Source organism: Salvia splendens, chromosome 6 (assembly GCF_004379255.2).
Source record: "Salvia splendens isolate huo1 chromosome 6, SspV2, whole genome shotgun sequence".
In the NCBI taxonomy this organism is placed as follows: Eukaryota; Viridiplantae; Streptophyta; class Magnoliopsida; order Lamiales; family Lamiaceae; genus Salvia; species Salvia splendens.
In genome coordinates this window covers 25,514,599-25,586,687 of record NC_056037.1, presented here as the reverse complement: position 1 = coordinate 25,586,687, position 72,089 = coordinate 25,514,599, and the positions used below count along the sequence as shown (strand labels likewise).

General features: G+C 37.2%; 3 protein-coding genes, 1 long non-coding RNA gene and 1 pseudogene across 5 annotated transcripts; 2 read left to right on the top strand and 3 right to left on the bottom strand.

Moving 5' to 3' along the window:
- Positions 1 to 17,667: 17,667 nt before the first annotated feature.
- Positions 17,668 to 21,762, top strand: LOC121809018. Its single transcript, XM_042209570.1, has 4 exons — positions 17,668 to 17,863; positions 19,685 to 19,796; positions 20,335 to 20,447; positions 21,643 to 21,762. The coding sequence occupies exons 1-4, from the start codon at positions 17,699 to 17,701 to the stop codon at positions 21,760 to 21,762; spliced, it is 510 nt and encodes a 169-aa protein (XP_042065504.1). The 5' UTR covers positions 17,668 to 17,698.
- LOC121808453 (hippocampus abundant transcript 1 protein-like) lies at positions 20,901 to 24,730 on the top strand. Of its 2 annotated transcripts, none has more exons than XM_042208960.1 (11): positions 20,901 to 22,188; positions 22,474 to 22,796; positions 22,874 to 22,949; positions 23,028 to 23,114; positions 23,347 to 23,427; positions 23,511 to 23,543; positions 23,635 to 23,688; positions 23,971 to 24,012; positions 24,150 to 24,228; positions 24,309 to 24,379; positions 24,457 to 24,730. In XM_042208960.1, the coding sequence occupies exons 2-11, from the start codon at positions 22,543 to 22,545 to the stop codon at positions 24,544 to 24,546; spliced, it is 867 nt and encodes a 288-aa protein (XP_042064894.1). In that variant the 5' UTR covers positions 20,901 to 22,188; positions 22,474 to 22,542; the 3' UTR covers positions 24,547 to 24,730. The 2 variants fall into 2 exon arrangements, with proteins under 2 accessions (XP_042064894.1, XP_042064893.1); XM_042208959.1 differs by having other exon boundaries at positions 20,901 to 22,266.
- A 3,497-nt stretch (positions 24,731 to 28,227) lies between these two features.
- LOC121806291 lies at positions 28,228 to 34,266 on the bottom strand (annotated as a pseudogene).
- A 5,507-nt stretch (positions 34,267 to 39,773) lies between these two features.
- LOC121806292 lies at positions 39,774 to 42,225 on the bottom strand. The gene is made up of 3 exons (XR_006051658.1): positions 42,178 to 42,225; positions 39,883 to 39,937; positions 39,774 to 39,799 (listed from the first exon to the last, which is right to left on the bottom strand). It is a non-coding gene; the product is annotated as an uncharacterized LOC121806292 (long non-coding RNA).
- Positions 42,226 to 45,756: 3,531 nt separating this feature from the next.
- Positions 45,757 to 48,878, bottom strand: LOC121809981 (F-box/LRR-repeat protein 10). Its single transcript, XM_042210846.1, has 4 exons — positions 48,573 to 48,878; positions 48,287 to 48,495; positions 48,062 to 48,155; positions 45,757 to 47,521 (listed from the first exon to the last, which is right to left on the bottom strand). Exons 1-4 carry the CDS (start codon positions 48,813 to 48,815, stop codon positions 46,031 to 46,033), a joined length of 2,037 nt encoding a protein of 678 aa, XP_042066780.1. The 5' UTR covers positions 48,816 to 48,878; the 3' UTR covers positions 45,757 to 46,030.
- Between the last annotated feature and the right edge of the window lie 23,211 nt (positions 48,879 to 72,089).

The following is a 72,089-nucleotide window of genomic DNA, read 5'->3' as shown; positions in this document are numbered from 1 at the left end:
TCATCACTCAAGATCTCCACCGGATCTGCCTCTGTGTTTGGGTTCGCCTTGCTAGATGCCCACTTTCCGAGACATCTTTGTGATACCCTCTCTGGCTTCGGCCTCTCTGCCCTCGGATAGCGCTTCAACACCAACTTCCTCTTGACTGCCTTTGGTTTCTTCACCGGAGGTGCTACTGGTTCTGGTACCTCCGCTCTTGGTACTGACTCTTCCTCAATATGCTCATCACTCTCGCCCACCTCTGTCTGGGGAGTTTCTAACTCTGGCTCTTCCTCTCCTACTGCCCTAGATGTGAGGTCCAAATCCTCAACCATCGTGGCAGTATCATCTTCCCTCTGATTTACTCCATCCAAAATTACCTGAAATTCGTCATCAGTCATTAAGCCTCGTTTCTTGGCCGTCTCATTCAAATCTATCTCTTCCCTCACTGCTTCTTGAGGAATGGGTTCCGCTGTTGGCGTTTTCTGTGGTTCATCGCCTCCCTTCTGGCCCTTTTCCTCATCTCTTCTTCTCGCTTCACGTTATTCTGCGTCGGAATCGTAATGGGCGGAGATGGGGTCAACCTCCATCGAATCACTCTGTTGTGGAGTTTAGGAGGGTTCCGCAGACTCAGGCGGTGCGATAATTGAGGGAGATTCTCTTCCTGGTGGAATTTCGGAGGAAGTCGGAATGGAGCTGGGTGGTTGTACCGTGGATTGCACAATCGGTTCATATGGGGTTTCTCCGGTCATGCTCCCTTTTCCCCCGATTTGACTAAAACCGGCCAGCGCCGCCGCCCAATCTCTATTAGGGTCCTGCTATCGAAGGAATTCCGCCATTGCATCCAAGGAGACCATTGTTGGCGCCTGAGGAGTCGGCTCCGGTAATTGCGGTTCTGGTTGTGGGCTCGGCGGCCGTCCTTCCCGTGGCGGTGGTGATTCTGGAGTTTATTCCCTGCGGGTTGAAGTGGGTTTGATTTTCTTTGCCCATGCTTTCTTTCCCATGGCTTAGATCTGTAATTTTCTGTGTGTAATGTGGGGGTTTGGTGTTTGTGGAGAGATGGTGAGAAATTTTGCAAAGATAAATTGCAGGTGAGGGTTTTGAAATGAAACGGGAGAGACGGTGTGGTTATGGAGTTGGAATAGGCAGTTGTGGGTTGTAACCGGCTGCAAGCGGTTTTCAGGTTGCGCCGATTCGAGTGAGAGACGGTTGGTAATGCTGGTCTCTGATTGGACGTTGCCTCTCATTTCTCTGCTCACGCGCTCTGCCAACAACTGTCACCCTGCAAAAGCTGCAACAAAGTCCCAATTCAAATTCGGCCCTTTAATGATTTCCCCCTATATTTTCCTAGATTAGAAACAAAGTAAAAAGGACACTTAAATAAAATAGGAGTTTCACCAAAATGGGATTCTGATGGTCAGTATATACTCCAAATTAATAGTTGAGGTCCGAAAATATTTTTAGGTTTTCTTAAAATTAACTAACAGGCAAAGATTAAATTAACTACTACGTATTTTACATCTCCCTTAGAAAAATTGGAATTCTACTTTGCCAGCATATGTAAATTACGCTAAAAGGAGCTAGCCCAGTGGAATTCCAATCCCTATCCTACCGGTCAGTATGAAACCTGAGTATGTGGTTGCAGTGGAATCTCATCCACCACAGCCATATCACTATTGTCCCCAAATACCTTTAGCCTATGTCCATTCACAATAAAAGGTTCAGAGTTAGGAAGACTCCCTGAAATCTCCACTGCTCCATTAGAACGGAGTGCAGTGATGACATAAGGCCATGTCCACTTCGACTTGAGCTTCCCAGGCATGAGCTTCAGTCTCGACTGGAAAAGTAGTACTTTCTGCCCAACATGGAGATCCTTGGTCCTCAGATTCCTGTCGTGCCACAACTTGGTTCTCTCTTTGTACCACATTGCTGAGTCGAACGACTCCAATCTAAGTTCCTCTAGCTCCTGCAACTGCAGCTTCCTTTCCTCTTCACAGGCTGTAGTATCTACATTTACTTGTTGTACTGCCCAGTATGCTCGGTGCTCAATCCCGACGGGTAAGTGGCACATCTTTCCGAAAACAATTCTGTATGGGGACATTCCTATGGGAGTTATATAGGCTGTCCGATATGCCCATAGAGCATCCTCTAACCTCACGCTCCAGTCTTTCCTAGAAGGATTGACAGTTTTTTCCAGAATCTTCTTTATCTCTCGGTTATAGATCTCGGCTTGACCGTTTGCTTGCGGATGGTAGGGGATGGATAATCTGTGGTGCACACCGTACTTCTTCATCAATGCTTCGATGGTGCGGTTACAGAAGTGGGTGCCTTGATCGGATATTATGGCCCTTGGTACTCCGAACCGACTGAAAATGTTACTTTTGAGGAACTTGGCTACCTCTCTTGCTACACACGTACTTGTGGCCTTGGCTTCTATCCATTTGGAGACGTAGTCAACTGCTACTAAGATATACAAGTTCCCATACGACGAGGGAAAAGGCCCCATGAAATCCATCCCCCATATGTCGAACAACTCACAAACAATGATCGGGACTTGTGGCATTTCATCTCATGCTGATATTCCACCGGTCAGTTGACAACGCTCACAACCTCTACAAAATTCGTAGGCATCTTTGTTGAGGATTGGCCAATAAAATCCGCTATCCAGAATCTTTCTTGTCGTTTTCCTGGGACCAAAGTGTCCTCCACATGCCAAAGAGTGGCAATGCGTCAATATGTCCCTCTGCTCCCAGTCAGGACCGCATCTTCTAATCACTTGATCGGCTCCTACTTTCCAAAGGTACAGGTCGTCCCAAAAGTAGTATTTCGCTTCACTCTTGATCTTCATTCTTTGAGCTTTGGTGACGTTCGGCACTTCTGGAAGCTCTCCTGAAACTAAGTAGTTGGCTAGGTCCGCATACCATGGCTCCTGCCCTATTTTTTCCTTTCCTTTTTCTGTCAGATCCTGGCCAGTAAGCTTCATCACTCCTTCCCAGTCAATTTTTCTAGCGGCGAAAATCACTTCACACAAGTGTTCCTCAGGAAATCGATCTCGCACCTACTCGCTATTCCCATCCTGCACTATCCTGCTCAAATGATCCGCAACCTTATTCTCAACCCCCTTCTTGTCTTCCACCTCCCAATCGAACTCTTGTAACAAGAGTACCCATCAGATTAAGCGGGGTTTGGATTCTTTCTTGGTAACCAGGTACTTAATGGCTGCATGGTCAGTATAAACGATGACCTTTGACCCCAACAAGTACTGCTGAAACTTCTCGAATGAATAAACCACAGCCAGCATCTCCTTCTCAGTGGTATCATAATTCCTTTGGGCTTGATTTAAAGTTTTAGACGCATAGAAAATTACATACCTTCTTCCCTCGATCTTCTGACCCAGTACAGCTCCCACTGCATAGTCGCTGGCATCACACATGACTTCGAAAGGATGCTCCCAGTCAGGAGCCCGGATAATGGTGCAGATATCAACCTCTCCCTGAGCAAGTTGAAAGCAGCCTTGCATTGATCATCAAAATTGAATTCCACCTCATTTTGGAGAAGTCTGGTAAAGGGTTGGGCAATTTTGGCGAAGTCTTTAATAAATCGGCGATAAAACCCCGCGTGCCCCAGAAAACCCCTTATTTCCTTCTGTTCAGTAGGGAACGGTAGTTTGGAAATGACGTCCACTTTGGCCTGATCCACCTGGATACCTCTCTCTGACACCACGTGCCCTAGGACGATGCCCTCTGTGGCCATGAAATGACACTTCTCAAAATTCAAGACTAGGCTCTTCGCTCGACACCTCTCCAAGACTACATCCAAATGACGAAGGCATGAGTTGAAAGAGTCTCCGTAGACTGTGAAGTCATCCATGAATATTTCTATACACTCCTCAATTAGATCGGAAAATATGCTCATCATGCATCGCTAAAATGTTCCCGGAGCGTTGCAAAGTCAGAACGGCATGCGTCTGTACGCATAGGTTCCAAACGGGCAGGTGAAGGTGGTCTTATCCTGGTCTTCAGGGTTCACGTAGATTTGAAAATACCCGCTGTACCCATCCAAAAAACAAAAGTACTTCTTCCCAGCCAGTCGCTCCAACATTTGGTCGATGAACGGTAGAGGGAAGTGGTCTTTCCTGGTCGCGGCGTTCAGCTTGCGGTAATCTATGCACATACGCCAACCAGTGACTAGCCTTGTCGGTATCAGCTCATTCCTCTCATTTTGAACCACCTGAATCCCGGACTTCTTGGGAACCATGTGAAGGGCTGACCCACTTTCTATCGAGCACCGAATAGATAATCCCTAATGACAGCAACTTCAAGATTTCCTTCAATATTTCCTCCCGCATGTTGGGATTCACCTTTCTCTGCGAATCTCGATGTGCCTTCGCCCCTTCTTCTAGCCTAATATGATGCATGCAGACGTCATGGCTTATTCCCACCAAATCTGTAAGGCTCCATCCAATTGTTTTCTTGTTCCTGCTGCTTCTTGCTCCTTTGTCAGGCTACTGCTTATGATCACCGGATATGAATTTTCCTCCCCGAGAAAGGCATACTTCAGAGTTGCTGGTAACTTCTTCAATTCAACTTGTGGGAGAAGTGTGTCTGCTGGTAGAGGGTTCCTTGCAGCATCCCCTTCCTTTTCTAATTTTCCCTCTGAAAATTCATCTGTACTGACTGTAGCTTAGCCCCTGCGGCTCCAATGAATTCTGATTTCTGGCAGAAGTCCTTAATAGCTCCTTCTATCTCTTCATTAGTTAACCATTGCCTACTGATCAGGTCACACCATGCAGCTGCCTCTACATCAGCCTCCCCATATACATCTAATGCTTGTAGCTTTTCCTGCAATAATTCAGTCTCAAGAAAATCTTGGACTAGGGGGTCAATAACATCCACATAGCATAGATTTTCAGAATCGATAGGTTTTTTCATGGCCTCATTGATATCGAAGGTAAACTTTTCTCCATGAAAATCAATGCAAATTGTTCCCTCAGCCATATCAACAATCGTCTTGGTTGTCCTAAGAAATGGCCTTCCCAACAATATACCGCTAGACTCCCTAGCTTCAGACTCACCCATCTTGATCACGTAAAAGTCAGCAGGATAAGTAAAATCATGTACTCTCACCAACACATTCTCTAACACACCCTCAGGACTTATACATGACCTATCAGCCAGTTGGATTAATACCCTAGTGTTAGATAACGTTACTCCCTTCAGCTGATTATAAACTGACAATGGCATAACATTTATAGAAGCTCCCAGATCACACATTGCATGCTCGATTTTTACATCTCCTATAGTTATGGGCAAAGTGAACATACTTGGGTCTGCTCTCTTGGGCGGTAGCTTTTCTTGCACAATTGCTGACGCTATTCCTTCCACCATGATCTTCCCAACCTTCTGGGCTTTCCCGGCTATGAATTCTTTGATAAATTTTCCAAGCGGGGGTAGCTTCACGGCTTGGAGGAATGGTATGGTGATATCCAGATTCCCAAAAATTGACATGTAATCCACTGGGTTTTCCTTCTTCCTCTTGGTCACGAACCGGTAAGGGAATGGTTTTTTTCTTTCGCCTCTTCAGTCGTTCCTTCAACAGCCTTCCCGGAGTTTTCCTTGGGTACATTCTGGGCTAGAGCCTCCTTCGTGGGTTCAGTTTCCTTAGGAGGGTCTCTCCTGGGCAGTACGCCTCTTGTTTCATTCTTTTCCAATGGTGCTTTATCCAAAAAGAATGGATCCTGCATCTGAGGTAGAGGTCTGTTGAGCTCTCCCTCCGAGACGACATCCTTCAGTATATTCGTCCCACTAGGCTCTCCGTTGGACTTCTTCGATTGGGGTCCCTCATAGGCAGTACCGGACCGCAATGTGACCTTGCTCACGTTCGCCTTTTCAGGAACATGGACTGTAGATGGGAGTTTTCCTAAATTTCCCTTCATTTCACCCATTGAACTCGCCAGCTGAGCCAATTGCCTATTCATCATGTCTATGTTCGCCTTATGCTCCTTCTGGGCATTCTGCATCCCCTGCACTACTTCACTATTGGACTGCAACTCACCCTTGATACTTTGCTGCGAAGCGAGCAATTCTCCCATCATGTCCTCCATAGATCTCCTCGACCTGTTAGGATATTGGGACTGATTTGGTCCTTGGTGATGGTTATACTGTGGGTTTTGGTTGGGTTGGTAATTTTGGAAGTTTTGCTGGTTCTGGTTATATGGGTAGTGGTTCTACTGGCCAGGAGGGTTGTACTGGTCTTGATGATATTGATTCTGGTTCTGGCCTTGGAAATGGTTCTGGCTTTGGAACTGGTTTTGGTTCTGCTGATGTTGGGAACCTTGATTATGCTGACTCTGGTAATTTTAGAAGTTTCTCTAGTGGGGTGGTACATAAACAGGGTTTGAGTTTTGGTTCTGTGGGTTCTGGTTATGGGTTTGTTGGTTCCTTCCTGACCAGTTGGCCTGGTGGTCGGGATTTGTTGGGCCACGGTTGGGATTCTGGTTCGGGTGGGGGTTGTATTGGTTCTGACCTTGACCTTGGTTCTGATTTTGGTTCCCGTCTCCCCATCGAAAGTTCGGATGGTCCCTCCATGGTGCGTCCCGCTGCTTTCCCTGGATCCAATGCCCACTAGAATTATAATACCCGACAGCATTAACTTGCTCCATATTGACGAAATCATTAGGATGATCATAGCTCGGCCCTTGAATTCCCTGCTCTGCACCTTTGTAGCTCCCAGTTGGGGAAGGTGGTGGTGCGTTCTTCTCGATCGCGCTCAGGAGTGTCTTCTTCAATTCGTCCATCTTCAAATCCATCTTCTGCTCTATCTTATGCTCCTGGTCAGTAGACAAGGCACTAGCAATTCTTTCTCTGCTGTAGCCATCCCTAGAATTGTCGTACTCCTTCTTTGCACTCAATAACTTCCCTAGGACCCTTTTAGCTTCGCTGACCCTTAACTGCGTGAAACTTCCTCCTGACGAAGAGTTTGCCAAGTCTTTCGTTGCCTTGTTCATCCCCTCATAAAAGGTATGATGTATTTCTATATCGGCCATACGATGATTCGGACATGCATCCAAAAGACTCATATACTTCGCCCAATAATCACTGAAGGGTTCATCATACCCTTGCTTCACACTGGTTATCTCTCTCTTCAATGCGCTCGTCTTCGATGACGGGAAGAATTCCCCTAAGAATGCCGACTTGAAATCTGCCCAACTCTCAATGGAATTGGGGGGCAGTCGCATGAACCAGGTGTTAGCCTCCCCTTTTAGAATGAACAGCAAAGCCTTCAATCTGTAGTCATCCTCGGTCGCCCCTGCTGGTCTTCTCTGTGCCCTACAAATCTTACAGAACTCATGAAGGAATTCGTAAGGGCCTTCATAGCTCTTTCCACAGTACGTGGGCAGGATTGCAATAACATGGGGCTTCACATCACAAGCTGTCTGTCCCGGGGTGACTACTATAGCTTGCGGTGGTTCTCCTTCGGTATGCGCGTTCAGCGTCCCGATCTCTGGATCGTCATCATTGTGGTATGCCATTCTCCTTGGGTTACCCTCCAACTGTAGTACCTGTTCTGGTATTCCTCCTTCAATGGTGTCTTGCTCCTCGTCACTACTCGTGCCTATGTCAGACAGAGCTGTTGACAAGCCAGATCGAGTGGTTACGAGTATAGATCCTCGCTGAAGTATCTTCGGTCTCTGATGGTCAGGAGCCGAACTGCTTCTCATAAACTGAAAGAAAAAGAAAGAGAAAAAAATATGAACAATATATACGCCAAAGTATCACACACAATAACAGCTAATAACGCCATTCATCCCCGGCAACGACGCCATTTGAAAGTGCAGGTTTGTGTCAGGTGTCGTTTCGAGCAAATGATGTATCCTACTGATCAGGATGGAAATCCCAGCTAAGCCTAAACCTGCTATCAAAAATTCCACAACCCACTTCTACTGACTAGTATAGAGGACGTAAGGGTCAAATCCCACAGAGATGATGCGTTTTGGTATCGTGGTGATATTCTGGAAGGCTTGGTTAGCTACCACGCTTTGGGTTGAGACTTAATCTAGGCTGGAATTTAAGATGGTACTCTACTGACTAAGAGGTGGGAGAGATGTTTGACAGGCGGCTGTGTACGTGAGAGTGGGGAACATGATGTTTCAGAAACATATGGAAAGTACGAGTTTACTATAAAAGGCTAAACGGAATATCAGAGGAAAAGAGGTAGTTAGGTGACTAGGTCTACATATCTGAAAAGTAACAGCTGAAAAGTAAAGGACAAAAGTAAAAGTGGTTAAAAAGCAAAAGTGGTCCCAAAGTGGATGGAGATATATTCTTCTTCAACATGAATCAATTCAGATCAGCAAATCCAGACTTATCACCATAGAAACACAGATTAACAACTTCATGAACACAAATCTACAATTAAAACTTTAAATCAAAAGATCGAACATCGAAACTGCAACTAAACATACTGGGTGACATGCAAGGTGGCAGAAACTACGTAAACTTGGCCTTCACACTTAACCATTTCAGATCTAAAATCTAACAGCAAACTGAACTCATAAACTCAGATCTATCAATTCGGAAATGAAAACATGCTCGTAACAACTGGAAATTACCGTAACAACTGGATCTAAGCTATCTAGGTATAAAAGAACGAAATCAAACAAGAACCGATGCAGAAAAACAGCTTCGTATCATAAAATCGTTTGGATCGCAACTAAGACTTCAAAGTAAGCAAATATTGAAAGTGCAACAATTCGAACGTAAGAAAACAAGTGCGATTAACTAAGAAAGCAAATAAAGATTGTTTTGCCACTCCGGTGATGAAACTGTAAACACTACGATCACGCTGACTGGAACGAAAAGATGTGGAACTCCGGCGAACTGATGGTCTTCAGGTGACCATGGTTGTGGCGAGGAATGAGAATATGAAGGATAATGCTGAAGGGTTTATCTACCGAAAAGAGATTGCTAACTAAGCGTAGGAGTTGATGAACTCATTTCTCCCTCTTTTTTCTCTCTCCAAGTGGCTTCCTTTTATAGGGAGGCCTCCCTTGATTTTTAGGGTAGACTCTCTTCATGAAATGACCATTTTGCCCCTTGCTTGTGGCTGATCTTCCCAGCTATCCTTCCTCTCCATCTCGAGCCTTCTTGGCATGCATCCTGGTCAGTATTGCACCCTTCTGACGCCTTTTCACCTGAATTATCCGAACATTCCCATACTGGCTAGAACACTCTCCATGCACACTTTAGCAACTGTTTTGCAGATATATTCCAATTATGCACATTATACTGACCAGTAACCAAGGCCTAGAATACGACTTATCAATAATCAAATGAAATAAAAAAATCGTACATTAGTAGTGTCCAATTTGTTTCAAAAATTCATACTCCCTTCATTTCACAAGAATATACACTACTTTTAATCCGTCCCATATTAGGCATGCACTTTATAATTCTGAAAACTCTTTTTTTTCGCTAAAGAGATGAAACCTATTTTCTATTTATAATATTTTAATTACGTTTTCTTTTTATCTTTCTCTGACATTATCAATTGTACATTAAAATTCATACACAACTAAAAGTACATACTTAATGGGACCGAAGGAAGTATTTTATAAGGTGAAAATGGATTAGGAGAAATGATGGAAGAAAGCTAGTAAATAATCGGTGGTACATTCTTGCAAAAGGTTGAAATCCTAACTCCAAGGGGCCCCCACATCCCAGCCCGACAGTATTATGAAGGATGTTCAATCAGGGTATGTAGTGGCCTGCTAAGGGAGAAGGTCGTAACCCATTGTCCTGCAAGAAGCTCACCTCCCAAGGCCTCACACTTGTTCTTGAGAGATGTTGTAACTAAACAGCAGTAGTGAGAATCGATCATTGGTCGTTCTTGCAAGTCTGCCCCCTGGAACCAACTGTGCTACCCTTACTAACATTGGCGATATATCCTAAAAGAAAAACGTTTCATTTCCAATGAGACATATGGAGTATTATATATATATATATAGGATTGTGATCAAGATAGAACCATTCTTAAACGTAGAACCATTCTTAAACGTAGAACAAATGCCAAACGGAGGTCGTTAGATCTTTTAATCCAATGGTGTTGATTTGCACAACAACTTCCCATTACAACCAAAACTATTATTAATGGGTGAATGCAGATAAGTGAAAAAATAAAGCATGCATGGACTCTTCTTCGTTTCATTCATTCTTCCATCAACATGTGGGTTTTTTCACATGTTGAGTCCGGAATGTCGTGAAAACATAGTCTAATATGTATGATTTTTAATCTTGATCGTCATTTTTTCCTCATCCAATGAATAAAATATGTAGAGTTCTAGGTTCTACACTTAAGAATGGTTCTATCTTTAACGCAACCCTATATATATATATATATATATATATATATATATAATTAATATACGGTCATAATGATTTTTTGCATCATACAATATATACATTGGTATATTATTATTATACATGTATAATATCAGTCCATGTTATACAATATCAGCTTATGTTACATGTACGATGTAATATCAAATTATGTTATTTATAATACCAATATATGTATCGATGATATTATTTCATAATTTTAGAATATGCCACAACTATCTTAATTTTAATAAGTAGTATATCATTTTCATACTAAACATAATTAAAAATAATATTAACTATGACATAAATGGATGCTAGGATCACAATTATCTGTATTATTGATGTATTGAGTTGGAGTTAGTTTATTCGTTGAACTATGCATTTGACGTGTATGTGTGTATTTGACAAGAATCTTGATTACGTGGTAACGTAACCAGAATTTTAGTCGTTTACTCGGCAAGGCAGATTTATAAATGTACTATAATAAATATTAGCTAACTAACAAATTTATATGAATAGAGAGCGAGAGTATCATTCATTTTGACAAACATTAACAAAATAATAGTATATCTGTAATCTTTAGGGGACAGAGAATCTATATATCAAATTAGTAGCATAGAAATAATTTAACACTTATTGTCCCAACGACACAATATTCAAACACGACCCGTTTTTCAGTTTACTTCCTCTCACGATGAAAACAATAGTTGCAAGCATCATGGTGTGCCCAACTTAATACTAGTAATTATAAAAGGACAACTGAATTTATTAAAATATTGTAGAACGAGTAATATGCATTTTAATACTTTTGATAGTGATATAGTTTCATTGTATTTGAAACACATTTTAAGATTTATGTATAAAAAATATTGAATATTGTTGTGCTCCGGGTAGAGGTTATATAAATATTAATTGTACAAATAATGTCCTTTTTCGAGACTGTTTTACCATATTCTAACAATGTTATGCAATTTTTAGTGTACAAATTTATGTAAATGATATATTTAAATCATACTAATATATTATAATTGCAAAACATATTCCTAAGTAAAGGTCAATTTTGATCCTAAACATATGACTAAAATACGAATTTGGTCCAAAACATTCACTTTTTGAAATCTTTGTCGGAGTGGTCATTTTTTACAGTTTCTTCAAAAATATAACGGTCAAGTCATTGTGCAATTAGCATTGACCGTTATTTTTTACAGAACCGTCAAAAAACGGACTACTTCGTCGACATTTTCATTTGTTATGGACTTGTTTTTCAAAAATAAATGTTTTGGACCAAATAAGTATTTTGGTCATATGTTTAGAACCAAAATTGACATTTACTCTATTTGAATTATTAAGGTATTGGATTGGAAGATCTAATGAATTTTATTTTTGAATGTAGCTATCTATTATTATTAAATTTAATAAATAAAGGTAAATACATCATTTTTCATATTTTGGGGTTATTGGTATAATCGGAAACTTTGTCTATTACTCTATTTGTCCTATAACAGTTGACATTTTTTTCAATTTTGATTCGTCCTATAAAAATAGTTTACTTCTAATTTTGAGGTACTTTTTCTTATTCTAACAAAAGACTTCATTCTCAACTAACAATATTTTAATAACTTTTTTTTACTATTTCTTTCCCATCCCAAAAAGTGTCTATTTTTATGTGACCGATGGAGTATATATTGTTATTTGAATTATGCAGTTTCCATAAGTCATGCTAATTTTGCGGGTTTCTTGTATCAAAATAATGATAACATTATCAATTTGTAATGTTCTCACTATATATGTTTGGAGGGGTGCACTGTGGTACATAAGTGAAATTCTGTCAAAAATTGAAACAAATCTCTGCCCTTGGATCCTTAGATTGGATGGCTGTGATAATAATATCCGAGCTACATTATCACACTAAAAGCATTACATTATTAGTCGAGCTACATTATTAGACTAAACCGTGTTACTCCCTCCGTTCCTTGTTAATAGAGGCATTTCTTTTCGGCACGAAGCTTAAGAATAGTGTGTTAAATGGATGGCGAAAAAGTAAAAGAAAATAAAGTAAGAGAGATGAAGAGAGAATAAAGTAAAAGTAAGAGTTATATTTTGCCAAAAATGGAAATGACTCAATTAACTTGGAACTTCCCAAAATAGAAAAATGACTCTATTAACATGAAATGGAGAGAGTACATTATTAGTCGTGCTACATTATTACACTACACAATCTACATTATTAGATGACATGTGACATTAATTTAACGGTTACATCACAGGATCTAATGACTGTGATTTGCTTTGATTTTTGACATAATTTCAGTTATGGATATGAACACTCCCCTATGTTCGGATGTTGTAAATAAATTGATGTATATGGGTAATGAGTTAGGGACCACTTTTTATAAATATAAATGCCTATATTTTTATGGGGTGGACGAAAATTAAAAATACACATATTTATGGGATGAAGGAGTATAAGAATATGACCTTGGTTTAAACTAGGGGTGGCAAATCGTGCGGATTGGGTCGTTATTGGGTCAACTTGATAAAGACCGAACCCAATAAGGTGTAACCCGAACCCGACCTGTTAAGGAAACTGCAAATTCGAACACGAACCCCACCTGCTACCCTCAAACCGGAACCCGACCCGAACCCGACACGAATCTGTTAACGACACCATACAATATGGGTTGACACGACACGGTAACGACCTGAACCCACTATTACATGATTAAATATAATTTTAAACTTGATTTACATGATAAAAATCAGTTTTCCATGATTTAAACCCAATTTACAACAAATTAAATAACTAAATTAAAGCATTTTTTAAATATAATATAGATAATAAAAAATAATAATAGTATTTCTTAATGGGTTATCTGTATCCAACTCGCATCCAACAGAACCCAACTTGAAATTTTCGGGTTCTTAACAGGTCAACCCAATAAGGACACGAACCCATTATGGTTTGGCCATAACCCATTATTTTCGTGCGAATTCAGGTCAGATTATCGTGTCGGATAAAAAATTGTCAACCCTAATTTAAACATACAAGTCCATTATAGTTTCAAGATTATTTTTTTATCTTGTCGGTATCCAATTTTAATTAAGTGAATTAATTCGATGCAAAATTCAAATAAAATACTACTATGAATTAGTTATATTTATTCGATGAAAATATAAAATATTCAACCGAACTTTTTCAGTATTTATTTTAAACATTTAACTTTAGCTCTTTATTTAGTTATCATATTTTCTCTCAAATTAAATATACTAAACAGCTCCTAATATTTGCGTCATCTATGAAATTGAAATGTGTCATAGATACGAAGAGGGGAGTGATCAATTGCTAACTCACTCTCTAGTTGCTAACTACAACTAATTTAAGATCATAGGATTTTAGAAATCTAGTGGTCTAAAATTTGCCACGTGTAATTTTCATTTTTATTAATTAAATCGAAAAAGATAAAAAAAACTACCAAATTAGGGTTTTGGATGAAAATGTCAATATAGTGTTTAGGAAATATCAACACAATGCTTTGAGAATGTCAATGTTGAAAATGGAGAAACAAATTGATGAAGACATTAGAGAAGATGAATTGAAAGAGAAAGAATAAACTGCCATTGATATGTGAAAGTTGAGAAAACCGTCGCATAAGAGAAAGATGGGAGTAAAAGGGGAAAAATCTTTATTGACTACATTGTGAAAATTGTTGACTGCAATTTACAATAAAATGTAGGGCTGGCAATTTTCGACACGACACGATAATCTGACACGAATCCGCACGAAATTATTGGGTTGGGGTCAAGTCTTATTGGATCCGTGTCATTATCGGGTTGACCCATTAAGAACCCGATAATTTCGTGTTGGGTTCGGGTCGGATGCGGGTCGGATACGGGTAACCCATTAAGAAATAATATTATTATTTTTATTATTATTTAAAAAAATATATATTACTTTAATTTTTTAATTTCTTATAAATTAGGTTTAAATAGTATAAAACGAATTTTAATTATGTAAATTAGGTTTAAAATTAAGGTTTAATCGTGTAATATTAGGTTTTAATCGTGTAATATCAGGTTCGGGTTGTTATCGTGTCGTGTCAACCCATATTATATCGTGTCGATAACGGGTTCGTGTCGGGTGTGGGTCGTATTCGGATTTGAAGGTAGCAGGTCGGGTTCGTGTTCGAATTTACAGTTCAAATTGATGAAGACATTAGAGAAGATGAATTGAAAGAGAAAGAATAAACTGCCATTGATATGTGAAAATTGAGAAAACCGTCGCATAAGAGAAAGATGGGAGTAAAAGGGGAAAAATCTTTATTGACTACATTGTGAAAATTGTTGACTGCAATTTACAATAAAATGTAGGGCTGGCAATTTTTGGCACAACACGATAATCTGACACGAATCCGCACGAAATTATTGGGTTGGGGTCAAGTCTAATTGGATCCGTGTCATTATCGGGTTGACCCATTAAGAACCCGATAATTTCGTGTTGGGTTCGGGTCGGATGCGGGTCGGATACGGGTAACCCATTAAGAAATAATATTATTATTTTTATTATTATTTAAAAAATATATATATTACTTTAATTTTTTAATTTCTTATAAATTAGGTTTAAATAGTATAAAACGAATTTTAATTATGTAAATTAGGTTAAAAATTAAGGTTTAATCGTGTAATATTAGGTTTTAATCGTGTAATATCAGGTTCGGGTTGTTATCGTGTCGTGTCAACCCATATTATATCGTGTCGATAACGGGTTCGTGTCGGGTGCGGGTCGTGTTCGGATTTGAAGGTAGCAGGTCGGGTTCGTGTTCGAATTTACAGTTTCCTTAACATGTCGGGTTCAGGTTATGCCTTATTGGGTTGGGTCATTATCAGGTTGACCCGATAACGACCCAATCCGCACGATTTGCCAGCCCTAATAAAATGCCTTATATATATGCTGAAAAAATGCTAAACTAACTAATTAAAAGCTACTAATTACATTTTAATTTTTCTATTTCAACAGCCTCCCTCAAGATGAAAGCATAACAAATGCAACCATCTTGACAAAAACATCAAACATCAAACATCAAACAACAAAACAACTACAAACATCAAATTTTATTCTAACTTTCTCTTGGAATATCATCTTCAACATTGGTAAATCACCCACTTGCTGGAATTGGACTTGTTGCCACTCAACAAATGCAACCTTTATCTCAAGCCAGGTTGATGTTCTTAGGCCAACAATTGCTTACAAGCTTTTAAAAATTGATCTCAACTCCCCTTAGCAGAAGGAATCAAAGAGAGTTCAACTTCTTCTCAATGCAGATTGTGCAGTATCAATCCTTGAGTAGGCTCATCACCTCTCTCCAAGTGACCAAATTAATCTCTACACAAAACCAATTCCCAATACTACACCATGACTCTTGAAAAATTCACCTTGAACACAAACAAATATCCTTCCAAAACACCAATAGAGAGGCATCAAACAGAGCTGATTATCACTCCTTACAAGCTCACATCAACCCTACCACCCTCACATCTCAATCTCAGAGACAAACGGTGACTCATACCGAAAGCGGCAATGACGCCGTGAAATGAAGACATTGCCGCCCACGAAAGTTCAATCGGCAGATATCTGCTACACAAATGCAATGTCGCCGCGATGCCTAATTAAAACCTCTCATGAGATGAGCTGTATACGGCGAGGGGGCAAACAAAACCAAAAAAAATCATCCGATACAATCGGAAAACAGAGACAGATCTGAAAACATATTCAGATTCAACAAAAAATTGAGAAAACATATTCTCAAAATGAAACACACAACCGATTTTAATCGAAGAGATACAAACTTGGATCATACAAATCCAATGAACAAACGATACAAACTTGGATCATACAAATCCAATGAACAAAGGAAAAACGAGAAAGAAAAGAGATTTGAGATTTCATCGACGGAAATTAACGCCGAAGGGAGATACAAAAAAGATGAATTAAATCGATAAAACCAGAGAATTTCAAAAAAGAGAACCGATTGAAAATCGGAATTGAAGAAAAACAGATCGGAGAGATAATAGAACCTGATGATTTTCGGATCGAAAATAGAGAGATCCGAAAGAGGATAGAACCTGATGATTTTCGTAAAATTGCGGCAGAAAACAACAAATCCGCTTGATTTACACTCCATAAAGCGTAAACCTCTCACAAATAAAAAATGACAAACCCTAGCTTGAAACCAAACGAAAAATTGAAAAAAAGGAAGAGATAGAGGTAATCAGAGGCGCGCAGCGGATTTGCGCTCTGATACCATATTGAAAATGGAGAAACAAATTGATGAAGAAGCATTGGAGAAGATGAATTGAAAGAGAAAGAATAAACTGCCATTGATATGTGAAAATTGAGAAAACCGTCGCATAAGAGAAAGATGGGAGTAAAAGGGAAAAAATCTTTATTGACAACATTGTGAAAATTGTTGACTGTAATTTACAATAAAATGCCTTATATATATGCTGAAAAAATGCTAAACTAACTAATTAAAAGCTACTAATTACATTTTAATTTTCCTATTTCAACAATCAACACATTGCTTTAAGAATGACATTCTATATGTATTATATTGACATATTTTATATATTTTGTTGACATTTGTTTCTGTACGAAAAAATTGAAAATTTTCGAAAAAAATTGAAAATTTTGACATCGAAACATATGCAAGTGAGATCTCGTTACAATCCTTATGAAATTATCTTTAATTTGATATATGTTATGTGAAAAAATAATTTAAATTAGTTGTAAATTGACCTTAATACCCTTATTGACGTTTTTTGTTGATTGTATTGAAATTTCGGGGCTGATGGTCTAAGCTCTTGTTTTAAATATCTAAGGGCTATTATTTAATTATAGTTAATAATTAAGTATTGAGTTAGCAATATATTAAACATGACAATTTGAAATGTAAAAAGAAAAGAAGAAGAGCAAAAAAAATGTAAAATTCCTGATTCGTAGAACCAGAAAATTGAGCCTACCAACCCCAGAAATTAATTAATAAATCGATATTTAACCCACTTCATTTTCTGTTTTTTTATGAATTTTTAGGTAAGCCCAACCACAGCGAAAAGGTCAAACTATCGATGCGATGTACTCAAAGACTTTGCACTTTATTAATTTCAAAAACCAATGTAATGACAACATCTAATTATTAATTTATTAAAAAATAATATAGTGAGTGCTTTAGAAATCAGCAATGATATGTGCTTATTATAAATATCTATCCATTGAGGTCTTCCGATGCTGTCATTGTTGTCCACTACTTTTATTTGTTGCAAAGGTTTGTGTGTGAGAGAGAAAGATGGAGAATTGGAAGAACTTGATGCATGTATTTGTGACCATATTTCTGTCCAATTTCGCATCGTTGTTAGTGAATCCGACTATCGCAGACGTTACCATGGAAGCTGTGTGCCCCGGAAAAGATGAATGTTCACTCTCCATTTATCTCTCCGGCTTCCAACAGGCTGTACGTGTCTCTTTTTTTTATTGTTAAATGAACATAAATTTGAAAGTTATGACACGATAGATTTGAACTTGAAACACTTGATTTTAACAATAATCACTCTACTATTAGGTCAACGACGCACGCACGTATGTTTCTTTCTCTACGTATGTTTGTGTGATTTAATAAGATAGGAAGATTACGAGTAAGAAAATATTATCACTTTATAACTAATGTGCATTTGTATTTTGTTAGGATAATTATTGCATGCATTGAAGAGCACATACAAGTATTTGATTTATATAATTTTAAGTCAAACACATGTTTCCTTGGGTAATTCATCATGTTCAGTGTAACCTTAATGTTTTTAATGGCAGAGCTCTTTTTGTTAGTTCCTCTCTAAATAATTACTCTTTTCATTTCATGACATCATCCTGAGATGACATAAGATTTTATGACTCTTATTTAAAATATTTATATAATAAGAAAAAATGTTATTGATATTTTAAAGTAGGAAATTAGATAAATAAAGTAAGAAATTATAAAATGGTAGTTGGATATTTAAAAATAAGATAGATGAATAAAGTAAGATAGAGATAAAAAAATAATTAAATATTTTATTTATTTTCTAACTAAATAATGAATCATCTTTGGTTAGAATAAATAAAAAAGTGAGTCTATCTTTAAAGGGATGGTGGGAGTAATATTAAAATGTTTTATATTACAAAACGCAGAAATATTAATCTTAGATAATACCGATATTACTTTTAGTTTAATTTTAGTTTATTTTATAAAATTCAGATTCAAAAAATATGAAAATTATTTTAAATCATTTTAGATAGTTGTTTATAAAAATAAACTAAAACCTAACTAACAATGACATGATATCTAAAAATGAACTTCATATTTTGATTCTACAGTAAGAATTAGTTTTGCAGTTATAACCACCATATATATACCGATATATTAATAAAAATAAGTATTAGATTGTTACTTCATAGTAATAATTAAGATATCCAAAAAGAAATGATTGACGTAATTAATATATTTTGCCTAAATAATTTAAGTTCAATTGCCGACAAATATGTATCTTATATTCCACTAAGTTTTGAACATGAATTTAAAATTCAGGCTTGGGTGAAGTGGGAATCAAAATTCTGTAAACCCAAAGTGTATTTTATATCCCACTTATACCAAACTCAATTTATTATACTTCGTCCCATTTTACTCACACTTTTCATCTTTACAGTGTAAATTTAAGCATAAGTAATTAGTGTAATAAAATTATCATTTCAAGTATAATAAGATAACATTTAATAAAGAATCACTTAACTAACTCTAATATCTTAATTAAATATCCTAATTTTTACTTAAAATAAAAATAGTGCAAATAGTTTGAAAAGGTCCGAAAATGAAAAGTGCAACTAGCATTGGGCGGTACAATAATTTGTTATTATAAATTTTAATTACACTGTACTAGGGCTCCACTTGCTTGGTTTTCTATTTTGGGTCGAGCCCAAGCAAACTTGATTTAAAGTTAGAACTTAATTGTCCGTTTATAATTTTCTAGTTAGCGTAACTCTGAAATGAATATGGATTTAAAATTCAAGTTTTCAAGTTGGGATGAAGTGGGATTCAAAATTTCGTAATTAATACAACAATTAATTAAGAATTAAATTGTACTAGGTTCGACTATCTCGGTTTTATATTTTGGATCAAGTTCCAAGTCAAATTTTTTTTATGCATATGTTGTTTTTGTTCATTTAAGAAACTAATGCAAAATATTTGATTGATTAAAAGAAAATCCAATATGATGCTAAAGATGTAAAACACATAAAAATGCAGATTGCAGGATTGGCGTCTGTGGTTATGATGCCATTGATTGGGAATTTATCCGACACATACGGTCGAAAACTGTTGCTCACAATCCCTTTAACCCTTGCAATCATCCCTTTTGGTACATATACTTTTCTATTCCCTTAATAAGCTTCGTAAATTTTGATCCCGACTAAAATATGAATTTGGCTCAAAATATTCATTTTTTGAAAATCGGGTTCATAACAAATGAAATTGTCACCAAAGTAGTCCTTTTTACGGTTCCGTAAAAAACTAACGGTCAACGCTAATTGTATAGTAACATATCCGTTAGTTTTTTTACGGAACCATCTCCGACAAAGATTTCATTTATTATGGACCTGTTTTTTGAAAAATGTATTTTGGTCAGATGTTTATGACCAAAATTGACCTTTGCTCTTATTAAAATAAGAATTAAGAACCATATCAGTTCATTGATTCATTTATATCAATTCATTGATTCATGCAATAGGGTTTGGTGATATTGAAAGTCAGTAGCTAATATGTTTTGTGATTTTAACTGATATGTTTTGTGGTTTTAATTGATAATATTAGTGAATCAACGAACTTGATTGGTTCTCAACTTTCAATTTAATATGATTCTTATTTGATCACAACTCGATGAACATGTGTATGTGTAGTAATATTGGCTACGAAGAGGACAACGGAGTTTTTCTACGTGTACTATGTTGTGAAGACTCTAACATCAACGGTAACGGATGGTGGCACCATCTGCCTCGCGCTTAGTTATATGGTACCTCCTCGTCCATTCTATGTCTAAACTCATTGAATTTTTTTCTTGTGTAATAAATCATTTATTTGGTTTGTTAAAATTCATAATTCTTGTCCCACATCGACTTGGTAACAATCCTAGCTCATCTATATAAGTGTGGATAACCCCCTATGAGGCCTTTTAAGGGGTGAGTGGCCCATTTCTAATATGGTATTAGAGCGGGCCCAAGTCGATGATGGATTATATCTCTTTATCTCTTCTCTTGCCTACCCACGTGATGGAAGTCCGATGTGTCATTCCGGCCCACACATGAGGGGCGTGTTAAAATTCATAATTCTTGTCCCACATCACTTGGTAAAGATCCTAGCTCATCTATATAAGTGTGGATAACCCTCCCCCTTATGAGGCATTTTAAGGGGTGAGTGGCTAAGGGGTGAGTGGCTCATTTCTAATATGGTATCAGAGTGCAAATCCACTGCGCGCCTCTGATTACCTCCATCTCTTTTTTTTTCAATTTTTCGTTTGGTTTCCGGCTAGGGTTCTATCCTCTTTCGGATCTCTCTATTTTCGATCCGAAAATCACAGGTTCTATCCTCTCTCCGATCTGTTTTTCTTCAATTCCGATTTTCAATCGGTTTTCTTGTTTGGAATTCTCTAGTTTTATCGATTGGATTCGTCTCATTTTTTTTCGGCAGTTTCTCCACTTTTTTTTCGCCGATCTCCTTCCTTTTATTCTTCTCACTGAAATTGTTGTGTTTTCACCAATTGATCGGTGATTTCTCTATCTTCTGATCTCAATTGAGTTTTTCAATTTTCTCAATTCCGATTGTAATCGGTTCTCTCCGATTTATACTTCATGTTTGGTGTAGTATGTTGAACTTCGGCAGTTGTATGCTTCGATTTTCTCAATCATTTGCTCATTGGATTTGTATGATCCAAGTTTGTATCTCTCCGATTGAATTCGGTTGAGTGTTTTCGTTTTGAGAATATGTTTTCTTAAATTTGTTGTTGAATCTGAATATGTTTTCAGATTTATCTATGGTTTTCCGATTGTATGTCGGATGTTTGTTTTGTTGTTCACCGATTGTTCGGTTGGATCTGTTTCATTTGTGAATCAGTTTCTGTTTTCTCCGATCAAATCGGATCCTCTGTTTTCTAAACCTTTTTCTTCAGACTCTTGTGTATGATCGAAGCCTGATTCGTGGAGGTTTTTCAGTTTGTCAGTGTTGTTTGTTTGGTTGTTGCAACTGCAAGACCTTTGGTTGCTAGGCTGTTGATGCTCTTGCATCGGGTAGGGGATTGGAAATTTGTTGTTGGTGATTGCAACAATTGGTGAATATTTGGTTATATGCTTGGAGTTGTGTAATCAAATTTGTTGTTGAGATGATGATTGTTGATGAGATGATGAAGATGTTTTTCAAGATGTTTCTGATTTGAAACCTGAAGTTAGTTCCGAGAAATCTGCTTTCCCTAGCATTTCAGAATGCAAGTGTGGAATGCCTTTATGCATCTGCGAAGCACCAGCTCCTTCAAAGGTTTCTATGTCATCACAGCCATTTACTGCACCCTCATATCCCCCTGTTACTGCATCAGAGTTGCTGAGTTGTGGCATCTTTGGAGCCAATTGATTCTTCATTGAGACTTGTCTGAGTCCTGCTATAGCTTCATCAAAGGCTTGTTTTGCAGCCAAAAGATACAGCCCATGCATCCAAGAGAAGTGAGAGTTTGAGGCTCCTTCAAGGAGTGCAGCTGCCATGAGAAGGTTTGCAAATGTTCAAGATGGTTGCATTTGATATGCTTCCATCTTGAGGGAGGCCGTGACAATTGAAAAATTACATAGGTTTTTCTCACTTTTACCAGCCTATATTTAATGGCTTTTATTGTTTTTTGCTTTCACCACTTTGTTAAAAATGTAGTCCATAATAAAAAAACTCTCTCTTTTGTTCTCTTTTTTCTTCGTCGCATTTCATCTGCAATGTTCCTTCATTCTCCTTCAATGTAGATTCATCCTTCATCTCCTTCTCCATTTTTCACATGGTTTTACTAGGCTGACAATGTATCCGAGGGGAAGCGTGTCTCCGCATTTGGGATATTCTCCGGTGTGGTCTCAGCAGCAATGGTATGTGGAACATTAACCGCTCGAATTCTTCCCACAGATCGTATATATCAGGTAGCGGCCGTTGTAGCCATTGTGGCAGCAGTTTACATGAGAATCTTTCTTGAGGCCGATCGAAGGACATCCCCCCTCGCCAACGATGGCCTTGAGCAGCCAATGTTGAAGTCCACAACTGAAGAAGAAAGAAACGAGTCGTTGAAGACCACAGATTTGATGAAGTTACCAAAGGACATGTATCGTTTGTTCAAGACCAGGTGGGAAATTTTACAAATATTCGATAATTGATCGAGGGTGCTGAAGCCCCCCTAACTTTGTTTTTACGTATTTGCAGCAATACTGTCTCGTTGGCCTCGTTCGTTGCCTTCTTCAACAGCCTTGCTGAGGCAGGAATTGCTGCTTTCTTGATGGTTCTCTCTCTTACTCTTTCTCTTTTTCGTTCTCTCGTGGTTAGTTCTAATCAACGAGGGTACGTTTATCCTGTGCAGTATTTCTTAAAGGCGCGGTTCCATTTCCAGAAAGATCAATTTGCTGATATATGGCTTATCACATACGCTGCAGCAACCTTCTCAACCGTATGTGCTCTTCGTTTCTTATTTAGATCGAGACCTATCTAGTACTCCCTCTGTTTCAAGAAAGTTGAATCACTTCTTTTTTACACTCGTTTTAAAAAAATCAAAATAAATAATTAAAGTGATTAAATAGTAAAATAAAAGTGAGAATAACGTAGAGAAGTGCAAAAGAGAAGTGATTCAAGATTCTATCCCTTTTTACAACATATTTGAAACGTAGTATTGATTTGTGCAGATGGTGTTAATGCCTCTACTTGGTCTAATTCTAGGAGAGGAGACACTTCTTTGCATAGGACTTTTCGCAGGATTCTTGAATGTATGTACTTTTCCCATTTTCTAGTTGTCTTTTTTCATCAAGTTGATAAAAACTTAACACCGAGTGTGGGCTATTTATTACAGATGCTGCTTGACAGCATAGCTTGGGAACCTTGGGTAAGCTATTGATTACATTTTCTAATCTAGATACTACAATTTTTATGGGATGAAATAAATAGAAAGGCTTCTTTTTAACTTGTATATGCAGGTCCCTTATGCTTCTGCCTTCTTGGGAATCTTCCTCTTCCTAGCAAGTCCAAGTGTAAGTTAAGATTATACACTTGTTCCTAATAATTTGTCACCATTTGACCTGGTACGGGTTTTAAGAAATGTAATAGAAAGTGGGTTGAAAAAGTTAGTGGAACGTGAGTCCAATTTTTATATACAGTTTTATAATAAAATGTGAGTGAAAATTAGTAAGTGGAATGCGGGGTCCACTACCAAAAATAGTAAAGTGAAAGGTGACAAATCTTTATAAACGAACAAAAATGTGGTACGCTAATCCTACTTTTGTTGCACATGCTGAATTCATTAAATCTTGCAGATCAGATGCATCATTTCAAGAAAAGTCGGGGCTCATGACCAGGTGAGCCTACATACTAACGGAGTAGGGATTGCACTTATATTTTACTTGCACGTTTTCTAATTCACCAATGTGGGATGGTTCGAACACCAACAATAACCTTGCACATGCTATAACATTGATGAGAATTTGTTCATCAGGGGATTGCTCAAGGATGTCTTATGGGGATAGCTTCATTAGCTAATGTTGTCTCTCCATTAATCTTTAGCCCTCTCTCTGGTAATTACTTCAACTATTTATCTTCCCCAAATATTTGATAAAAAAATCTCTATAACCACTGCATATGTAACATGTTTCAGCTTTGTTCCTATCCGACGACGCCCCATTCAACTTCCCCGGCTTCAGTATCTTGAGCGTTGGCCTCGCCTACGTAAGATTTCTGTGTTTTAGTTCACGAAACGCTATACTCATCGTATCTAATCGAATGATCTTTTCGTGTATGCGCAGCTTATAGCTTTCTTTATCAGTATAGTCATCAAGATTCAACCGCATTGCTCAACAAACAAAGCATGTAACCACCCATGTTCCTTGGCCTAGTCATTCAAATCCAACATACATACACTAACCCTAAAGCTTTGTTTTCCTTAAACAATCTATTGAGGAAATACGATGTTGTTGTCTCCCTATAGTTGTGTTATTTTGGTAAATGTAAATAGAATACGAGTTACACTTAAAGTCATTACACTTGGTTTTGTTATCAAGAATTCTAATGTTTTGTTGATTTTGTTGCTTTGTGCTTCCCTTTTACATCATTTCTGTGACGATCATAATCCAAAATTAAGACCAAATCTTCACCCTTAGATTTTAAAATGAGTGGATGAGATTAAATCTTACGAATTTCAATAAATAGTAGACAAAATATCAACAAAAGGGTAAGTTCGTCATTCTGTTATCATATTATAAATTTCGTGGTTTTTTATATCAACATAGTATATTACAAATATCAACACAATGACATGAGTATTTCAATACAAGTATTACGAAAATATCAACACAGTTTTATTGATATTTTGCATACATTAAATTGAGATTTTACATGCATTATATTGAGATTTGTTGATGTATTTGTTGATAAAAATCTGTTTATCAATATATACGGAAACTAAATTAAAAATCATCAATTTTCATCATCCGAACGTCGTCGGAGCATATGCAATTGAGATCTCGTTAGAATCCTTATAAAATTACCTTTAATTTGATATATTTTTTACGAAAAAATAATTTAAATCGAGAAAATTACGTATATTTAAAGTTTTAGGATAATTTTAATAAGAGAGAATTGACATTAATACCATTTAATTTTATTTAATAATTATTTAAATTTAAAATATAATCTATTTAACATTATACCAACCACTAGCTCTCCAAATCTACTAATTAAAAATTAATCTTAATTTTGAATCGCTAATTAATTAGCAATTCATCACGTCTTTCTTTAGTAATTGGTTCTTTAGTAATTCCGTCCTTCTTTGGTAATTGGTATATTATTGTATATTTCGGGCCTTATATTCGTTATAAATTCAAAGTCGAACTCGTTTAAATTAACATGCTATACAATTATGAAATGATCCAAACCATAAATATATAATCCAAACCCATAAGAAAAAAAAATGGATAGGGGTTCACCCATGAAAAGTGAGACCCAAAGTTTCGATGGAGTTGAAGAAATTAAAGAAATTATTTATGGGTAGAACACCACCTTGCATACCAAAGACCTCAACCCAAACTAGGGATGCAACCTTAGGGCTACTTTTAGTCAAAGCAACCACCTCGTGGTTGTGAGTTCTGGCAAAGAGGAACTAGGACGTAATCAAATGCAAACTTTAAATATTGTATAAACTTTAAACTATGATTTAGACCGTTAGAAAATATCAACAGATGACAAAATAATAGCAACAAAAAATGTCAACACAGCATCAACGGTTGGTGTTGTGTTGACGTTGTGTTGACATCAAAATCTTGAAATTTTACACTGTGTTGACATTATATTGAAACTATTCGTCGAGAATTATATACAAATAGGTCATATTTCCCCGGGGTAATTACATGTTTTATACAAAATATTTTACCTTTGTTTCAATTTAGTACAAAAAATATTAAGTTTACATATTACATACAAAACGTTTACTAATTGTTTTAAGTTAATACATAGTTTACATATTATATACAAAACGTTTACTAAGTGTTTTAAGTTAATACATTCCGTTAAATATTTTAAACACTGTTAGTTAGTTTAAAATTTTCCAACTTATCAGCATAATTATAGAACAATTAGAGATTTAATACAATTAATCAATCTAAAAATAACAATTAATATAAATTCTTCCAGCAATTGATCGTGATTTAAAAGTATTTATCTCTCAATATACTATATTTTTTTATAATATTATTTATAGAATATAATAAAAAATAAGTCCATATTTCATTTTTATAAAATGACTAATTTAAGCTTCGAACAGTTAATAAGTAAATATTTATTTTTTACAAAAAAGATTTAATATTTTTTAGTTGTATTCTCCATTGTTATATGAGAAACCTTAGACAATAAAATGCAATTCGCTAATTTGATGGTGAAGAGTGGTGAATATTTTCTCTGTATTTTTATGAGTAATAAAAATAACTTTTTGATATAATTAATTGAATGCTTTAATTAAAAAATTTTTGTACAAATCTGAAACACTGATGATACTTTTTGTATGTATAATATAATTAGAAGTAACGGTGTTAGTGTGGACTTGACGGAATGTATTATTTTGGAACACTAAGTAAACTTTTTGTATGTAATATGTTAACTTAATACTTTTTATACTAAATTGAAACAAAGGTAAAACATTTTATATGAAACATGTAATTACCCCTATTTTCCCACAAAAATAGTTCATATTCATTTATGAAAATATTATTTTACTCTCTAACTTTATTATTTATAGGTCTCACCTACCATTAACATTATTTCAACTACGTACCTTTTTCACTGTGTCTTTTACTTACCAATCACACATTAAACTCGCGTCGTCCCAATTACATATCAAGAATTTTCATTAAAAAACTTATCTGGTTAGAGTAAAAAACAAGCTTGTAAGAGATTTGTGCAATAATAAGCTGTCATAGAGTTTATACACTTGATAATCGTGAAAAAAAACTCTAAAAACTACAAAGCATTGCATAGTAAAATCCGCAAAAGGCCTAACATGCTAAGGAGTAAACCTTAATTTGCAAGATATTGTACAACCTTAAAACAAAGTGATATTGTACAGGAGGCGGATCCTCTGCAGTGGAGGAAATACACAGCATGGTGCTGTGCTAGGAAACGACGCCGTATTGCATTCTATTTCCTTATCTGATTTGTGATTCTGATTACTAACCACTTACTTTAGGTATTAGGAATAGTAATTAATTATTCATTTTACAACAATTTTTTTACAGAGAAATGGAAGCAAATAATGTAGGCAAAATAAAATAATAGTAATAAATTATTATGAAGAAACTCGAATTTATTATAAATTATGATAATCATAATATTTTTGTTAAACATTTAATTTAATTTTTCTATTAATACTTTAGCCAACAATCAAGTTTGTCAAATAATCCCCCGTTTTTATATTAATACTTTATATATTAATACTTTAGCCAACAATCAAGTTTGTCAAATAATCCCTCATTTCTTAAAATATACTATTTGCTATTTTGGAATATCTCTTATTAAATTTCATTTAAAGAAACTTTTTCCTTTCTAATAAAATGGGCCACACTGTCTACTAACAATACTCTAATAAATTTTTTTATTTTTTCTATTTCTCTCTTACTTTATCAATTGTGCATAAAACTAGTTCAGTTTTAAATGTTATCTAGTACTCCTTTTTAAGGACGAGGAAGTAATAAATTTTAATAGGTTACAATAGTGAATTAAAAAACATAGTTTTTCTTATATTGTTCTTTTAATTTATTAAGTTTTAATTCAACATCTACATTGTGAAATCTTTTCAAATAAAACATCTTTGTGAGATTTAATGGCATATATATCTTTATCGGGATATGATCCGTTGCTAATATTTTTTAAGTTGGTAACTTGCTAACTCATCAATGTAATATATTAAAAATGTCAACACGATGATACTGAAATGTCAACATAAACTTAAATTGATGTTTTAATACGTTATGTTGACATTGATATTTAAATGTCAACACGGTTTATTAAAATGTCAACACAACTATGCGTTGATATTTTAATGTGATCGTATTGATATTTTTAATATATTACATTGATGAGTTAGCAAGTTAGGAATTTAAGAAAAGTAAGCAATGTATCATACCCTCTATCTCTCTATATAGTACTCCCTACATCCCTTTGTAGCTGAGTCGTATTCTTTTTTGGGTTGTCCCACTGTAGCCGAGTCGTTTCCCCTTCTTTGGCAACACAAACTTGATTGTGGGCTAAAGTATTAATAGAAAAATTAAATTAAATGTTTAACAAAATTGATTATGATAATCATAATTTATAATAAATTCGAGTTTCTTCATAATAATTCATTACTATTATTTTATTTTGTATACATTATTCGCTTCCATTTCTATGTAAAAAAATGTTGTAAAATGAATAATTAATTACTACTCCTAATACCTAAAGTAAGTGGCTAGAGTAATCAGAATCACAAATCAAACAAGGAAATAAAATGCAATACGGCATCGTTTCCTAGCACAGCATGGTGCTGTGTATTTCCTCCAGTGCAGAGGATCCGCCTCCTATTGTACAACCTTGAAATGCAGTACAACCTTAAAACAAAGGGATATTGTACAATGCAAATAGAATAAATGGACTGGGAGTTACAAATATACAATCAACCCTAAAAATTGGAGGTGAGTATTAAGATCCCTATGTAAAAAAGAAATTTTCCTTCTTTTATTGAATAATCTGTTGTTATTCACCGATGGCCGAAAAGAACCCTCCAGATTTCTCCTTCCGTTTGTCGTCCCCATCATCTCCCACCTGTTTTCTACTTGCATCGTTTTAGCTTTGAATTTCGAACGCCTTTGTTCTTCAAGAAAAAGATACTCCATCCGTCCCATGTTACTCGCACTTTTCATTTTAGACCGTAAATTTGGGATTGATTTTTTAGTGTAATTAAATTAGAATTTTAAGTGTAATGAGACATCACTTAGTAAAGGAGCTCTTAACTTAAACTAACATATTAATTAAATGCATTAATTCTAACTCAAACTATAAAGAGTGTAAGGAGTTTGTGACGAGACGAAAAGCAACAGTGCAAGTAACAAGGGACGGGGGAGTACTAAGATTCTCATGGATAGTTAAATAACAGTATAGCTCGTAAAGCACGCGTGATTATGATGTAAACGAGCTAAAAAATCATATTCGGCTATACTGTCTCTACTATTGAGTAAGTGTCCTATCCGGAAATAAAACTAGTCGAGAATAAGCACGCGTGATTATGATGATGCATGCAATGTCATGGATGGCGTATGGCGGATTACGGCGGTAAGTCAAAAAACCGCCACAGAGATATGGCGTGACAGTTAGGGCTGGCAATTTTTGATCCGACACGATAATCCGACACGAATCCGCACGAAAGTAACCCAATACGAACACGCACGTTTGAGATTTGGGTCCTTATAGGGTCGACCCAATAAGAACACGAAAATTTTGGGTCGGGTTGGGTTGGGTTTGGGTCGGGTTATCCGTTAAGAAAAAAAAATTATTTTGATTATTTTTATTAATAAAAATAATTTATTAAATTTTAATTTTTAATTATTTATATTAATTAAAAAAATATTATATTTTAATTTTATTAGTAAAAATATGATTAATACTATTATCAATTATTTTCTATGATAAAAAATATTACTGTATACTTAAATTTTATTAAAAAATAATTATTTTAATTATTATAACTTTATTAGTTAGATTTAATTTTAATATACTTTAATTTTATTATTTGGACTTAAAAATTATTTTAATTTGTAATATCTTATTTTATCGTGTAATATCAAATTTTAATTATATAATATTAAGATACGAACAATCCGATAAATCATGATGAAAATTAGTTATATTTATAAAATATAAAATATTTAATTATGATAAATTTGAGATATATGCTTAAACTCAATCATAAACATGATCAAATACTAACATTTGAGATGTTTCGTGAAATTTTAATGCATGTTTTAGAAATTTAAGTATTGTTTTAGTGAGTTTAATTTAATTAATAATTATTATATTAATAAAAATTCAATATATAATAGAAATTACTCAATGAAGTGTCGAATTAAGAGTAAAAAATATGACCATATTTTTTGGATGACACGAAATCCGCACGAATCCGACACGACCTATATTTTTTTGGATGACACGAAATCCGCACGAATCCGACACGAATCTGTTTGGGTTGAACCCGATAAGAACACGACGATTTGGGTTGGGTTGGGACCCGATAAGGTTGGGTCGATATTGGGTTGACCCGATAGCGACCCAATCCGCACGATTTGTCAGCCCTAGTGGCAATATGGCGGTCGATAAATTAATTAATAAAATATTAGTAATATATGTATAGATAAATTCAAAAAATTAAAAAATAATAAAAAATGTAAATATCAACTACTAAAACAGTTAATATAGCATAAAGTTATAAGTAATTATATATTATGCCTAATAATAAGTCTTAGTTCAACCATTAAAATATAAAGTCACCATCACAGCGGCGCTGACCGGCGACGAAGGGGCGGCATCGTTTGGTGTAGCTAGGGTTTTTTTGGAGGTTGGTGCAGCTAGGGTTTATTTGGGAGAGAATCTGATTCTAAGAACAAAAACCATAGTTTTTTATTAATTGGGTCGGGTTTGGGGGTAAAATAAATTTGGGCCGGCTTATTTGCTAATTGGGCTGAGGATTGGGGGCAACCCTATCAAAAGTGACGCCATACCTGCCATGGCACTGCCATGGCGCCTCATTCGAGGTGGCAAATGGCGGTCACCATTAAAAAGTTTCATGGCAGCGTATCAGTATGGCTTTTTTCTTGAAACCCTCCATGCAATGGCGCCACGGCGGCGCCAGAGCCGATATTTAATAACAATGGATGCATACATGTGTAACTAACTAGAAGGTATGAGGCGATCATTAAACAGAAAAGAACAATACCTCCTTAGCAATTTTCTGCGAGATCTCCATTACTTCAGAAAAGTCAGGTCTCGACGCTGGATCTTGCAGCCAGCATCTCTCAAGCAGCTCGGCAAGCTTTGGGTGAGTGTTTTTTGGAATAGTTGGTCTGAGACCCTAAAACGCCAAACAAATGAACTGGTCTTAAGTTTACTGCAACATTTTCACAGGGTATGTACAGAGATTATATCTCTGGTAACCAAGTGTGTATTAATGGTCGTCACGAATAAAAGACCCAACTGCAAAACAGACTAGAAGCCTTACCTTTTGGACCACTCCAACAGCAGCTTGTAAAGGAGTTAAGTACTCATAGGGAATCTGACAAACCAAAAAAAACATAGAGCTAATTGTCGTCCACAAGAATCATGAGTGAACAATTTAGAGAACAGAAGAAGTACCTTTCCGGTCAGCAGCTCCCATAAAACTACCCCAAAGCTGAACACGTCTGCCTTGTGATCATACGGTTTATGTTCAATCACCTGTAAGAGAGCAGCTTTTGAGAGCAAATTAAGATTAATCTCATACTGAGACAGGAACCGGAAAGAATATATAGCACTTCGAATATGGTGGACTGGACGAGGAAATGCAAGGAGTCTATTGATGCTTAATTTGAACTACTATGCTCCAGAGGGCCACTTTTCAACCCCAAATAAAAGTGCGTAAAGTCTTTAGGCTAAAATACAACATAATAATAATGATAGTCACAGTTATAGCTCAAAGAACATAATTTGCATATGCCTCATTACATCTCCTAAATTCTCATTTGGTTCAAAGACAACGGCATACCTCAGGAGCCATCCACCTATATGTCCCAGTTTCAGCTGTCATAACACCTGATTGTGATTTCACCCTGGCTACCCCAAAATCAGCCACCTTAACAACCTGTAGATAAAGTCATTTGAGATCTCTTCAAAACTAGCAAAGCTACAATAATTGGTGGGGAAAGTTGGTAATGGCAGATAAGTTGGTGTATAAGAAAAAGTTATGGTACCTTCAGTAATACCCAGAATATCAAAACCTTTATTCAAAAATTTATCAAACTTACATAAAACCGAAGTCAAAACCCAGATATATTTACACATGAATACCTCTATCATTTGACAGATTTTTTTATTTTTGCTATGTGAGGGGGGTGATTAAAGCAGACTCAATTTATAAGTGCTTACTTCATTTTCATCCATCAAAAGATTTGCAGCCTTCAAGTCCCTGTGAATGATATTGTTCTGATGCAAATAGTTCATGCCCTTTGATACATCAATAGCTACTTTGAGTAAAGCTGGGAGCTTAAAAGTACCCCTTTGCTTGTGTAAATAATCATAAACACTCCCCCCAGACATGTAGTCTGCAATCAAACAAACAAAAAAGTTACCCTGACAGGCATTTTACATCATTAGGAAAAAGACAGAGTCCTCTTAGTAGCTCAAACCAGAACTTCACTTTTTTAGGCCACGGGTATTATTGTCTAACATATACCTGTCACTATGCACAAATTAGAAGGTCTTGTGCATGCTCCTATGAACAGCACAACATTTTTCATTTTTGTGTCGTACTTTTCTGCAAGTAGCATATAGTAATCAATTAAAAGAGAAAAATAAGATTAGATAATAATTCGGTTAAGAAATCTACCCATAATAATAAGTTAACTTTAAGATGGATGCCGATGTCATGTTTAAAAGGTCAAAATAATAGCAATACTGATGAACTGAGCAAAATAGATTGGCATGGATATTAGATAACATTAAGTGAGACAACTGTGTCGCAAATGACCATTTAAAAACCAAAAATTACCAGTTGTCAATAAAAAATTGTTGTTTAAGGGATGTACTAGTATAGCTGGTCACCTGTGTATCCACAAATGTACAACAACGAACCTCATTATATATACTTCCTGGGCAAACTCTTTTGTAGTTCAGTATTCAATCGCTCAGTCTTGAGAATTTAGTCTTGAGAATTTTGATTGCTACTTCCTGACTGCAGAATGTACCCTTATATCTGAAGAAAGAAAAAGGTATTTTTTATATTTAGTTATTTACTAAATAGAACAACCCAACTGCATCCATATGTTAAATGTAACAGTCTGGTACTTACAGATCACCATAAGATCCTGATGCTATCTTGGACTCAAATTTCAAGAGTTGAGGATCAATTTCCCAGACATCAGTACCATCATTGGGAATTGTCAGATGATCAGCTTCACTTTTAAGGCATAGTGGATCAATTTCACTGAGAGGAGGCAGGTTCTGTGTATTTGGCCACGAATTTTTCTGCATCAAACATGAATCATCAATGGAAAAGTAAATCTCTTTAAGTTGATTATAAGATTCTATCAGGTAGTGTCACTGTCATCACATAACCCTAAACCACGCATATTTGAGACAAATATGAAATGACTCAAAGATAAAGAGGGAAAGATCCCAAGAAAACCACTGTAGACCTAGTACACAGGTGCTGTGATAGAGTGAACTAGTGAAGTACATAAGCATTAGCAACAGCAGCTTCACACTGGCTTCATAACAGCTAATATAATGTGAAGTACCTCAATCTTGAAAAGTTCTTTTTCTATAGCAGTCCGGAGTTGCTCAATCTCCTGACATATGAAGGAAGTCAGGGACGACCCAAAATGCATTGATACAGTAGAATTACTACAAAGGAAAAGCATTTGAAAGGACATTCTTAAGATGAAACATATCTGACATGAAAGGGGGAAGATATCCTAAGAATCCGGAGTAGTTCATTGTATTGTTCCATAACTGGCCTTGAGTCTATCATTTTGTAGTTATTGAAATCACTTACAAGGAATTTTCGGCTTGAAGCATCTTCAGCCATGTATTTGGCTTCCAAAGAATCCCAAAGTTCCTTGGCAGATTCTGCATTTTGATAGATGTCGAACAGGGAATCATTCATACCAGTCAAGATGTGCCCTAAGCATGTGTAGTCATCAGTTTCCCACTTCTTTCTCCTTCTGGTCTGTTCCAGGGTTTCTTCTTCTCCTTCATTAGACACAGGCATCGGGGTACTCAGAACATACACCACCTTCATTGATGTCAGAAAGAAGTGCATCTTTTTCTGCCATCTTCTGAAATCTACCCCTTAAAACTTGTCGAGTCTTGTGATTCTGGATGCCATGTCTCTCACAGTTTCTCCTCCAGTCATCTTGTACAATTTACTTGATCTTTGTAGGAATATATGTAGGTTTTTAAAGAGATTGAATACTTGGATAATTTAGAATCGTGTGAAAACACTTTCAGATCAAGTATTTTGTGGGTACAAAATCTATGATCGGATAAGACTAAATTCATCTATATCTTTTAGTTTAGAATTTCTGTTTATATTTATACACAACACTACAGAATTAACTGCCACGACAGTTAATTTAACCGCCAAAATGGGTAACTGTTTTGTGCAGTTTTGGCGCTAATGACAAACTGTTATTAACTGCCAAACAGTTAACGTCATTTAAATGTATAACAGAATTATGAAATACTGAATTTCATAATAACCTTAATACATTCAATACCAGCAAATCATATCATTAATATATTATAAAGTATTTAGTAATACTTTCATATAATACACTAAAATTCCAACATTCCTCCCCCATTTTAGTGTTACCATAAAACAAAACAGAAAATAAAATTGTGCATAAATGAAAATATCCTAAGGATTGAATTTTCATCTTAGCATGTTAATATACAAATATTCGAATATAAGAGTGTTCTGAGAATTGAACTCTTATTATTACATTGAATATCAGATTTAACATACACACAATTTTCAAACTAAAATCTAAACATGACACTTATTTAAAACAAGTCCAGTGTCCTTATCCTTCAATGAACATGTATAAAGCTAAGTCCAAAGCTTTACTGGCACAACTTGGATTCCATGTTCATATTGGTAATCTTTTCATCTTGTTCTGCCAAAACACTTGTCAAAAGATTATTAAGAAGTGAAACTTCAACCTCAGTTATGCTGACAGTTGTAAACACATACCTTGAGTGATTAAACATGTGTCAAATCCTACTGTTTGGCTTTCCACATTGAATTTCACATTTAACATTTAGTTAAAAGGAAATTGGGTATCCAAACATTAGAATTATATGGACTTTAAACCCACCCTTTTAGCAGACTTGTGCACTAAGTCTCTTGCTAAACCCTTGGTTAGATGATCTGCCAGATTTTGTTGAGTCCCAACAAATCTACTGATATCACACCATTCGTGATCAATTCCCTAACCATGCTATGTCTAACACCTAAATGTCTAGACTTGCCATTGTAAACTTGACTATATACCTTAGCCAATGTAGCAGCACTATCACACCTCATGGATATAGGTGAGATAGGTTTTGGCCACAGAGGAATTTCATAGATTAAATTCCTTAACAACTCAACCTCTTTGCCTGCTGCTGCTAATGCAACAAATTCAGACTCCATGGTTGAATTTGTTATGCATGTTTGCTTCTTTGATGCCCAAGAGATTGCTCCTCCTCCAAGTAGAAATATCCATCCACTTGTTGAGGAATGATCTTCTAAGTTAGTAATCCAACTAGCATCCGAATATCCTTCTAAAACAGAAGGAAATTCATTGTAATCCAAGCAATAATTCTGTGTTCCTTTCAAATACTTAAACACCCTCCTTATGGCCTGCCAGTGATGAATGCTAGGATTATGAGTATACCTACTCAATTTTCCCACTGCAAATGCAATATCAGGCCTTGTACTAATCATTGCATACATCAGACAGCCAATGGCCTTTGAGTATTCCAATTGCGAAATTGCATTGCCTTTGTTTGGCAATAATTTGATATTGGGATCAATAGGAGTACTAACGGGTGCACAGTCACCATGATTGAATTTCTTCAACACCTTCTCAATATAGTGAGATTGAGAGATAGAAACCTCCTTAGAGGAATTTCTTTTGATCCTAATTCCCAAAATGACCTCTGCCTCTCCTAAGTCTTTCATAGAAAACTTAGAAGATAGAAAATCTTTGGTTTGATCAATCTGATCTTGACTGGTTCCAAAGATGAGCATGTCATCAACATAAAGACAAATGATGACCCCATTTCCTGATTTGTCAAATCTGGAATAAACACATTTATCTGCTTGATTCAGTGTGAATCCATTTGATAAAACAGTGTCATCAAACTTTTGATGCCATTGCTTAGGTGCTTGTTTCAATCCATACAAGGATTTTACCAATTTGCACATTTTGTATTCATTACTAGGAAGTATAAATCCTTCAGGCTGTTTCATGTAGACTTCTTCATCCAAGTCTCCATTTAAAAATGCTGTCTTTACATCCATTTGATGGATTAAAAGTTTATGAATAGCATCCATAGCTACTAGCAGCCTTATGGTTGAAATCCTGGCCACAGGTGCATAGGTGTCAAAATAATCTATGCCCTCCTTTTGTTTAAAACCTTGAATCACAAGCCTTGCCTTGAATTTATCAATTGACCCATCAGTTTTCATTTTCTTCTTGAAAATCCATTTACATCCCAGAGGTTTACAACCGAGGGGTAAATCAGTCAATTCCCATGTGTTATTTTGCAGAATGGAATCCATTTCATCATCAATGGCTTCCTTCCAAAATGACACATCTCTAGAATTCATAGCTTCATTGAATGTCTTAGGATCTTCTTCTATGTTGAAACAATAGAAGTACTGAGATTGAATCTCATCTCTCGATCCTTCAATCAAATGGAGCTGAAAACTTCCATCCATGCCCACAGGTTTCCTTGGTCTTACACTTCTTCTTACCCAATGCTGAGTAGAAGGTTCATCAGAATCTTGTTGATCATTCAACATTCTGTTTTCTTGAATTGGGTTTAAATCCTTAGGTCTTGAAATAGAAGTGAATCTATTTTCATCAAATATAGCATCTCTGGATTCCATAACAGAATTCACAGAAACAGCTTTGTTTGGTTCTAGGACAAAGAACCTATAAGCTTTAGAATGTTGTGCATATCCAATGAAAATGCAGTCAATTCCTTTTTCACCTAAGGTTTTTCTTTTAGGATCATTTAACCTGACCACAGCCCTGCAGCCCCAAACCTTAAAGTAACTCAGGTTTGGAGGTTTTCCAAACCATAATTCATAGGGAGTTGCCTTACTTTTCTTGTTTGGTACCCTATTTAAAATGTAACAGGCTGTTAACATAGCTTCTCCCCAAAATCCTTCATTTAAACCAGAATAAGAAAGCATAGAGTTTACCATTTCCTTTAGCACTCTATTTTTCCTTTCTGAAATTCCATTTTGTTGTGGGGTATATGGGGCTGTTACTTGATGTATTATTCCAACTGATTGAAAGTATTCAGGGTCATAATACTCACCTCCCCTATCTGATCTAAACACTTTAATCATCTCACCCTTTTGGAGTTCAACCTCTGTTTTGTATATCTTAAATTTGTCCAAAGCCTCATCTTTGGTGTTTAGAAGATATACATAACAGTACCTAGTTGAATCATCTATGAAAGTAATGACATACTTTTTATTTCCCATAGATGGGGTTGAGTGAAAGTCACATAAATCACTGTGGATTAATTGCAAAGGTTTAGATTCCCTAACAACATCCTTAAATGGGAGCCTGGTTATTTTGGTTAACATGCATGTTTTACATTTGTCATTGTTGACAGTAAATGCAGGAATAAGACTGTTTTTGGACATTTCTACAATTCTTTTATAGTGCACATGTCCTAGTCTTTCGTGCCAAAGCTTAGAGTTTGGAGAATTACTAGACGTGATGACAAGGGCATTTTTGTCTTTAAATGGTAAATTAAGATTCAGCCTAAACATTCCATCACATAAATAACCAAAGCCAACAAATACACCATGCTTAGATAATACATATTTATTAGATTCAATAACTTGTTTATATCCAAGGTTATTTAGAACCGGACTAGACAACAAGTTTTTCCTAACATTAGGTACATACAATACATTTCTTAACAGTAAACAGTTTCCAGAAGTAAATACTATCTTAATATTTCCTATTCCTTCAATTGATTCAGAAGTCCTGTTGCCCATTCTAACTTCAGACCCATCCACATTAGTTTGCAATGATGTGAACCACCTTCTATCCTTGCAAACATGACTTGTGGCCCCTGAATCAACCCACCAATTGTTCTCATCATCCTGCAAATAAGTTGCAGTTGATGTTTCAGAAATTTGGTTTAAATTAGGAATATTAAGATAAGGTAAAACCATACCCTTTTGTGCATCCGGATCTTGTGATCCAGAGTTGTCAGGTTTGGTTCTACTAGAACTTGCACCATTCTTCTTGTTCTTTTTACCACTTCTGCAGTCCTTCTTAAAGTGACCCTCCTTTCCACATTTCCAACAAGTAAATTTGGATTTCTTGTTTGTGTAATTGTCACCAAAGTTGCCCTTTCTTTTGCCTTTGGACTTGTTACCAGTATCCATCATGTTAACAGATGGATTAACAGCCACACCCTTATCTTTGGGTTTTTCTTTCTCTTGATTCCTTAAGGATTCTTCAATTCTGAGATGGCTGCCCAATTGGACCAAGGAAAGTTCTTCCTTTTGATGTTTAAGGGTGTGTTTAAAGTCCCTCCAAGATGGGGGCAGTTTGTCAATCACACTGGAAACAGAAATGGATTCATCCATTTTCATGTGGTGTTGTTCAAACTGTCCCAGAATCCGGAGTAGTTCATTGTATTGTTCCATAACTGGCCTTGAGTCTATCATTTTGTAGTTATTGAAATCACTTACAAGGAATTTTCGGCTTGAAGCATCTTCAGCCATGTATTTGGCTTCCAAAGAATCCCAAAGTTCCTTGGCAGATTCTGCATTTTGATAGATGTCGAACAGGGAATCATTCATACCAGTCAAGATGTGCCCTAAGCATGTGTAGTCATCAGTTTCCCACTTCTTTCTCCTTCTGGTCTGTTCCAGGGTTTCTTCTTCTCCTTCATTAGACACAGGCATCGGGGTACTCAGAACATACACCACCTTCATTGATGTCAGAAAGAAGTGCATCTTTTTCTGCCATCTTCTGAAATCTACCCCTTAAAACTTGTCGAGTCTTGTGATTCTGGATGCCATGTCTCTCACAGTTTCTCCTCCAGTCATCTTGTACAATTTACTTGATCTTTGTAGGAATATATGTAGGTTTTTAAAGAGATTGAATACTTGGATAATTTAGAATCGTGTGAAAACACTTTCAGATCAAGTATTTTGTGGGTACAAAATCTATGATCGGATAAGACTAAATTCATCTATATCTTTTAGTTTAGAATTTCTGTTTATATTTATACACAACACTACAGAATTAACTGCCACGACAGTTAATTTAACCGCCAAAATGGGTAATTGTTTTGTGCAGTTTTGGCGCTAATGACAAACTGTTATTAACTGCCAAACAGTTAACGTCATTTAAATGTATAACAGAATTATGAAATACTGAATTTCATAATAACCTTAATACATTCAATACCAGCAAATCATATCATTAATATATTATAAAGTATTTAGTAATACTTTCATATAATACACTAAAATTTCAACACAACAAACACATCCAATGAATAGCCATCCATTGTGGAAAAGGCATGAGCTTCTTGGATGTTCAGTCCAATTTCAGCTAATAAAGAAGTCAACTGTAAAATTCATCATTATAGTGTACTTCATGTTGAATATGTGGCATGTGACCCCAAGTGAAATGGATAGGTGCATTAATTACCTGACTGAGAAGCTTTGGCTTATCATCTGCGGAAAAGGTAATCTCATGCATGTCCCTGTATTAACATTGAAAAATAAGATTAATGACATGCCTTTCTAGTATGAACTTATCTTCATCAAACATTACAACTCAAACAAAACAGCTGAGCGGTAATGAACACGAAAATTCCAAAAAGAACATTTTCAACACAATAACACATTAAAGCTTTGTATAAATCAAGCCTGGGCTTGTAGAATATTAAATAAAATGTGCATATAAAATACCGATAATAGACATACATATATAGTCCTGCTTGGTTTATCAACATGACGCGGGTGGGACATCCAATCTATCTTAATTAAATATGATTGATTCAGTTACGTCATCTCTGTACAACAAGCTTTGACACTTGCAACCCACTTCAAAAGCTTGTTTTTAAAGTCAAATCCAACTTAATCAGTCAAAGGTCGGCAATGAGTTTCACTATAATTTTCTATTATAAAAATCATTCCTTAAAATCACCCTTTCCTTGACCAGATAATCAAGAAAACTCCATCTATCCCTAGTACCAGCGGCTAAGCCTAAGAAAAGTGGAACGTTGACATCTAGCTTATTATTCTGGATGTGAACAAGAAGATTGTTCCCACAAGGAATAAAATTTAGCTCCAAAAAGAATGTAATGGAGCAAGACAAAGTAACAAAGGCTCGAAAGTGAGAGAACCCCCCCCCCCTCCTCTCCCACGCGAAATGGCTGATGGACCAACTACTTTGCAAGGACCCAAAAAAGTCAACCAAACTAAAAAAGGGTGGGACATGGAACATAATCAATTGGAATCAACCAATAACAGTCTCAATTTTGAAAGCAAACAAGTCATGTGTGATTTCAACTAAAGTATAAGTATAAAAATAATGATAGAGATCAGAGCAACTATATTGTACACCTGGGAAGCGTGGTGCCAGCCTCTATGACACTATCCCCATCTTGAACTTCAGATTTATTTGCTTCGAGTGCAAGAATTTCAAGATTAGGAGAAGAACCAAAGGCAGGTGGGGGATGGATGTTGAATGAAAAATGGGATAGTAAATACTAAATATTCAGAGTCATTAAAGCTTCGCAAAAATTACATAGAACTGAACCAAGAGAGAGGTACTGAATAAAATATTATACTGATGAAAGATAATGACAAACTGAAACTGTTAATACATGAGCAAACATGACAGCTAACTTTAATTTCAAAGAGTCGCGTCAAAGAGAGGTACAACCTGTGCAGGATTAAATTATATTATCCATATAGATGACATAAAGAAAGCATAACTATCATGCGAAACAGTGATAAAAGACAGAGACATGGGTTGTTAGACTGTGACGCACATTGGCTGGTTTATTTGAACTTTAGCGAAGCAAAAGGTGGGCAACCATTATAGAACTCCAGAAGCATCTACTTGTATCTAGAGGCAAAAAATGCGACATACTACACTACTATGTGGTCTAAGTAAGTAGCTGACTCATTTGCTAAAATGACAGATTCAAGATAGATAGTAGTGGGATACATACATGATACAACCATCTTTCACTTTCCAAACCTCAAAATATACCATTTGCTAAAATTTTAATTAAAGTCATTGAATAATAAATCAAGCTAGAACCTCTGGCACTTGACATCATTATAAGGGTAAAACTTTAAGCATTTTAGAAGTAGGAAGTAAATTTAAGGGATAAAGTATTGGGCTTCTGGTGAAATCAGTTAGCATTTACTTTTTTTATTACTCTGTAGATCCTATTTGTAGTCTTCTCTTCACTCTCCACCAATCAGCCAATTTGACTATTCTACCTTCTCAAAGAAACAGATCCTATCTTGCTTTCAAGTCAAATTTGGAGATACTAACTAGCCTAACGACCACCAGAGCGGAGCAGAACAGTAATAGTTCACCTGTACAAGCCAAACTTCGAAAACTGGCCTATTAGCAGGATCACGAGCTAGATGCAGTAAAGCTTGTGCGTGAGAAGATCTTCTGCCCTCTCAACGTTCACGTCCATTGCATACGTTCGATGAAGAAACATAAACCTCGGTCACAGACTAACTAACGAATCGATGCAGAACGATACAATTGTAGAGCAATAACAACAGAACATGACAACACAGTTTATTTTAATGCTACTCTGATTCAATTACAGCAATATGCCTACAGTCAGTTCGTGCAATCAAAAGCAGAACACATGTTTGAAAATGGTAAATCAGCGCTGAAATTCGTGAATCCAAACAAATTAAGATATGATACTGTAAAAGTATTAGGTTAGGAAGAGTGAAGGGCAACCTGGCGGGGAGGCAATTGAAATGCGCCCAAAGCTGGTCATCGAAAGCCGGCTCCTGCGCCTCGGGATGATGAGATTCCTTGAGGCCATCCACAACGTTGTTCCTATACCGTTCTATACCGTTCCTTAAACCACTATTTGAGGGCCCCACTGTACTTTTTTACTCTATTCCTTAACTAAGGAACGGAACCTGCAACCCTCCGTTCCTTAATCATTCCTTAATCGTTCCTTAAATTACTATTCATTCAATTTCATTTTTTTTATTTCCAACTAAATTCAATTAAAAAAACACACTTTATTAAAAAACAAACACACTGTATTAAAAAACAAACACACTTTATTAAAAAACACACAACATTAAAAAAATTTACAACTTAAACTTAAAAAAAATAAAAAACACACAATTAAAATCCTAAAAAAATAAAAAACACACAATAAAAAACACACAATTAAACGTGGGAAAATAAAAAAACTACTCCTCCGGCGAATCACCCCCCGAAGGCGGTCGAGGTGGAGGGGGAGTCGGAAGGCCAAGTTGTGCCGCCATATGCACAATTCCGTTCCACCAGGCCACGTATTGGGAGTGCGAGAAATGGGAAGTGTCCGCCATTGTGGCGGTCATGTATGCCACCATAAGTGTGTCCGAGGCTCCCCGCGTTGCAGGTCCCTAGCTCGGCTGGCTTGATTCGCCTCGGCCCTTCCTCGCTCTAGCCGCCTTCGTCCCTTGCGGCCGACGGCGCCCACGGCTGGATCCCCCGTATTCGCCGGGCGTTGGATCCCCCGTACCCCCAAACACCTGCGGTTCACCCTCGCTGGCCTCACCGGTGCCACCAGACGAGTAGTTGCCGGTCGTCGTGTGCTTCGTGCGCTTTGAGGTTGAGCCCGAGCTCGAGCGGATACCGCCGACCCACCTTTCCTCATCCTTGACGAGCTGCCAACTATCAACATATTTGAACTGTAGACCGGTGTCCTGGTAGAAGACGCGCAAAGCCGCCCTCAGAATGTCGGCGCCCAAAACTCCGCTTTGGTAGTTCGCCTCTTCGGCCGAGAAGATGCCGCAAAATTTTTTGACCTGTACGTCGACTCGGCCAAAGTGAGCACGGAGCATTGTATATTTGCGCTTCCGGGCCCCTTTCGGCTTAGTCTGGTGGTAGACATCACGGACCTTTTCCCAGAAGCACTTGGCGGCTTGTTGATTCCCGACGATGGGATCGTACGAGACGGTGAGCCATGCGGTGTACACCGCCTTTGTTTCTTCGTTGCTGTACGGATGCCGGTCCAGATCCTCATCCTCCTCCTCCTCCTCGGCCGCCTCAGACGCAGCCCTGGAGCTTCCACCGCCTCGGCCTCCTCCCTGGGTGGGTTCAACGGGGATATCCTCCTGAATCTGGGACAAACCCTGAGAAAGTCGCGAGCCGGGTGGTCGAGCGTAGGCATCCACATCGAAAGTGGGTGGTTGGTACCCACCCGGCGTCGCCGACCCCTGGGTGCCCGGCGTCGACGACCCGGAACCACCAAGTGTGTTGTACATGGTCTCCCAATCGCCGAACGCGTTGAGATCCCACCCACCGGAGCCGCCACCGCCGTAGTCACCGTCGCCGGACATTTTGTGTAGAGATTGAGTATGAAAATTGGAGAGGAAATGATGTTGGGTGTGTGTGAAATGAAAATGAAATGAAGTAGGATTATTTATAGAATAAGAAAATAAAAATAAAAAAAATTAAAAAAAGTTAAAAAAAACGATAAAATTACCGTTATTTAAAAAAAAAATTTAAAAATCATTTTTTTTTTAAAAAATAATTATTGCGTCAGCGGTGACGTGTCCCACTCGCAGGCCGGCGAGTGGGACTCACGCACGCCCAGGGGAGCGCCACGTCGCCGAAGCGCGTGGCGGCACAGACCGTGCCGCGTTTCGTTCCGTCGGCACCCGGCACGGAACGGGCACGGAACCATGCGCCACAACGCGTTCCGCTGCGAAACCGTTCCGGCGGAACGGCCAGCGTTGCGGGTGCTCTGAGCCGCCGCAAAACCTCATTGTAAACCTCCACTTTCTTCCGCTGGTGGTGGCTCTTGGCAGCCAAAGATTCGACCACCCTGCTTCCACAACTCTGGTTATCATCTTCCATCACCATTTGAGATTGTGAAATTGCGATTGATTTTGCAAAAATCACAATTTCTCTTCAAATTTGGATCCGACGGGTTTAACGGTTCATGTAAAGTGAGATTTCCATCACGCACGCACATAACTAATGTAGATTTGAGATGGCGAAAATGAATGTGGATTTAAGATTTTTATTTACTGTTTCTGAATTGGAAAATCCTTCTGGGTTGTGAAATGAAAGACAGTAAAAAATATGAATTGAATTGAAAACGAATAGGTCTAGGTCGAGGATGGTGGCTGCCACATTTTTATCGGAAAAACACAAATTGTATCGGAAGTGTGATTTAAGTGAATTTACCATGTCGATTTAATTTCGCATGTCGATATAGAGATACAACAGTTATAAACTTATAATTTGATTATTAACAGCTACTCTAGTACAGTACTCTCACCGTCCCAACGAACTTGTCCAAACTTTTGGATACAGAAATTTAGAAACAAACTGTACTAGAAAATATAAAAAAATTCCAGTAAGAAAGATAAATAGATTATAAGGTAGCTGATGAAATAAAATAAAAATCTTGAGACATACCAGTAAGAATTGAGCGGAGGGAGTACTACAAAGTACTAGTAAAGTATAGTGTACTTTTATCTAATTAAATTAATCTACAAACCAGAAAAATAAAATTAAAATTTTATTAAAACAACTAAAGAGTACTAATACCTCCGTCCACATAAAATAGACCAATTTTACAATTTTGAACCGTACACTAAAAATAGACTAATTTATAAATATGAATAATTTTAAATATTTAAATATTATTAATAATATGGATCCCATGTCTATATTTATCTTTTTCCATCTCTCTTATTTTACCAATTGCACATTAAGATCTGTGTCACATATAACTATATTTATTTTTAGCGTACGGAGGTAGTATAATTTTATTTAAAGAGGTATATCTAAAGAATCAATTAGTTTGTGCCCGGCAAGTGCCATGAAGTTAGGATTTTGTTCTCATTTTTTTCAGAGTCCACCCCACATGTTTTATTAAAAAATTCAATATCCATGATTTAACATGTTTCATATGTATCTATATTATCAACCCATTCGATGCATTAGCCTTTCTATGAATCCCTCTCTTTAATCTTCAAGGAGGCATTTATAGAGAATTATTACAAACCCTAAACATAAGAATGGAAAAGTCCTCCTACGAATCCAGGATACCTTCATCTCTAATGCAAATATGATTGATATCAATACTCAGTCTTGGCCTCAAGGCTGCTCTCAAAATATTGCATGAGCCATATAACAAATACAATAATCACAACACATGTAAATAGACAACTTTTGCCGAACAAAATAGCCGAAAATCACCTCAAATCGACAACACTTCCGCGACTGCCAGAACGCGGCATGTCTCGTTTATTTGTCCAAATGCGTACGCATTAGTGAAATTAGAGACTAAAGACGCATCCGTGAAAGTCAGGACTAAAGCCGCGTTCTTCAAATTTGAGTTTCAGGTTCACGGGACTACCGAACCCAGAAATTTTTAAAAAGGCTCCAATTTTAGGAGCCTAAATCTATATTCTCCTAAAAGAAATAAAAAATCTGTATATACATACCGAAAACTAAAATGTCAACAAACATCACCTAAATAAATACACACATATCTTACAAATACGGAATCAGCATAAGTTAGAGTAGTTTATATGAGGAATAGATTTCTCACCAAATCATTTAAACAGATCCTTCACGACTCATGTCCAACAGCATCTTCCATCTCAGCATCACTCGTATCTTCTTCTTCTTCTTCTTCTTCATCTTCGTAGTCATCACCATCTTCTTCTCCTCCCCCTCCTCCTAAAAGCCACTCCTCAAACTCGTCCACATCGTCGTAGTCTTGCAAATGAGCATCCTCCATGTTATCCCACTGTTCTGTTCCTAGTTCCTCACCCTGCGTAGTAACGTGCATATACGGCCTGCTTCTTGCTAGAGCCTCAACTACATCCCTGTTCATGGATCCCGTCACCCCCAACCATCTCAATCTAGGGAAATACGGCTTCTTCAACCACCGGAATGCAAGTTGAGTGATGCCCCCGCAGTTATAGATATCCAACAACCTCAAGCTACTTCCACACCACATGTTCTCATCAACCTGCATTGAGGCTAGTGCCATGACAGAAGTGTCACCAATGAGGGGGCATTGTCTCATCCGCAGCTCGTATATTAGGATGCGGCTTCTTGCTAGTAACAGGACAGCAGCGTCAGAGATATTTGGAAGATTTGATAGATCCAATTCTCTTAATTCTGGGTTAGAATTCCCATCAAAAAGGGAAGAGATGCATCTGTCTGTGAGTCTCTTGCAACCTCTCACAGACAACGAAACCAGGCGATTCATCACACCTTTGCTTAAGTAGGATAAACCTGCATCAGTTAAATCACAGCCGTCAAGAAGTAGAGTCTTCAACTTGGGAAGCATACTAATAGCTCGAAGAGATTCATCTCCAAGGTTTCTACAATCTCGCAGGTCGAGAGTGGAGAGATCTGCATTGGATGCCAAACGTGTGACAGCCAAGTTCGTTAAGAGATTACACCACCGTAGGCTAACGTGTGTCATTGAACATGACGTTGCAGCTATGTCATGAAAGACCAGGTCAGTAAGATGAGTACCATGGAACACCCTGAGAATATATAACTTGGAGCAGGAATGCAGAAGTGTTTTATAACCCGTATCCGTCACTTGGCAAAAGCCACCAAGACAAATGCTTTCCATGGCCGAACATTTATCGGCCATAAGAAGGATACCGAGATCATTGACTCGCTTGAAGAATGTAGGAGCAATCTCTTGACTTCTCACCAAACAGAGGTGTTTCAGCTTACCATGTGCATTAATTTGTTGAAGGCCGTTGTTAGTGAGATCAAATGCCATTCTCGGTTCCATTATGGGTGTGTCTCGAAGATCTAGATGGGTCAAGGAGACGAGGCACTTAGATATTGTGCTCACCATGGTGTCAGTAATATAGTCCACAGAAAGGCATAACTTCTGTAAATTAGGCAATACAGATGGCCATGGATGCGACGATGACTGATGGAGTCCCACAGCAGGGTTAAGCAGTTCCGTCATCATTACTGAGGAAATATACTCAATCTCAAGAGAAATGAGTTTTGGCGAGGCCAGAGCCCACACACGAGCAAAACTATGGCGCAGAAATATGGAGACATCAAACATCAGGATCAATGTCTACGAAAGCAATATATCAGGGTCAGAATATCAGCATACCGGTCGAATAGATATTTACAAAAACAACCACACAAAAAAACAGCAAGCCAGTTGAGCCTGGATGCATAATTCACGTTAATGAGGGTTTATCACCATATTCGACAGCTGCTTCGGAAATCAAGAAGTTTACCAAGGTAACTACAGATTACAAATAAATGAACCATAAATCACCTATAAGACTAGCTCTACATAACAGTTCTGGAAGCAATAAATGCTATAATAAGTTCCCAATCAATTATAGAAAAAAACCATTAAGAGCGCATTAAACATCATGCTATGTTTTGCATATACACATCAAGGAGACAGAAGCTACTTCCGATGATTTCACATAAACATCTAAAACATAATCTAATGAAACTACGGTGAATCTATTTGCAGTAACAAAATGATAAATTAACTTAACCAACATCAGCACAAATTTCATCAAAACCAAAACAATATACTGCCATACCATTTTCCCACAATTATCCCAATCAAATCAATAACAATATATACCCTTACTTCCAATTGAGTGCAACCACTAAGCATTTCCTCTAGATGCAATACATCAACTGCTCTTCCCCTCTTCTCTGCCACGGAACTTAAATACAGAAACCTGAATTTACATTAATTCAGACGCAATGCAGCTTCCAATCCAACAAATATCAAAAAATCCCAAAAAAGAATTTCATATCATTTTCACAAATGAAGCAAATTTCGTCCAAACTATGGTCGACAATTACAAACCTAAGATCCTTGCAAGTGCGCCCTAGCTCGGATAAAAGCCTGCCGCTGAAATCCGCGCAATTTCGGAGGCAGAGATCCTGCAGCGAAGGGTGGAGGAGAAAATCCAACGACGAATCATCGAGGCGAGTGCAGTCCATCTTCAAGCTACGCAAGTAGGGGTTGCACTGCGGAAGCAGCGGCCTCAATAAATCAATCGAAGGCGCAATATCCTGAAAAAAATCCCTAAATTGGTTTTAGCAAAAGTCAATGCCCGAATAAAAAACAAATCTAGTGAGTGAGAACTGACAGGCAGATGGAAATTGGGGAGGAATGAGAGGATTTCGGCAGCACAGGAGCGGCAGGCCGTACACGTGGAGGCCAGTGATAGGATGGAGGGGATGTCGAGCTTTGTCATGATCGTTGCGATTAGGGCTGAAGGGAGATGATCCAGGCCCGGAATTCCCGTGCGCGCTGAGCCGGGAGGAGCTGCCATTTCTCTCTTATCGACGAAATCGGAGGCGTTATTGATGGGGGCACGAAATGGGGTCATGTTTTGTGCAGTTCTTCACGGAATATTTTGTATTGAAATCGCTTAGATCGATTGCGACTTTTGAGTAAGATTAGTGTGGGGTTTGATTGAATTATTTCATTTCATTTTGCCAAAAACTTTATATCTCTTATATAGTAGTATTACTTTCTCTTATTTTTCTTTTTAAATTATTTCTCTTGTTACTTTAATCTTTTAACTCATCTACCCTTAAAAGTTGATGTAAAAAAAAAGAAAATAATCTCACGGCACAAATAATAAAGCTATGTACAAAATTTCTGAATCCAACAAATAGACATAATAGCTTCCTCATTCACAATCTCAGCTTCCAAAATACTATCTTCCACGAGACGGCAAAAAATGTTCCACTTGAACCAATCTCTTGAATGAGGTCGATTTATAGGATGAGATGAATTCGAGTGTGAGATCGTGAAACTGTCTGGCCGTCATCCCACTTGAACCAATCTCTTGAATGAGGTCGATTTGTAGGATGAGATGAATTCGAGCGTGAGAAACTATTTGTTGAAAAGTAAAAAATATAATAAGAAATTAGTTTATGATTTTATAAGTTGGTATTTTATGTCTATATATAAGGCTTTTCATTATATTTTGCAATTATCTTTTCACAAAGGGAATCACCAATTTTCTCTCCTCTTTTGATCGACGGTTTCTCATCTTTGGTAATGGCACTTTTCTCCGATCTTCCATGATTCTATCTTCATTTCAATCTTTCAAATTTCACATTGATTGAACACGCATAAGCAAACTTCGTCCTTAAGCACGTGAAACCGTTATGACTACGCACTCGTGTTTGAAGATACAAAATAATTTTGCGTGTTTCAAAATGCAATTTGCTTCCATGTGTTCAGTCAAGCTATTTTGTTTCCCATTTTATTCACGTATAACCATTACGTGTTTTTCAAAAAAAAAAGTTTCTATGTAGAAAATTAACCCCAAATAAAAAAAAAATTGATCAGTCCAGCCTAGCCAGTGGATTTAGAGCATCCGCAAGGGTGGTGCTGCTTGCCACCGCCGTCCGCGCCGCTGGCACGGACGCCACCCGCCGCCGCTGCGCTCGCGCCGTGCCAGCGAGCAGCTGACGTGGCACGCCCTCATTCGTCAACGACATAGCCGTTGGGTTTAAATAATTTTTTTTAAAAAAAAATCGGTTTTTAATTAAAAAAACCGATAAAAAAAATTCACTTCCCAAAAAAATTATATCCGTTTATAACCGTTTTTTCCCACTTTTTATTTTTTTTTTAATTTTTTTTTACCCCAAAAATACACACTTTCATCTATAAATACCCCCAATTTCACTCCCAAAAATTCACATCAAACTACACAATTCTCATCATCATTCTCTCATCTCCATTCTCATCTTCAATCTCTCATATCCATTTTCATCTTCATTCTCTCATACCCTACAACATCACTATGTCCGGCCAAGGCGATAACCCTACGGGCTCCCACGGTTGGAACCCTGAATGGTTCGGTTCACAACCGTTTCCTAGTCCGGAAACGGAATATTCGGCCCCTCCTCAAACCCAAGATTCGGCCGTTCCGGGTGGCTACCGTCCATACCCAATCGACGACCAAGGTGCCTCCGAAGGACGATACGGGTGGACACCGGAGCCTAGGCCGACCGTCCCCTCCCAACCTCCGCAAGCTCCTACTCGCGGCAGCGGTGACCGCACAGCGTACACGCTGGCGTAGATGGATAAATTGTTCAAGGCGTACTTCGAAATCTCCGAAGATGCGGCGGTTGGCACGAACCAATCGGGCGATCACTTTTGGTGGCGTGTATCTCGCCGGGAATGATCGAGCGCAACGAGAGTATGGTGCGCAACTGCATCGGCCGAGCCAACGACGAAATTGGCAAGTTCAATGGCTATTTCCTCCAGGAGTCGCGGAATGCCGGGAGCGGCCAGAGCGAGGTCGACATCATCACTGCGGCGCTGAGCACATACCAATCCATGAACGGTAAGTCGTTCAAGTACCTCAACGTTTGGCAGGAAACGCGGTTCCACCCGAGGTATCTGGGAGGCGTAACATCCTCCTCTAGCGGCTCCTCCAAACGGTCAAGGTCGGTATCCCTATCCGACTCCGGCTCCGAAGAAGTGGCTAGCCAACTCGCCGGAGCTAACTTGGGAAGCCCCGACGCCGGACCAAGCGGTTCCCAACGCCGACCGCAAGGAAAGAAGAAGGCGGCGGCCGAGCACCGGCGCTCCGCGACTCCATCGGCCCCCGCCCCCGAACCCTATGTTCCACCTTCACCCCCGAACAACTCGTTGTCGGCCCTTTTGGCCCAACTCAATATGGCCGATAGGTCAACTATGACCCCCCACGCAACTTCAAACGCACGAGGGCATGATAGTGGGTCTCCAAAAACAATTGGGGTTGTTGCCGCCGGATGAGTAGTCTTCCTCGGGTAATATTAGCCAATAATTATGTAATTTTTAATTTTTAGTATTTTAATTATGTAATTTTTAATTTTTAGGATTTTAATTATGTAATTTTTAATTTTTCGGATTTTAATTATGTCTTTTTTATTTATTTGTATTTTGTAATATTTATTGTAATTTTTTAATGAATTTTAGTATTATGGAAATGTTTATGTTTAATTGAATATTAAATTAATTGTGCTCGTTCTTGCGGAAGAGCACAGTTGTGGGTGTTGTGCTCTTGCCAGAGAGCAGGCATGAATAGTACCGCCCGGGCCCACAACCGTGCCGCTGGCAAGAGCACGGTTGTGGATGCTCTTAGGGACTAGTCCAAGCCACCAGTTTTGACATACTCTCTCCGCCCCAAAAGAATATGCACTATCTAATTTTGAAAACTCTTTTTTCTCTTTAATTCTCTTTAATGAGGTACTAATAATGCTTTAATTACTTTTTCTTTCTAACTCTCACTTATTTTATTAATTGTACTTTAAAATTCATGCTTAACCAAAAATGCTTAGTCGTGTGGGATAAATGAAGTATTTATATATTTGATTTTTCATATGCCCGCCCAAAAAGGTGGTTGCCCAAATCTTCCAAATTCAAAGACGGTTTTTCTGGAGCAAGAAGAAAGTGGAAAGGGAGGAAATTTGATCTCATGGGAAACAATCCAAAAACCAATTGATAAAAACGGGCTCAGGGTCGGTGATATCTTCATCAAGAACGCCTCCTTACTCTTCAAATGGTGGTGGAGATTCAAGTTCAGATGCTTGTGGGGACATGTTACAGATTTCAGTTCAGATGTTTTAATAAAGAGATTCGTAGTGAAAGGAATCCGTATGAAGGTGGGTAACGGTCCCGAACAAGATTCTGGCTTGATTTGTGGATGAGTGATAAGTGCTTTGTTTCCTAGACTTTTTCGGTTTCTTCAAAAAGAAAATTATGTCCAAAAGATGAGAAATGGGGTAAAGAAGGATGGAGGTGAAATTTCTAGTGGAGGAAGAAACTCTTTGTTTGGGAAAAGGATTTACTTGGGGATCTCATTTTAGCCGTGGATCATGTAGCTTTGAGTGCAAACACGAGTGATATGAGGATTTGGCATTTTGATAAGTCTTGTTCTTTTTTGGTGTCCAATTTTGTTTTGCAGGTTAACCAACTAATGAAGAAGGAGAATGCACCGCTTATTCTTGGAAAAAGGATATGGAAGAAAGTTGCACCACCCCGAGAACAACTTCAAGTGTGGTTCATCTTTTAAGGACGACTCAATACAAAAGAAAGACTCTTCAGATTAGGCTTTGGAGGAGTGGAAGATAATAGGTGTACATTTTGTAGAGAGGAGCCAGAAACGATTGAACATTTGTTCTATCTCCTCAAGATAATGGTATTCTTGTTGTCGTTGGTGGGACTTGTTAGAAATAATAGGAAGAAATTCTCAAGCCGTGTGTTGGAAATATTGTAGCCTTTACACGGGAAAACTCTTGCTATTACAAAAGAACAAAACTGGAAGGTAAATATAATAATATAAATTACAACGAAAGTAAAGAGATGCAAACTGTAGTCTTCTTCAAGTCGAGTCGAGGTGACCCTCTCTCCGCAAGACGAAATACACCCCGGCTAGTGCTCACGGATTGGCGTAATGTCCCCAAAGATGAAACGACTTTCCTCCTATCGAGTTGAAGCACCTCAAACTCGTAGGCTCCGGCGAACTTGAATTGGAGGCGAGAACCGAGCAATGCAATGCTCCTAAGACGAACTAGAGTGCTTGAGCTATGAGAGAAGAGAGAATGATTGTAGATTGTGTTGTGTTCTCAACTCTCAAGACTCCACCTATTTATAGGCTACGAGTGGCCACACGAGAGGCCTCGGGTTTAAGGCACCTCATAAACACATGGAGGTTGAAAAGCCAAAAGACTTAGGAAAGGAAAGGTTTTGAGACCTTTCTAATTTCCCACATGTTACATGATTTTCCTACAATCCCCCACATTGGTTAGAGCGCTGTAAGCGCAAACCAACACCAGACACAAATGCATGTATGCAGACTCTTTTGCTCAGTTCTCGAGAAACAATACTGTATTTGGAGAGGTAACTTGTGGTTTTGAACCTTCCATAGTTGACACTATCGGACATACTGGTGGGCTAGTGGACGCGATGCCTTGAACTATTCCTCCTTAGTGTATGCCTAGTCAATAGCATCAACACAATATAGTCTCAACTCCATCAGTTCTCACGTTTGTGTCCGTTTCGGCCGTGGAACACCTCTTTGGAATTCATAAGTGACTCACACACACGAAGCGGCCTCACTTCTCACTTACATAGGTGATTCTTTCATGAGTATCCTGCCATACTGCATCTCCTTGAGATTTCAAGAATCATTAAAAGTCAAAAGACTTAACCTCTTACCACGTGCAGGTTACAAACACTCAATGCTTTCTAAAGAATGGACGAAGATTAAAATCTTCTGAGTGTTACAACTAGATTTGTATAGCTTCGTTTTCCCATTGAACCAATCCCATGGGATCTCCAATCGTATGGTTGGGTTACCACTATACTCATCTTTTAAGATGTGGTTTTCAGTCCCATTCCTTTTAGCAATTTATGCATTTGATCACGGTTTAAACCTTTTGTTAACGGATCCGCTAAGTTATCCACTGACTTTACATAGTCAACTGAGATAATGCCACTTGTGATCAACTGCCTTACGGTATTATGTCGCCGACGAATATGTCGAGACTTACCATTATAAAAGCCACTTTGTGCTCTACCTATAGCTGCTTTGCTATCACAGTGTATCAATACTGCGGGCACTGGCTTCTTCCAACATGGAATATATTCTAGGAAATTTCTGAGCCACTCGGCTTCTTCCCCTGCTTTATCCAAAGCGATAAACTCAGATTCCATGGTGGAACGAGCAATACACGTCTGTTTCGTTGATTTCCAAGAGACAGCACCACCCCCCACAGTGAACACATACCCACTTGTCGAAAATGAGTGTTTTGAATCAGAGATCCAATTTGCGTCACAGTACCCTTCAAGTACTTGGGGATATCTTGTGTAATGCAACCCAAAGTTATAGTATACTTCAAGTATCTCAAAACTCTACACAGAGCTTTCCAATGTTCCTTACTTGGGTTGCTCGTAAATCGGCTCAATTTGTTTACAGAACAAGAAAGATCAGGTCGAGTACAGTTTGCGATAAACATCAAACTTCCTATGACCTTTGCATACTCTTCTTGAGCAACAGAATCACCCATATTCTTGCTCAGATGTACATTGAGCTCCAAAGGAGTCTTTGCTGGCTTACAATCAAACGAGTTGAATTTCTTAAGCATTTTCTCAACATAATGAGATTGCGTTAAGGTAATTCCCTCGTTAGTCCTCAATATTTTGATTCCGAGAATCACATCAGCTAGACCCATATCTTTCATATCGAAATTTCTTTTCAACATGTTTTTTGTCTCGTTAATAATGGCACTATTGCTGCCCATTATCAACATATCATCAACATACAGACACACAATAACAAAACCGTTATCTGTGTTCTTAATGTAAACACACTTATCGCACTCATTGATAGAGAATCCATTTGCCAACATCACGTTGTCAAATTTCAAATGCCATTGTAACGGTGCTTGCTTCAACCCATATAATGACTTTACCAGTTTGCATACTTTACGCTCTTGCCCAGGCACAACAAACCCTTCGGGTTGTTCCATATATATTTCTTCTTCTAGATCACCATTCAGAAACGCAGTTTTCACATCCATTTGGTGAATCTCAAGATTGTGCAAAGCAGCAATCGCTAGAAGCACCCGAATGGAAGTGATTCTCGTAACAGGTGAATAGGTATCAAAGAAGTCATGCCCTTCTTTCTGCTTAAAGCCTTGGACAACTAGGCGAGCTTTGTACTTATCTATAGTACCATCGGGCTTATATTTCCTTTTCAGAATCCACTTGCACCTTAAAGCTTTACAGCCTTCAGGCAAGTCTACTAACACCCAAGTGTTATTTCTCATGATGGATTCAATTTCACTGTTGATAGCTTCTTGCCACCACGCTGCATCTGGGCCAGACAAAGCTTCCGCCACTGACTTTGGTTCGTCATCCAACATAAAAGTTATGAAGTCGGGACCAAATATTTTAGCAACTTTAACTCTTTTACCACGTCTTGGTTCAACATCCTCAGGACTTGACCTCGTCCTTTTTGGAGGATTAGAACTAGTGGATTCATCCATCATTCTTTCACTAGAACGATCTTCCTGCTTCTTGCAAGGGTACACATTCTCAAAGAATATAGCATTTCTTGACTCAATTGTTGTTCCTTCAGCCACGCCAGGCACAACTGACCTATGGACTAGGAAACGATATGCACTACTATTAAGTGCATGACCAATAAAGATGCAATCGACTGTTTTAGGGCATATTGCAACTTGTTTCGGAGGAGGCACTTCTACCTTCGCTAAACACCCCCACACTTTGAGGTATGAATATGAAGGTTTCTTCCCTTTCCACAACTCATAAGGAGTCACATCCCTATTTTTTAGTGGAATTTTATTCAGGATATGATTCGCTGTTAACACAGCCTCCCCCCACATGTTCTGGGATAAACCATAATTAATCAACAGAGCGTTCATCATCTCTTTAAGTGTTCGATTTTTTCGTTCAACAACTCCATTTGACTGGGGAGAATATGGAGCCGTTGTTTGGTGAATTATACCACTTGCATGACATAATTCTGCAAACGGGGCTACATACTCACCGCCTCTATCACTTCGAACACACTTAATTCGACAATTAAGTTGATTTTCAGCTTCATTTTTGAAGTCTTTAAACGCTTCAATTGCCTCATCTTTACTTCTTAATAAGTAAAGGTAACAATACCTTGTGCAATCATCTATAAATGTGATGAAGTACTTTTTACCACCTCTAGTTTGCACAAATTTTAAATCACATACGTCTGTATGGATTAACTCTAGAGGTTTTGTGCTCCGTTCTACCGAGCGAAACGGTAGCTTGGTCATTTTTGCTTCAACACAGACTTCACATTTTTCTTGTGAGTTAAACTTATCTACTTTTAGTAAATTAAGATTTACTAATCTTTTTATAGCATTTAGATTTACATGTCCCAATCTTTTATGCCATAAATCAGAGCACTCAAGCAAATAAGAGGATGTGTCATATTCCTTATTGCTTAATCCTTTTCCACGGTGAATGACCGTAACATTCAGCTCAAAAAGCCCATTCACTAGGTGACCTTCACCTATGAATTTTCCATTCTTGGTCATTATAACCTTTTCGAACTCAAATTCTAGTGAAAATCCATGATTTACTAGAAGTGAGCCTGACACCAAATTATTTCGGATGTCTGGGACATGCAGCACATCCTTTAGGGTAAGAACCTTTTCAGATCCTAATTTTAGGAACACATTACCCACACCAACCACCTCAGAAGAGGCTTGGTTTCCCATACGTACTTTTCTACCTCCAACTGATTTGTAAGTAGAAAAAACGCTTCTTTCAGAGCACACATGACATGTGGCACCCGTATCAACAAACCATTCATTTGGATTGTTACCATGGTCCACGTCGAAGACCATTGCGACCACCTCGTGATCTTTGTTGTTTATAACAACACGTTCAAATAATTTGCACAATATCGTCGCCAACAATAAGTACACAATTATATCGAACCATATGTGCATTGATATATTCAATACTACAAGGATCCCAAATATTGCTACCAAGTCTAAATTGGTCTTGCTTGTCAAATGACAAACGATAAACATCATTCTCAAGAGAATAGATCTCAAGGAATTAACCACTCCATAGCGCATCGACATTGCGACCGTCCGTTGCTTTATTCCAGCTTTGAATTTCATGCTTCCTCCAGCTTCGGTCGACATGAACCCAGCAAGAGTACCGTATTTCGTCTTGCGATTGTTGGAAATATTGTAGCCTTTACACGGGAAAACTCTTGCTATTACAAAAGAACAAAACTGGAAGGTAAATATAATAATATAAATTACAACGAAAGTAAAGAGATGCAAACTGTAGTCTTCTTCAAGTCGAGTCGAGGTGACCCTCTCTCCGCAAGACGAAATACACCCCGGCTAGTGCTCACGGATTGGCGTAATGTCCCCAAAGATGAAACGACTTTCCTCCTATCGAGTTGAAGCACCTCAAACTCGTAGGCTCCGGCGAACTTGAATTGGAGGCGAGAACCGAGCAATGCAATGCTCCTAAGACGAACTAGAGTGCTTGAGCTATGAGAGAAGAGAGAATGATTGTAGATTGTGTTGTGTTCTCAACTCTCAAGACTCCACCTATTTATAGGCTACGAGTGGCCACACGAGAGGCCTCGGGTTTAAGGCACCTCATAAACACATGGAGGTTGAAAAGCCAAAAGACTTAGGAAAGGAAAGGTTTTGAGACCTTTCTAATTTCCCACATGTTACATGATTTTCCTACACCGTGTACAAGCGGTACTCTAACTATTACAACCGAAAGGAAACTTGCAACAAAAGAGGAATGAAAATTACAACGGAAATAAAGCAAACCAAATTTATAAGTCGAGTCGAGGAAAGCCCTCTTTCCGCAAGACAAATTACGCCCCGGCTAGTGCTCACGGAATGACGTATTGCCCCCAAAGATAAAACGACTTCCTCCTAGCGTGTAGAAGCACCTCAAACCGCTAGGCACCGGCGAACTTGATGGAGTTCCGAGAATCGAGCTAGACAATGCTCCTAAGATGCAAACTATGATGTAGAGACCTTGAGAGAAAAGATGATGATTTCTTGGTGTGTTTTTCTACTTCAAGATCAAGCCTATTTATAGGCTAGGAAAAACAAGTGAAAGGTCTAGCAATCAAGACACCCCATAAACCTTTTGGAGGTTACCACAAGTGAAAGGCCAAAAGACTTGGAAATGAAAGGCTAAAAGTCATTTCTCATTTCACACGATTTCAACAGGACTTGTCCCTATGTCTACCAATTAGAGATGCCCACCGGTTCCGGTTCCGGTTCCAAACCGGGACCGTGGCAATTTCCTCGAACCGGAACCGTCGCAATTAGAACCGCGGTCCGGTTCCGGTTCAAGATTTTTCGAACTAGAACCATCACCGAACCGTCGGTTAATCGGTGATTTCACGGTTCCGGCACGGTCAACGAGGCGTCAGCCGAGACAGCTTTTCAGGCGGGTCGGTCGGCCACTTCCTGCGGTTTTTGGACCAGAAACCGGCGGTTAACCGCCGAAAACCGGAGGTTAACCGTGAAAACCGACGGTTAACCATGAAACCGGCGGTTCTGGCGGTTTTCCGCCAAAACCGTCGGTTTTTGGAAATCCAGAATTTTCCCCAGAAATGTTTTTTTTATTTACGTTCCGACGACACTTGTAAATTACATTACATTGTTGTATGTTGTATATTTGTATATGTATTGTAAATTGTAATGTATCGTTGTCCACTGCAACTCAAATTCAATAAAATTGATATCATTTTCACCTTATTAGTCTCATTTCAATTCAAATTATCCATTGTATTGTTCCAATTTATTGTATAAGTCCAAATTTCAAATTATATAGAAAAAAAAATCGAACCGCAAAACCGCCGGTTTTCAAACCGGAACCGTGTAGTTCCGAACCAGAACCGCCGGTTTTTGAACCAAAGCTGGAACTGCCGGTTTTTGAACCGGAACCGGAACCGTGAAATAGCCTCACGGTCCGGTTTCGGTTCCGAATTCCTACAAACCGGAACCGGCGGTTCCGAACCGAAACCGCAGGTTTTGGAACCGTGGGCATGTCTACTACCAATACAACCAATGGATTGTTTTCTCTCATGGTTAGGAGTACCTTTTAAGAAGTTCGACAAGAAGATGTGGACATTCATGTTCTACGTGATTTCTTGGTCTATTTGGGATATCAGGAACAAGATCACGTTCCAAGGTTTCAAAACAAACTGGGAGTTCGAGGAAAAAAAGGTTGTTGTAGCGTCTTAGAACTTGGATACGGGTTTGGGGTGCAAACTTTCCCTTTTCACCAGGACAAAAGATTGAAAATTTTAAAGACATAAGGAATCACAAGGGGAAAAAGAGTGGGCTGAATATGGATCATATATCTCTGTCAATTTTGCTGCAATATAACTTTAGATGGGGTCTTGTATGGTAATTGCGTCCTCGCATATATGTTCTTTTAATCTAGGGGAAGTGCGAGCTTAGGAGGTTTTTTCTTTTGGGTGGTTGGTAGTTTCTGTTGTCACTTGGTTGTTTAGATGTCAGGGTGTTCTTATTCTTGGTTGTTTTAGGAGTGTTCTTGCTTTGGCGCTTGGGGGTATTGTCGTAGATTTTTGGTAGTTGCTCTGTTGAACCTTACACTATAAAAAAAATACTATTTACCGAGCACCAATAGCGAGCACCTTAAACTGCGCTCTGCAACATTCCGAGCACAATTGAAGGTGCTCGGCAATATCATAATCCGGGGTGTTAACTTGCAAGCAATACCGAGCATGGTCAACGTGCTCGGTTTGGCAATTTAAGTCAGGGAACTATGAGGTACTGAAAATTGCTCGGTGCTATGAAATCTTTTTCAAACACACGAGCACCATATATGTGCTCATAACATTCCAACCACCACAATGTGCTCGCCTATAAAAAGACTTGTTCAATAATTTAATGTATGCCATGAGAATATAAATATTTTTCAAAATTGGCGGGCACTTATAACATGCTGAGAAAATCCGACCACCACGTTCGGCTATAAAAAAAAGGACTGGTATAATTATTCATTGTATGCCATGCGAATTGTGGTTAAATATTTTTCAAAAATAGCGAGCATCATAAATGTGCTCGCCAAAAAAAGACTTGTATAATTATTTAATGTATGTAAAAAATAGACTTGTATAATTATTCAATCCCTACCACCACAAATGTGCTCGGCAAAAAAACACTTGTACCAAGCATTCCAAGCACGGTAATGATGCTCGGAAATTAACCAATTGTTGTGTGCCTTGAATTTCTCTATGTAATTATTCAAAATCTACATATATATAAAAGGGAAGTTTTGAAGTAATTAACAAGAATACCATTATGAATTCTTTAATAAATTTGGGGAAATGAAGATTTAAGTATTTATTTTTGTGGTAATTAGGAGAAGTGGAAGTAGGATTTTTAGTATTTATTTTTGAAGTATTTATTTGAACTTTTGGTAGGTAAATTGAAAGAGGGATTTATGAAGTGATTGAATATCTTAACTAGGATAAAAAAAATGAAGATGGACAATCTTATATTATTAAAAGTATTGATAAGTCTAACAAATATTGTATATAAACCTTCGCACGTTGTAGGTATAATTCTTCATCATTTACTTGATGAGCTCCAATGAATTTAATTGCATAAATTTTTAAATTAGAAGAAAAACTTTCCCACTTTGTCCGAGGTGGAATTAGTACATCATTTATTTTATGAATTGCCGCGTAAATGATTTAGTTAGAAGAAAAACTTTCGCAAATTGTTGAAGTGGAATATCTTCATCATTTACTTGATTAATTGCAATGAATAGAGTTTCGTAAATAATTTAATTAGAAGAAAAACGTTCGCACGTTGTTCGAAGTGGAATTACTTCATCATTTATTTGATGAATCACGATTGAATTGAGCTGCATAATGATTTAATTAGAAGAAAATTTCCGCACATTATTCGAGGTAGAATTTCTTCTATCATATACTTGATGAATCCAATTGAATTGCATATGAAAATTTTGGATGAATTGCGATTGAAATCCTATGTTAAGCTGCTTACTAATGGCGTAAAATAAGTTACTGTATTTTTAAGTTGATATGCGTGCAGATTTCTTGATAGATTAGATAAACATAGTTAGTATATTTTGATGCTTTTGGTTCACTCTCATTTATGATTCTCTGCTATTGTAGGTGGTAGTTGTTGTCTTCTTATTGTGTTTTTATGGGTTTGCTTTGGTTTGGCTTACCTAATGCTTTTGTAACACCTCATACTTTATTTTGTAAGAATATTTATATTCTTATATGACATATGTGTCTATCGGTTTAATTATAAGGATCAAGTTTATATTAAATGGTAAAAATTCTAATATTAAAGACGATTCCGTGATGGATCGGTTTCGATTAGAGAATTAGAATCGGGGGTATTGATAACCCTCGTCTCTTACCTCTAAATTATGATATTATAATATATATATAGGTGTATATATTATACGAAAAGGATTATGTATATATAATTAATTGTGTGGGCTGACATGCATGTAAACACATGTATTGGACGTGTAAAATTGTTACACATATATTTAAATATTAAAGTATATGTATGTGACGGTGAAAGGGTGTGACAGTGGTAATTAGTTTATTATTATCCATCCGATTCATTTGTGGGTGAAAAGCAGTTGTACATAAACTTATGTGATACAGAAAGTGTAACCGTATGGTGGTTATTATGGATGAATCGATTTATCAATTGCGGTTAATGCATGGCATGATAGATACGAAGTTACACCATTTTTCGTGAAGAGCCATGCAACACCTATAAATACATGTGTGCTCTCATTCATTAATAAGACAATCCAATACATTATATACACAAAGAGTTCACGGTATATACACATGTATACATTCAGATTTTGATTTTTTATCCATCAAAAGAATCATTAAAGGCTTGAGGTCAAAGAGAGGATAAAATCAATTGGAGTATCCAGTCAAAGAGAGGACCAGCATCAATTGGTGGATTCAACCTCTACATCAAAAGAAGAAAGCATGGATGGAGGTTGATGCTTTTATCCCCATTACATTTTAAATGTTGTGGTTGAATTAATTCAAATCTAGAAATAGATTTCATTATCGAAATCATTAAAGCATTGAGATATGACTTACAGTTGGTATCAGAGCCAATCTAGATTTGGTTAATTCACCATTTATGTGATTTCAAAATTGAAATTTGAATGACCTTGGAATTTTCGATTTTGGTTAATATGCTTCCGCTTGTGTGTTGGGTAATTATTTTATGAAATGTTAAAAACAATATAAGGATATTCTACCCATTAAAGATTTTAATATTTAAATAATATATAACTTGTTTATCACCAAAGCGGTCTTGTTATATTGCATTTATTTATTGAAAATGATAAATGTTAATTAATTGATCATGATTATAGAGATGCTATAAATGACATAAGAGTTTGATTGATCAATTATTTTATTATCTATATACTTGGAGATCACCCAAAGGTGAATCATTGTATATAGTTAATAAATACGAAGTGGATTAATCATTTTTTCATGTGTCATTTAGTATGTATACCCAAAGGCAACATGCTTATTTGATATATGTTTAGTTTGATTAATTGTTAAAGTATATACTTAGCATCGCTGAAAGTACATGTGCTTAAGTATTACCCAAAGGTTACTTGAATGCATGTTATTTAAAGTTTTATTACTATTTATGAATTTGTGTTAAAGAACTCAAGCATGTATAGATAAGCATGTATAAATGTTGCAGCTTTATAAAATTTGTATGCATATGCTAACTCTTTCATTAAATTAATGGGAAAAATTATGGAGAATGGTCTGAATAGATCCGGCTAACGCTAGGTGTAAAGATATCGGACCATGTCATACTAACAGAAGAGGAATCCTCAACCATTATAGATGTCACTCTGTAAATAAAAATCTCAATGTGAGACTTGAGAGTGATCAAATAGGTTGACCCTTATGAGAATGACGATGGCAGAAAATTTAAAGTCATCTTTGCCCATGACAGAAATGAAAGGGAATTCATTAAGAAAATTAAAGAGTGTTTTCAATCGGGTTTGGCCGATAAGTCAATTGTAGGAAGCATAATGCATCAGCTGACTATAAAGAAGTTTGACTGGTCTCAGCCAATTACGATCATGTGACAAACATGTTTTACTTGGCAGTAAAGTTAACGACCATGAGAATGGAGGTTCTTGAGCAATTCTCGGCCCAATTTATCATGAACTCCCTACATGTTGAATTTAGCCCGTTCCAGGTGAATTATTACACCATTGAAGATAAATGAGACGTTTAAAGAATCAAAGGCTATGTTAGTTTAAAAGGAAGGGAGATTAAAGAAGATAAATTATAAAATTGCGAATCTCATAGTTCTTGGAGGTATTGGCACCAGTAAAGAAACCAAGTAAGAAAGATAAAAAAAGGAAGGATTAACCTTTTCTGAAAGGTACGGAAAAGTAAATCCATAAGGAAGAGAAGTGTTTCATTTGCAAGTGAATAGAACACTTCTGGAAAGTTTTTTTCGAAAAGGAAGGCTTGGTTCGATAAGAAAGTTAAACATAACGATTTTGTTTACTTTGAATTAAATCTTATCGAAAAGCCTAGCAATACTTGGTGGTTAAGTTTTGGTGTTGTAATTCATATGTCCCATATTAAACATGGATTCAGTTAAATCCAATTTATAAAAGGAGTTGAACAATATTTGTTCATGGAAAACATAGCGAAAGCATTGAATAGAGGCATTGAGACTTACAGATTGATCTTAGACATCGAATGTCATTTAGATCTTAAAGATTATTTCTATGAGTCTGAATATGCTATAACTCTTGTTTTCGTAAGTATATTGGATAACTTTAGTTTTATTAACAAGATCGGATATGGTATATCTACATCGCACCGAAATGATTACTATGATGGTAATGGTACATTATTTGATTCACTTAATAGATACCATCTTGAGGCAAAGTTTTCTGAATCCTTATTTAATATTGAAAGTCGAGGCGTTAAATGTTTTTCGCCAAGTAAAAGTTTGGCATTCTTGTGACTAAAGATTAGGTCCTATTTCCAAAGAAAGGATTACGAGGTTGGTAAGTATGAAAGTATTCCTCAAAATTGGAATTTAGTGTCCTAAATATGTATATAGATTGCATTAAAGGGAATCAAACTGAACACATTATAAGGAAATCAGCCACGAGAAGCACTCAGCTTATTATGTTAATACATACTACAAATGTGGTCTTTTGATACTCCTTCTTGGGTTGGTAAGAAATACTTTTATTATCTTTATTGACGATTATTTACATTATAAAATAAATATCTACTGCATTAAAGATCGAAGTAAGTGAATGTCCTAAAGATATTCGTTGACAAGATGGGTGGCAGTTAGATGGAAAAGTTGAAGTTGTGAGATCGGATAAAGTTAGAGAGTTTATGTATTTGTAAAGTTACTCGAAGTAGAGGCGTTTGTACATGATATACAATGCCCGATACTCTAAAACGGAAAGGTAGAATCGTACTTTAAGGGAAATGGTTAGATTTATGTTAAGTTGTTGTATTTTACCCTGTTTATTGTGGATTTATGTTTTAAAGACTACTTATATGCTTAATCATATTCCTAGTAAGACAGTTCCTAAAACTTTTTTTTGAACTATAGATGGCAAGAGAACTTAGCTTAAGCATATTCATATTTGGGGTTGTTGAGCATAAGTAATGTTACATATGATCCACATGAAAAGATTCTTAGTTCAAGGATTGTCAGTGAATTTTTTTATTGCCTATCCGGAAAAATTAAAGGGGTATACATTTATTATTCTAACCATAGTACGAGGATAGTTTAAACGGAAAATACTAGGTTCATTGAAAATGGTGAAAACTAGTGGGAGTGGTGAAATTAATAAGGTGGATATTCAAGTAGTCCACAATAAGGTTCATCCATATTTTGTTGCACCTAAGGTTGTTGTTCCTATTGTATCACAATCAATAGCCACAATAGAACAACAGGATGATGTGTAAAACCCACTAACCGAAAATGAAGTAGATGAACTTGTCACGATTCAAGAAAAGACTAGTGAACCACAATAAATATTGAGACGATCAGTAAGGAAAAGAAAATTTGTCGTTTCAAATGACTGTGGTTTATACTATTAAAAGTGAATGTGACATAAGCCGTGATAAATATTTACTCATTCCAACGAGCCATGAAAAGTGACTATTCTTTAAGAATTATTTTGGCGTTGGTGGCTCATTATGATCTTAAGTTTTACCAAATGGATGTAAAAACCACCTTTCTGAATGGAGAATTTGTAGAGAAAGTGTATATGGACCAACCTGAAGGATTCTTGACCAGATAACAAGAAAGATTAGTATGTAAGTTGAGTAAGTCATATGGACTAAAACAAGCTTCCTGAGAATGGTGTTTTAAAAGTTTAATGATACCATTGTGTCATATGATTTTATAGAGATCATTATTGATCGATGTATCTATTTAAAAATTAGTGGGAGCAAGTTTATGAATTGAGTCTTATATGTTAATGTTATTTTGCTTGTTGCAAAGACATGGCTATGTTACATGATGTTAATAAATTGTATCTCTCTATAAGGATTGCTTCAATTCAGAAAGGAGACAATTTCAGTAAAAATGAAATGTCCTAAAAGTGAATTGGAGCATAAGGATTTTGAAATGAAGATATGAGTGAGACATCTTATATGATCAAAATATAAATTTGTTAAGTTAGATCACAAGGATTGTTGAATTGGTCTCAAAAATGATAAATCAATAAAATTTTGGAGAGATATATAATGGAAAAAAAATTGCTCTATGAAGATAGCTCCAATTCAGGGAGACAATGTTCTAAAAAGTGAATTGGAGCATAAGGAAATGAAAAGAATTCCATATGCATCAGTGGTTGGGAGCTTGAACTATGTTCAAACATGTAATCCAGGAATGGATCACTGGAAAGCTGCAAAGAAAGTCCTCAGGTACTTGCAAGGCACCAAAGAGCACATGCTTATATAAAGGGGATCCGATGACTTAGAAATCACTGGATATTCAGATTCAACCGGATGCGCCAATGGTAAAAATTGACGATTGGCTATTTGTTCCTTTGAGTCGTGGGATCAATATTATGGAAAAGTGGAAAATAGGTTGTCATTGCTATTTCCACTAAGAAAGTTGAATTTTGACATGCTTTGAGGTCAAGGTTGGTGAAAAGTTATTACGAAACTTAATCTTGGGACTTGGGATTGTTAACATTATAGCCAAGCCGCTGAGAATTTACGGTATAATTTTGCAAAATCCTTCTTCTAAAAGAAAGATAAGTACTTGAAAGGTGAAACACATGACGTTGAAGTAGTTTTCGGTAAATGAAGTAGTACAGAAACATGAAGTGTCCATTGAGCATATTAGGATAATATAATTGGAGCGGATCCGTTAAATAAAGGATTATCACCCAAATGTTTATTGGCCATGAAAAACATATAGGTATTATAGAGAAAGCTTTGCTTTACGAATTATATTGTGCTTATAAGGTGTAAGACACTTGGAATTCAATTAAAGTTGCGTTTTTGTTTATTGAATATGTTATCATTAAAGTATGTATATACACTTATGGTTTATGGATAACATATGATGATTGAGAATAAATGTTCTTCTCAATGAAAAGATAAAATATAAAGTTGGAATTGGTTTGTGATACATGGAAGGAATCATGTCGCTTAATGATGTGTGACTGCCATGATTCAATCAATTCTAATTTTATATGGTATTTAAAGGATTTATGAACTTGATATAAAAATGAGCATTTTGGTTATTACACCGTCAAGACGACACAAAGGTCAAGTGGGAGAATGTAAGAATATTTATATTCATATATGACCTATGTGTCTATCGGTTTAATTATAAGGATCAAGTTTATATTAAACGATAAAAATTCTAATATTAAAGATGATTCCGTGATGGATCGGTTTCGATTAGAGAATTAGAATTGAGGGTATTGATAACCCTCCTCTTTTACCTCTAAATTATGATATTATAATATATATAGGTGTATATATTATACGAAAAGGATTATGTATATATAATTAATGGTGTATATAAACATGTGTAGGCTGACATGCATGTAAACACATGTATTGGACGTGTAAAATTGTTACACATATATTTAAATATTAAAGTATATGTATGTGATGGTGAAAGGGTGTGACAGTGGTAATTAGTTTATTAGTAAACTAATTGTCATTATCCATTCGATTCATTTGTGGGTGAAAAGCAGTTGTACATAAACTTATGTGATACAGAAAGTGTAACCGTATGGTGGTTATTATGGATGAATCGATGTATCAATTGCGGTTAATGCATGGCATGATAGATACGAAGTTACACCATTTTTTGTGAAGAGCCATGCAACACCTATAAATACATGTGTGCTCCCATTCATTAATAAGACAATCCAATACATTATATACACAAAGAGTTCACGGTATATACACATGTATATATTCAGATTTTGATTTTTTATCCATCAAAAGAATCATTAAAGGCTTGAGGTCAAAGAGTGAATAAAATCAATTGGAGTATCCAGTCAAAGAGAGGACCAACATCAATTGGTGGATTCAACCTCTACATCAAAAGAAGAAAGCATGAGTGGAGGTTGGTGCTTTTATCCTCATTACATTTTAAATGTTGTGGTTGAATTAATTCAAATCTAGAAATAGATTTCATTATCGAAATCATTAAAGCATTAGAGATATGGCTTACACATTTTACTCCCAAAGACATGATCTTGTATTGAATTCTCCTTGAAACATGCCATAAAAATTATTTGAAAATTTTCTTACGTTGAGAGAGAGGGAGGACCTGAGAGTCCTTTCAGATGATGAAGTAGAAGGCTCTTTATTTTGTTAAGTTTATTTCTTGAATTCTGTAGCAACTTTGTTTTTCCTTCTCTTAATTTAGGATATTTATTTAACCATTTTCTAGATTATTCTACATAGAGAAAGCATTGAAAACTCACTTCTCCCATTGAAAACTCACTGTAAAAACTGAAAAAGAAATATATAAGTACTTCCATTAGTAATAATAGACCTATCACATTAGAGCATCTGCAACGGTCGACGGACGCTATCCGTCCGTCCGTGCCGGTGGCAAGGACAAGCTTCACTACCGTTGCACTCAAAAATACCCCACTTTCACACCCAAAAATTCACCCCACACTACACAATTCTCATCTACACTCTAATTTCCATTCTCATTCTCATTCTCATTCTCATCTTCATTCTCTCATATCCATTCTCAATCTTTCTTCCAATCCTACATCATAACAATGTCCGGCCAAGGCGATGACCCCCCGCCCTCCCACGGTTAGAACCCCGAATGGTTCGGTTCACAACCGTTTCCTAGTCCGGAAATAGAATATTCGGCCCCTCCTTAAACCTAAAGTTCGGGCGTTCCGGGTGGCTACCAGCCATACCCAATCGACGACCAAGGTGTCCCCGCGGTGTCCGCACACCGTACACTCCGGCGGAGATGGATAAATTATTCACGGCGTACTTGGAAATATCCAAAGATCTGGTGGTTGGCACGAACCAATCCGGTGATCACTTTTGGTGGCACATCGCTCCCCGGTACAATGAAAATCGGCCACCGGGAACAATCGAGCGCAACGAGAGTATGGTGCGCAACGCCATCTACCGAGCCAATAATGAAATTGGCAAGTTAAATGGATATTTCCTCCAGAAGAGCGGAATGCGGGGAGCGGCCGGAGCGAGGTCGACATCATCACTGCCGCGATGAGCACCTACCAATCCATGAACTACAATCCGTTCAAGTACCTCAACATTTGGCAGGAGACGCGGACGCACCCGAAGTATATGGGAGGCGTAACATCCTCCTCTAGCTGCTCCTCCAAACGGTCAAGGTCGGTATCCCTATCCGACGCCGGCTCCGAAGAATTGGCTAGCCAACTCGCCGGAGCTAACTTGGGTAGCTCCGACGCCGGCCTGAGCGGTTCCCAACGCCGACCGCAAGGAAAGAAGAAGGCGGTGGCCAACCGCCGTCGCGTCGCGGCTGCAAGCGCCGATGCTCCCGTTCCCGCTCCCGTTGCGCCACCTCCACCCCCCACCAACTCGTTGTGGACCCTCTTGGCCCAACTCAATATGGCCGATAGGTCCACTATGACCACCTCGCAACTTCGATTGCACGAGGCCATGATATTGGGCCTCCAAAGACAATTGGGGGTAGTGCCGTCGGATGAGTAGTCGTCCACGGGGGTATTTTTAGCTTTTAATTATGTAATTTTTTATTTTAGGAGTTTAATTATGTAATTTTTAATTTTTAGTATTTTAATTATGTAATTTTTAATTTTTAGGATTTTAATTATGTCTTTTTTTTATTTTATTTGTAATTTGTAATATTTATTGTGGTTTTTTAATGAATTTTAATATTATAGAAATGTTTTTGTTTAATTGAATTTTAAATTGAATTGTGCTCGTCCTTGCGGAAGAGCACAGCTGTGGGTGTTGTGCTCTTGCCAGAGAGCAGGCAGAAAAAGTGGGGGCGGGTCCACAACCGTGCTCGCTGGCAAGAGCACGGTTGTGGGTGCTCTTAATATCTAGATTATTCCACATGTAGCATCACATTCTATTTCCCCTTTAGTACATAGAGGTAGTAATTGTTTAAATATTACACCATATATATAGGGATGTATTTAGATTCATAAGTTAAATAGTGTTCAAAATCAAAACACCTGTAGTCCATTGGATCCTGTGATCTAATGGTCAGATTAATGCCACTTATCATCTAATAATGTAGATTATTAGTCTAATAATGCAACTTAGCTAATAATGTACTATTTTAGTAAAATAAATGTAGCATTTTAGTCTAATAATGTAGCTTGGCTAATAATGTAACTTATCACAACCATCTGATCCAAGGATCTAAGGGCTGAAATTTGCTTTGATTTTTGACAGAATTTCACTTATTGACCGTAGTGCGCTCTGATAAGGCTCATTTCATGCATTTGTCTTGGGATAAAATTCTGTGTTTTCGGGAAAAGTAATGTGTAATTTTGAGTCAGGTGTGTATAAAATCTACCATGTCCAGAAGATTATATGGAGTGACCAGGCAGACGCTAGATCAAGGAGAATTGGAGTGAGTTACAACATTGTTGTCAAAACTGACCTAGGAAGATCAAGAAGGAAACAACAAGAGCGGAAAGGATACGAAGAGCATATTTTAAGGATCCTTTTGCAAGGGCACAACTGACATTTCAAAGATGGATTTCCCTAAGGATTAGAGCCTCGAACCTCCCTATATAAAGGGGAATTGAAGAATGAGGTAGCTCTTTTTTAGCTCAAGTCTCCGAGCTCACATTTACTCTCCATATCCTTAGCTTTTACTTGTGTTCCACTGTCCTACGAGGGTGAAGAAACAATCTTTAATTTCTGCCTATTTTTACTTTCGTGGTTTGAAACAATTGATGACATTTAGGACACTTTAGTAGTTTAGTTCTATGGTTGTTGTTGTTGAATCTGTAGTTTGTCTTTGGAATTCAGTTGGAAGTTGTTTTGAACTCTGAATCATGGATGTTCTCGGTTATGCTTGTTGGATTTCGTTGTATGGAGCTCGTTTACTCTTTGTTGGATGCTTTTTGCAATTGGTAGCTTTAGGAGGTCGAGATCTAGTTTGTTTACGTCCCATTTCATAGTGAGTTGATTATGTCTGAATTTTGGTAGATCCTGTTAGAGTTTGTATACTAAAAATCACCTTTCGAGTGATTGAATACTGTAAAAACTCTATTTTTATTTTCCAATGGATGCAACAAATTATTTTGGTCATAATGTTGTTATGTTTTACATTTAATGGATGTTTATTGCATATTTAAATATATAAGTAACATAACAAAGTCCAAGTCTTTGTTTTAGTAGACCGGTTGTGGGCGTCGTCCACTTTAAGGTAACACGGTTAGTTCTGAACAAAGAAAAATAAGAATTTCACAATCCAGATAGGCCTAGACTACCTATCGTGAAAGGTTGCAATGTCAGTCCGCATATTTCTAAGTCTTACTGAAATGACATTGGTATGGTATAGCGTTGAATTGGATTGCTTGAAGGTGGCCAAGATCAATTAAACTCAAATTGTTATAATAAAAATCTAAAGCCGGAGAGGTACCGACTAATTTCCATTTTGGATCCAATACCTTTGCAATCAAAAACACGGTTGGAATCTCACTGAAATACTTGAGCCATTTTTCGATCATATAATATAAGACACGCGTTAACTCAGGTGAAGAGGAAGCATTTTTCATTGCAGTTTTAAAACCAACGGATATGTACATGCAATGCTCTAAAACACGAACAACAGTGTAATAATAAACACCCGACAATTCAACAGTAGCATTTTAAAAATATTTAAACTATTTAAATAAAGCCACACTATGTTCCCAATAACTATGCGAAAGATGTAAATCATGAACGGGATAAGTTCTAAAAAAATCACATAAATAATCTTTATATGTCAAAGTAGAATTCAGACAATCATATGTCAAATTCCATCTATGAGACACATCCATAGTAAAATTCGTATACCTAACATTCTTTTGATGATAATATTTTTTCCATGCTTTGCCAATAGCTGGCTTTTGATGGATTAATCTAACTGCAGTTCTAATAGGAGAAACATGCTTTTGCAATAATTCAAGCGCATCTTGTACACATAAATTTAAAATATGACAAATGCATCTTTGATGAAAATACTTACCTTCAATTACCGGAGCACAAGCCGCAATCAAATCGCCAATACTTGCGGTGTTGGCAGTTGCATTATCAAAACAATAGAAAATATCTTGTTGCATAATTGAAACTCATTTAAAACTTGTATAATCAAAGAAGCAATTTCGAGTGTAGTGTGTGGAGTTTCAAATTCTCTAAAACCTATTAAACGCTTGTTTAAAGTCCAACTATTGTCCACAAAGTGAACCGTAATGCCCATGTATGAATGGCGGCTAAAACAATCCATCCTCACATCTAAACAAATGTTCACTTTGTGGCCCAAGTTAACTAAATAACGTGATAATTCAACCT

What these genes read in the sequence shown, in the direction of transcription:
- LOC121809981 (XM_042210846.1), bottom strand. Translation starts at nt 48,815, where the DNA reads ATGACCCCATTTCGTGCCCCCATCAATAACGCCTCCGATTTCGTCGAT. An exon ending in CGCACTTGCAAGGATCTTAG is followed by an intron (nt 48,156 to 48,286) that starts GTTTGTAATTGT and finishes ATGTAAATTCAG; the next exon opens with GTTTCTGTATTTAAGTTCCG. An exon ending in GTGGTTGCACTCAATTGGAA is followed by an intron (nt 47,522 to 48,061) that starts GTAAGGGTATAT and finishes TTGCTTTCGTAG; the next exon opens with ACATTGATCCTGATGTTTGA.
- LOC121808453 (XM_042208960.1), top strand. Translation starts at nt 22,543, where the DNA reads ATGGTATGTGGAACATTAACCGCTCGAATTCTTCCCACAGATCGTATA. An exon ending in GAATTGCTGCTTTCTTGATG is followed by an intron (nt 22,950 to 23,027) that starts GTTCTCTCTCTT and finishes TATCCTGTGCAG; the next exon opens with TATTTCTTAAAGGCGCGGTT. An exon ending in TTTTCGCAGGATTCTTGAAT is followed by an intron (nt 23,428 to 23,510) that starts GTATGTACTTTT and finishes TATTTATTACAG; the next exon opens with ATGCTGCTTGACAGCATAGC.
- LOC121809018 (XM_042209570.1), top strand. Translation starts at nt 17,699, where the DNA reads ATGGAGAATTGGAAGAACTTGATGCATGTATTTGTGACCATATTTCTG. An exon ending in TCTCCGGCTTCCAACAGGCT is followed by an intron (nt 17,864 to 19,684) that starts GTACGTGTCTCT and finishes ATAAAAATGCAG; the next exon opens with ATTGCAGGATTGGCGTCTGT. An exon ending in CCTTGCAATCATCCCTTTTG is followed by an intron (nt 19,797 to 20,334) that starts GTACATATACTT and finishes GTGTATGTGTAG; the next exon opens with TAATATTGGCTACGAAGAGG.